The sequence below is a fragment of the Pezoporus flaviventris genome, unplaced genomic scaffold (genome assembly GCF_033815535.1).
Source record: "Pezoporus flaviventris isolate CSIRO_AGI_PZ_B2104156 unplaced genomic scaffold, CSIRO_AGI_Pfla_v1 ptg000025l, whole genome shotgun sequence".
Lineage (NCBI taxonomy): Eukaryota > Metazoa > Chordata > Aves > Psittaciformes > Psittacidae > Pezoporus > Pezoporus flaviventris.
The window spans coordinates 24805856-24876701 of NW_026892573.1; the positions used below are offsets into that span (position 1 = coordinate 24805856).

The 70846-nt window shown below is 45.5% G+C and overlaps 2 protein-coding genes across 3 annotated transcripts; one reads left to right on the forward strand and one right to left on the reverse strand.

The window, feature by feature from the left end:
- The first annotated feature begins 1383 nt into the window (after positions 1-1383).
- Positions 1384-44628, forward strand: SESN3 (sestrin 3). 2 transcript variants are annotated; one of them, XM_061457858.1, is made up of 10 exons: positions 1384-1612; positions 24156-24221; positions 27361-27558; positions 28282-28464; positions 28838-29074; positions 30349-30517; positions 32720-32835; positions 35199-35389; positions 35806-35950; positions 36760-44628. In XM_061457858.1, exons 1-10 carry the CDS (start codon positions 1514-1516, stop codon positions 36844-36846), a joined length of 1491 nt encoding a protein of 496 aa, XP_061313842.1. In that variant the 5' UTR covers positions 1384-1513; the 3' UTR covers positions 36847-44628. The 2 variants fall into 2 exon arrangements, with proteins under 2 accessions (XP_061313842.1, XP_061313843.1); XM_061457859.1 differs by having other exon boundaries at positions 1386-1612; positions 30370-30517.
- Positions 44629-53563: 8935 nt separating this feature from the next.
- On the reverse strand, positions 53564-60368 carry ENDOD1 (endonuclease domain containing 1). Its single transcript, XM_061457861.1, has 2 exons — positions 59562-60368; positions 53564-54942 (listed from the first exon to the last, which is right to left on the reverse strand). Exons 1-2 carry the CDS (start codon positions 59853-59855, stop codon positions 53809-53811), a joined length of 1428 nt encoding a protein of 475 aa, XP_061313845.1. The 5' UTR covers positions 59856-60368; the 3' UTR covers positions 53564-53808.
- Positions 60369-70846: the final 10478 nt, after the last annotated feature.

The window sequence follows — 70846 nt, forward strand, 5'->3', positions numbered from 1 at the left end:
ATGATTTGCTGTGGATGGAAGGGGAAGAATGGAGAGGGGTGTTTCTGTGGATGGGGTTCTACTTACAGTGGCAAAGCCTGATCAGAGGAGTTTTTCAGCAGTTCTCAATCAGATCTAGGTACAATCAGTCTCCTTTAAGAGATATAAATCACTAATTGCATTGTGCCCCTTTTAGGCAGCCAGTTGACTAAATTACACAACACTTCATTCTGCAGAAAGTATTCTCAGGCAAAGCAGATGACGGTTCTCAAGCAGCTGATTTACAAGTGCTTTGCCAGGAGAAACCTTGAAAACAATGTATGTAACATCCCAAATCTGCTCGGAAATTTCATAGGGCTATAGCATTGTTTCCATAACGAAATCAAATCCATCTATGCCATCATCTTTCAAGACAGGAATTATATAATGGTCGATATTTAATAAAGTTTTATGTCAGTGGGACTACACGTTAAAGCTCATTACAGACGTATTTAAAACCTAAAGCTGAAGAGCACACAAACAAGGAAAACTTTGGCGATGCCATGATGTAAAGAAGAGGTTTATACCCCAGCTATCTCAGGCTGCAGATTATAGATTTGCCTCTGTCCTAATTACACACTCCATCTCCGTGCATTAGCATGGAGCCTAGAAAACCTGACTCATCATTTCTAACAATCCCGGCTTCCCGAGGCAAACACACACATGCGTGCTCCCATCGTTCCCCTAAAGCAAATACCTAATGCTGCTCTGCCTGGCAGCACAGCAGTCTTGTCCTTGCATGTGCGGCCTGCCGCCTCGGAGCGGGCACTGCTGCACAGAGCAGCTCGGCCTCCACACAGGCAGACCCCCGCCCCGGACTCCTTCGGCCACGGTTAACGGACCAGCGGCTGTAGGAAGGGGCACCGAGGGCCTAGCGGGCCCGCACTCAGCACACCGGTAACCCCGGGCCCGTACCCTTACACTTGGGCCTCCGGGGATGGCTCCGCAACGGAGCAGCCCCGAGCGGAACCGCGGTCCCAGCCAAAGCTGGCCGCACAGCACCCACCCCGCTCCGGCCCGCCTGCCCGCCGCTCCCTCACAGCCCACCGCCCCCGGGGGCGGGGCCCGCTGCGCCTCATTTGCATACTACACACCCCATTGGTCAGCAGAAGGCACGCGGCCGGGGCGCGGCCCCGCCCCTCTCCCCAAGGCTGCCCAGAGACGCGGCAGGCCCCGCCCCTCCGCGACCATGGCCGCGCCCCTTCCCCCGCCCCAGCTCAGAGGCTGCCTGGAGATGGGAGCCGGGCAGAGCTCACTTCATTGGTCGGCGGCGGGAGGCCTCTGTGATTGGTCCGCTGAGGAGACTGGGGGCGTGGCGACGGGCGCGGATTGGCGGAGCGCGCAGGGGTGTGCGCGGGGGGCAGCGACCCGGAGCGGGGCGCTGGGGCCGCGGCTGGAGGATGGGGGCGGCCGGTGGCGCGGGCTGCTGAGCGGCGCGGAGCGGAGCTGCCGCCTCCCCGCGTCCCGCCCGGCCTGCGCCGCGCTCCCCGGCACCATGAACCGCCTCGGCTCCGGCCCCGTGGGCAGCGCCACTGCCGCCTCCGCCGCCGGCCAGTACCGGGTGTGCGGCATTTGCCGGAAGGTGCCGAGACAGGTACCGGAGGGGGGGGGGTGGGGTCGCTGTGAGGCGGTGGGAGCTGAGGGCCTGCGAGAGACGAGGAGGGGAAGACTTGGAGCAGGGCGATGGGGCAGAGACTTGGGGGGGGTGGGGTTTGCCAGGAGAAGTGGGCCATAGGGCAGCAGTGGGGCGGGGGGATGGAGGGGAGTGGGGTGGGGGCTGTGGGGCAGAGGCGGCAGTGTGTGGGGCAGCCGGAGCAGTGTGTGGGGATCTGGGGGGCATTCCCTGAGGTGGGTGCCGGGGGTGTGGGGCAGGAGGGATGCGGCCCCAGCGGTGCCGGGGGGTGCTAGGTCCCGCACCCCCATTGCCTTCCCCCCATCGGGGCAGGTGTCACCTGCCCCTGCACAGGGCTGCCTCCCCACCTTCCGGAGGGTTTAGGGGTGCTTGGCCTCCCCTATGGCATGGGGGGGTTGAGTTGGGGCTCAGCCGCTCTTGGAAAGTTTATCCACGTACTTAACCGGCAGAATTCACTGCAATCCCCGTCCGGTCTTTGGGGGGGGGGGGGGGGGGGGGCTTTAAAGACATAGAACATCAGAGCTTTAAGGACATAGAAAAAGCCCCCCAAAGCCCCTACCCGCCTCCCCAACCCGCTAACCCCTATCCCTGCAGTGTCCAGCCGCCCCTTTGCTGAACCCTGGGTGCTTCAGAAGAAGGGTAATCCCTTTACCACCTCCTCCCGACATCTGCTTAACGGGGAGCATGAGTTGAGGTGCTTTTTGTTTGTCCAGCGCAAATGAATTAAAATTGCTGAGCTGTGCAAACGCGCCGAGCCAGCCCGAGCGCCCGGGATGAACGCGGTGCCGTCCGGGGGTTTGGTTTAATTCAATCTCTTCCCCATACATTCAGCTCCAGGTTGGTTCTTGCAAGTGCTAAGAAAAGCCTGTAAGTCAATGAGCTCAAATATTTGCGCTCTTTGTCCAAAAACTGTTTTTCTTCCTCTGTGGGTCAGGCCAAGTGCCAATCAAAGTTGTTTTTCAAGCCTCTCTTCCCTGCAGTAGGACTGCTTTTTTTTTTTTTCCCTTCTTCTTAAGGGTTTGTTTTTTTGGAAAGGAGGTGTGTGCTGAGGAGAGGGGGGAGGAGAAACACTGAAAAATCATTCAGGGGGAGAAGCAGATCCTAAAAAATCGTGTTTTTCCAATATTTTAATGGCAACAAAATCTTATTAAATGTGCATGCTTGGTATGTGCAGTTATTTTTTCCATAAACTCTTGGATCATGTTACAGTTGATACTTGGTGCTCAGCTCTTAGCTCAGCTTGCGAGAAATGGAATGGATCAGAGAAGCCCACATCAGCAGAGTCTGATTTTTAACCATTTCGTTGCAGGATCAAATCCCTCCTTGGCTTTAACTTGCTGCTGTTACTGCTTTAAGAAAAACAAGTACTTAAAAGAGAGAAGTTCTGCGGGGTTAAAGCCTGAAACAGCTTCAGACTTGACATATTTCTAAAGACATACAAATTAACCGGTGCCAAATATGTCTGTGGAGAAAGCAGGGAGGGAGCTTGCTTTGTTCTGCCAAATAATCAAAAACGTTTTGTTGACAAATAAAGTGGTGCTTGGCAGCGCTTGCAGATCTAAAATTACATTTAAATCACTGGATTTTTTTTTTTTGAAGCCATAGCCTCATCCTGCTGGGTAGGACTTCTTTGTATACCTCGTTAATATCAGGGAGCGTGGGGGGGAGCAACAGCACAGCAGGGCTAGATGTTGCTTTTCTGGTAACAGGAAACTCACCAGATTAGGTTTATTTTTTACTTTATTCTTTCTTTTTTTAATCATTTTGTGGGAGGGTGATGGTAAAACGTAAGTACCCGGCTGGGTCTCTTGGGGCAGGCAGCTCAGCACTGTCCTGCTTTGTCTGTGGTTATTTCAAGTACTTTCATTGCAAAACTGGGGAGAGAAAAGAAGAAACTGAGTGACAGCCCATGAAACCCACTTGAAATATGGGTGTTCTGTGGTTGTGCTAGGACTTCATTGCATCTGTGTCTTAGGCTGGACAATAAACACAAGTACAAAGCTTCTGACTACATCTGTAATTATTTAAAAGCTGGTGTAATAAAAATTAACCTTTTGCACTTCATTGGCAAGGATGCAAGTAGAAAACGGGGTAAAAAAAGGCTTGGTGGAAGTGAGATGCAAATTTGACCTGAGTCTCAGAGTAATAATCTTCAGCTAAGTGCTGCCTCATCTGTTCTTTTGATGGTGTTGGGGTTTTTTTAATGCTCATGTGATAATATACTGGAAAAATGATTGGTCTTAAAACATGTTGAATCTCTTCTGCCCTTCTCAGTCTTGAGTCTTTACTTGATGCCACTTGAGCACTCACAGCTTAGGTAGTGCTGTTGTCAGAATTAGAAGGGAGAAAGGGAGCTTTCTACTCAGTGGGATGTAATGAAATCTGAAATAGCCTAGCAGGTTTTGGGTTCTCATAGGTGAAGGAAAGTTTCTCTTTCAACAGGGAAACAGGAAAGTCTAGGTGCAATGCTTTAGGTTTCAGCTAATCTCAAATTAATCCAAGCTGTGTTTTAATATATGAAGTTCTATTAGGATAGTGCTAGAAACTTGCTACAGTTCCATGGGCTAAATTTGCCTATGAGGAAGGTTTTTCGTATTAAAAAGATACGATTTCCAGTTAGGTTTATTGTTATGAGACACTTTAAATAACCAGATCTACTTGCAGAACAATTGCTGCTAATCAGAAGTGCTTAGGCATAGACAGGACAGCTACATCATTATTTGATTTGGGGGAAAAAAAAAGGAGACAAACAGTAATAGGTGATGCTGGTTTGGCTTTGGTGAGTGAGCTTGTTGAACAGAGAGCCGAGGCTAATACTTTGGCTCAGCTTAACATAAATGGAAGAATGAGCAAAATAAGATAAGTAGCTCTGGTTCATGGGATTGATGGGCAGGCTTTGTAACAAAAGTGTGGCATATCAGTGGGAAAAGTGCTTAAAATGGCATAGGAGTGCTGTAGCCAAGTCTTTCCTAGAGGTGACTGAGACTTGCTGCCATTGCAGTAACCAGGACAGCATCCAGCTCTCATGTTTGAAAACGCAACGTCTAGGGGAGTCTCTGGGCAGGGAGCTATGGGGTATAAATCTGGAGGGGGTCTGGAGCCTGATGGAAACCCTGGAATCTCCTGCCTAAACAGAATCAATAGCCCTAGTAAGCAAGAAGAGAATATATAGGAAGGGCTCAGTATTTCTTTGGACAAATAACTGCTTCAGGAAGGCTTTCAGGAATAAGCAAAAAGTCTTCAGGGGATGGAAAAATCCTGATATGTCAGGAAATGTAGGAACAGGGAGAGTTTGCCAACTGTTCAAGCTTAGCTGCAAATTGCAAAGCATGTGAAGTAAAAGGTTCTTTTACATGTACATACAAGTTGGTAGGATAGAAAAGAAAATGAGTATAAACATCCTGGTTCCAGGATTAAATATTTGGTTTGTGTTAGGTTTCAGTGAGGGAGATACATGGGCAATGAGAAAATGGGTGATGAGGGAGTGTCGTTTATGAGGCTCCATTGCTGTTAGCAAGGTGGAAATGAACCCGACTTAGCTGACCCTTCTAGCTTGAGCCAGTCTGTGTGCTGGAATCCTGGATAAAGTTCTGTGAAATTCAGGATATGTTCCCATTTCTCATAGACATACCCAATCAGGGTGATCCTGTGAGAAGGAAATAGCCATCAACATGATGGGTAGAATTAATCAGTGCTCCTCACCACCCTGAGTTACTGAAGCAAATTTCGGTGGAAAAGCATACAGATATAAGAATCATAAAATCCCAGACTGGTTTGGATTGAAGGGACCTTAAAGCTTATTCAGTTCCAACCCCCTGCCACGGGCAGGGACACCTTCCACTAGAGCAGGTTTCTCCAAGCCCTGTCCAGCCTGGCCTTGAACACTGCCAGGGATGGGGCAGCCACAGCTTCTCTGGGCACCCTGTGCCAGAGCCTCACCATCTCACAAAGAAGAATTTTAGTGTATATCTAAGCTAAATCTCTCCTCTTCCAGTTTAAAGCTGTTCTTCCTTGTCCTGTCACTACATGTCCTTGTGAAAAGCCCCTCTACAGGTTTCTTGTTGGCCCCTTTAGGCACTGGAAGCTGCTCTGAGGTCTCCCCAGAGGCTTCCCTTCACCAGGCTGAGCAAGCCCAACTCTCTCAGCCTGTCTCCAGAGCAGAGCTGCTCCAGCCTCCGATCATCGTTCTGGCCTCCTCTGGACTTGCTCCAAGAGCTCCACGTCCCTCTTGCGTTGTTGGCCCCAGAGCTGGATGCAGCACCGCAGGTGGGGTCTCACCAGGGAAGAGTAAAGGGGGAGAATCAGCTCCTTCGAAAGTGAAAAAATATGTATGACATGATACCTCCAGAAATAGGTCACACTGGTCTGATGTACTACTCTGCTGTTGGTAAGACGTCTGCTGGAGTGTCCTGCTCTGGAAGCTTTGTATGGACTAAAGCTAGACTTTGTTAATTAAACATCTAACTTAATGTCAAAGGTTGAAGTCCTTGCTGCACTAGCAAGTCAGGTCAAATTAAACTTTGGGATTTACTAACACAAAATGTTCCAAATACAAAAAAAGTTTAAGTGGGTTTGAAAAGTATTTGGGCAAATTCGTAACAGCAAAAATCAAACAAGATCTGTCAATAGGAAAGAGCAGCACTTTCCAGTATAGTGCCTGTATGCCTTCCTAGTTGTTACATGTCTGCTATTGTCCCCTGGCAGTGACAGGTTACTGAGCAATAGGGACCTTTGATCTAACACATTTTGTCTATTTTTCTGTTCCTGATAATTGTAGAGGAGTGACTGGAAAGTGATGGGACTGGTGATGGTAGTGGGCCATGCTGAGAGGGGAAGTCACAGTGCTGAGAGAAGACTACCAGTGGATTTTCAGAGGATCACATGAAGCTAACCTGGTTTAAAACTGCCTCAAATCACAATGAGAGCATGACTGTTTCTAGAAGACATACACATAGCAGAAGGGGTAAATGTTGTTGGCTCAAGGAGAGGAACATCTCACAGTTGAGAGACCTCGAGCGCTGGTGTAGTTAGAAGTGGGGTGAAATGCAGTGGTATGAAGTGTAAGAGTTATAGGCTTGGCTGTTTGTTACTCATAACTTTTAATAAGAGCAGCTCCCTGGAAGAGGTAGAAGGATGTCAGTGTGCAGGAGGACCAGCAGCTTACTTTCACCCTGCAGGGCAGTGCTGGTGGGGAGGAGGGAAACCAGGAAGGAGGGACCCTAATTAAACAGGCTTAGAGGTGAGCTGGGAGAAAGGGAGTACTGATTTTGCAGGAGGAGACTAAGAGAGTTTGTTTTTTTAATCCAGCAGAAACAAAGGCTGAGAGGGGATATGATCCCTGTCTATAAATACATCTGATGGTAAGAGTCAGTGGAGAGAAATTAGCTCAAGAGTAAATGGATATAAAATGGTCATAAATACATTTAGGCTGGAAAATTGAAGTGTCCAGAGGTGTGAGGTTCTGGAAGAGCTTGTTCTAGTTCTGGTGCTGTCAAAAAAAGCACCTACTTTTAAGACAGAAGAATGGGCAAGTGGCCTTAAATGATGCAGTGCTTACAATAGCACTAACCTGAGCTCAGGAGTTGAGGTCATACCCCCCCAAAAAAACCCAAAAAAACGACACACTTTCATTCATTTTATTGTTCTGTGTGGGTGAGTAAGAAAATAACCCAAAAGTGAACCAAAAATAGTCTAATGTCATGTCTCATAAGCCCATGTAAGCTAAAATATGTGTCACCATGAGTCATGAAGGTGCATGGAGATGCTGTTACCTGTTCTGTAGAAATCAAGAGGCCCTTCAAGGACGTCTCAGCTATTTTGAGGAAAGTCAGCATGGTTCAATCTACTCTGAACATAAGCAGATGAAAATTGCTATGCCTTTGCTTGGAAAACACCCTGGGTTTTCCACAGGGCAACATCTTCTTCTCATTTGTGAGTTGCATAGTGCAGTTGGGTTTGGAAATCCCAACCATCCTGACTGTCACAGAGAATCTTATTTTGTAAAATGAAATGATGTCTCCATAGTTTGACCACTCAATAATAGTCTCTTCACACTGTAGTTGTCTTAATTTATGGCTGCCTAGGTGGCTTTAAACCTCTGCCGTGCCTCTTCCTGAAGGAGTTCTCAAAGTGATTTGCAAAGTCTGTCATGAAAACCCAACTGTGTTTGTATTGGTTCTAATTTTAGCAACTTTCTGTTGTGTAAAACATGGTGTCTGCCTTCACTGTTTGTGTCTTCCAGTCCCCTGGAGCACTGCCATGGTGAAACCAGCTTGGGTCGTTCCTCCATTAACCCCACTTGTGCAGCTGGGGGAGAAAATGAGTCTTTGAGGGTCCAAAATCTAAAGCTATAAACCAAGAGCAACAAACCCAGCCTTTTAGGGCAGTTAAGACTGCCTATGGTTTCTGTCCTTCCCCATCCTCTAGAGTCTTGCAGAGTATTGTATCTTTTCAGAGATAAAAAGCCTTTTGAAATAATTGGTCTGTCTCCATTCCCCATGTAATTACTGGCTTCATTACCTGAAATCAGGAGTGTTATTGCTCTTTGCACGTGTGTGCTGGTCTTGAGGGTTCCTGTGCTCTTCCACTTTCACCTTAAAAGCTAGTGTAAAATTTTTCCCTTGAACCTTTCTAATCCTATGGGCTGCAAGTGAGAAGGCAGAACTATTACATTTTCATTAGACCTGTAATGAAAGTGGTGTGAGTGAAGTGAACCTCTGGTGAAGGACGCTGTTTTGCAATGGAAAGCTGCAAGATGAGGCCTCGTAAGAGCCACACTGGTTTAGAATGGTCACCTTTATTTTAAAAAAAGCAAAAACACAGTCTTCCCTGAATTACAGGCAGGGAGTGGAGGCAGGTAAGGAAAGAAAGTGGGGAGGAGGATTTTCTCCAAAAGAAACTTTGAGGTTTAGCATTGGGAGTGGGTTCACCGAGCATGGAGGTTGTCCTCTGCTAAGACTGACTGCTGCAGGTAGCAGTGGTGTGTTGCATTAGCTGAATCGTAGGCTGTGGTTTGTAGATGTGGACTCTGTGAGCATTTGATTTAAATGTATGCATGTTACTTAATTAGTGCTTCAAATCTCACATCTCTCTAAATGGCGATGTTTTGAAATCTGAAAAATAGAATATGGTTGTTGAACATCCTTGTTTTTTCTTCTCTCACACATTGGCAAGGGAGCTGTTAATACTTGTTTGGTTCTTTATTTGAACCTTTTTATCTGACTATGGAGATTTCAGTGAGAGAAGATAGTGGTAAAATTCTCCCCTGGCTTTGTGTAGCTAGGGGAGTTGGTCTGGAGATTTTATGATCATATTTCCATTTCCAGGGCTGGAGAATAAAGAGGGATTGCAGTAGTTCGCCTGGCCAGGCTGAATATTGGCGTTTGTCTAAGTGGGTCAGGACAGACTGGGGGGAAAAGGGGTGTTTTCAATAGAAAAGAAATTCAAATTGTCAGGAGGGAGACCTCAGTTAATGAGAAATTGCACCTCATCAGCTTTGGAAAAACCTGTATGGAAATAATTTATGCTGTTTAATTTCTCTGTTCTTTGCAGGTGTTCCTGTTTGTATGCAGAGGTCCTTCCCATTGTTGTCTCTGCTTCCCAGCCTGGTAGTCTGTGTGCTTTAAGTAGAAGCTATAGGGAGCATAATGCAGATGACTCAAATATCTTGTGAAATTCCATTACAGGGAGGTAGGGATATTCTGCACAAGCAATTTTTTTCTGGCTGTTTATCTATCGGTCAGTCCATTTAATGTGTTAGGGGTAGTTTAAGAAATTCCATGGGGTTCTTGGTATGCCACTCTGGTCAAACTGGGGTTATTAATAATAGGGAGGCTATGATCAAGGGGTATTAATTTGAAATGTCTCTCAACCACTGATTTCTAAATTTTATTATAGGATTATCTTAAAGGGCTTTTTTTCAACCTAAAAGTTTCTATGATGCTTCTTGCATGTTAGACATTGGATGACTATCAGTTGAAGCAAAATATCAGTGTAGATAGTAGTCAATATTACATGTATAGAATGCTATTTTGTTCTTGATATAGACTTCATCAACCATTGGTTTATTCAAGTATCTTCATTCTCACATTTTATTTAAATTGAAAGTAAGGTGTTTTGAAGCAAGGGCTTTCTTCTTCCAGGGTTTAGTGCTTGGCACGGCTGAACAGGGTGCAAGTGATGGTGTTCAGGGTAGAAGAGAGAAGTTAGTGCTCTTAATCTGGAAAGATGTCTTAAGTCTTTCCTGAATGTCCCTGGTTACCTGATTTAGAGTAGATAAACAGATACAACCTCCTGGTTGAACAACTACTTTGTTCTTGTTAATGACCCTCATATTTCTTTCAAGGTAAGCATCTTGTTTTGTTAGACCAACAAGGGATACCTCATGGATTCTGAGCTCAGCCTAGTGAACTTGGTAACAGTGTGAGGCTACCTGCAGTCCCCTTCCTCAGGGAATGAGGTGAATAATAATAATCATGGAGAGGAATGTGAACTATTCCTGGCTTCATATGTTGTGGGTAGGCTAGAAATGAAGCGATAAGCCTGCGTCACACAAGAAGTTCCTATGAACTTGCTCCGTATTGTGTGGTCAGTGTGTAGACCACCCCCTTGTGGTTTAAGTCTTCCCACATACACACATGTTAGTTTACCATGTATGAAAGCCAGGAGAAATTTCATTCTTGAGAATGTTGTGGAGCCATAGGTCTCTACTATCTCTTCAAGTGCAGAAGACGTTCAGAAGAAAAGCGAAAGGTGACTTTAAAATCAGGTTTTCATCTGTTCAGAATGAGCAATAAACTCATAAATACAACCAATATGTCACAATTGTGTATCTGTTTTAAAGCATGTTAGCTTTGAATTTAGTTTTGACTTGAGAGTACAGAGAATTGTTAATTGTTTCAGAGTCATTTGATACTTTAAAGAATCCATTAAATTATTCCTTAGGGAGAATGGTTGCAAGTAATGTAACATTTTCACACAAAACTTAACATTGAATATGACTTGGAGGTTATTTGGACATGAAGAATTCGTGCTTCTGAGCAATTTCACATAGCCTGAGTAAAATAGAGTTCTGTCGATGATAGTGAAGAAGTACTAGCTGTTTTGGTGTAGCCATTTGTAGAGCACTACAGAGCTGCTTACTCAAAATCATCCTTCAGCTGTCTCTGGGCTCTTCATTACTGCGTTGGATTTGATCTGGCTGATACCAACAAAACAACTGAATGTCAGCATATGTTCTCTCCTCTGTATGAATTGTGCAGTTAAAAACTACTTAATAAGACAGTATCTTAACAGCTTTGAACCTAATTTAATAGCATGTGCTTGTAAATATGTTTAATATCTCCTGCTTCAGCATGTGGTAAAGGGAATATAGTTGCGTTATTGGCTAAATGTATCTGGAGGGGTTTGGGCCATATGGTTCTAAATCTGTTTTAATGTAATTATCCCTATTAACTGGAAAAATAAAAACTATTCCCTCTGAGCTGATTGACATTCTCCTTAGTAAAGCACCCTCACTGCTGATTAGAGGTGTGGAAATAGTAATTTGTTCTAGCATTTGGAAACTTGATTAGACCTCTAGTGAAACGGAGCGCCTACACGCTGTCTAAATATTCTACCTGACACCAGTTGGATCTCATCCAGTGTGGAGGAACACTTGAAATGTTGCTTTACTACATTATGTTTTGTGTCTTGAAATCAGCTGTGCTGCCTGCATGCAAATACCCACTGGCTGCTCAGCGAGCAGAGTGAACCTTGGCCCTCCCTGGAAATCAGCTTCAGGATTTGGTTATTCTACTGAGCACTCATTGCCCGACTGCAATAATTAGCTTAGAGTTAGAAAATCAAGACAATCGTTTATGTGGAAGCGCCCATACTGCTCACTCCGTAATCTGGACTTCAGAGTGGCTGTGCACATACATTCTACATAGTGTGAGGTGTATATGAGGTAGAAGCATGCTGTTAAAGTCCACAAGTTGTCACTGTTCTTGTGTAGTAATAAGTTGATAACAACACACTACAAATGAAAATTTAAAGTTAAAGCAGCACATTTCTCTCCCTGTTACGAGCTTTTTCTTTCCCTCCAAAGGCTGATTGAAACACCCAATGGATGCCATGGCAGCTGGTTTAGCACCCATGCTCTAAGTCCTCTTTAACTCAGTTGGAGCAGTTTTTGCTCAAGAGCGCTACTGCTGGAAAACTCTGAACCAGGACTCTCTATTAGCATCCTGCAGTAGAAACATCCTGCGGTGGAAACTTCCAGGCCCTAGTGGTAGGAAGTGAACTAAAACAACACTTGAGGTGCATGACGCTCATTAGTCAACAGTTCGTTTTGACTGGTTAGCTTTTCCCTCTGAAATACAGAAGATAAGCTCTAAAGTTATACTAGACTCCAATGTGGCCCTTTGTCTTCTTCCTCATAGGGTTTTTTATTCTGTTTCTTCACAATATTTGATAGTTTTACATTTTGCAGTCACCACATTTAAACAAACACAGTGGAAATGCTGAATCAGAAGAACTCCAACTAGTTTATGCTGTATTAGCACTCGGGAGAAGTAAGAAATTTTCGCCTTCTGTTCCTTCCAGAAAGCTCAAACAAACTATTCAATAGGATTTGTGTTACTGGGAAAAGATTGGATGAGGCAGTAACATCAGGGCTCATGCAGGTAGAACCTGCTTTGAGATAGGTAACTTTTATGACAGTGGTTTAAAACTTGTCTCACTTCAATGCTGGTGCTTCACAAGTAGTTAGAAGAAAAGGTGTGTTGGTTGAAAAGGTCAACTGTAACGTAATTAAAGGCTGAAGGAGCCTGCAGCTGGCCTTGTAGTTCTTCAGGGGAGACGGAGCTGGGTGCTTGTTACACCTGAGCAGGATGAGTGGGAAGAGAAGGCTCTGCACCAGGGGAGGGTATGCTGGAGTTGTCTTTCACGCTTTGCTTAGAAAAGCAGAATGGGAGTGGAGGTGGAAGGAAGGTCTCCCTCCATGCCCCTGCTCTTTAGGTCATTTATGCAAAAGGTATTAGATAAAGCTGTAGTTACTTGACCTATTTATCCAACAGAAACTTGCAGTACAAGCAAAAGCAGTTTGACTATCCAGTGCTGTTGCTGTTTTGTATGGGACACTCCTTTGGGTTAAGCTGTGCCTCGTGAATACTTACAGGCAGCATCCAGCCATCCATCATGAGTAATTTGTCTTGTTTGAGGAGCTAGGTCTGCAGCATTGGTTCTGGTTTCCCAGGAAAGTTGGAATACCCATTGAATGGTCTAACTTCTGTCTGTGCAGAGCTAAGATGGGCACAGATAAAGGCTGTAGATGAGTCTTTTAGGAGCTGGGATTACTGTGATGCAAAGGTCTCAGTTTGGGTTTGTGACTTCATTCAGGAAAAGCACAAGCAGACTGGAGCAGTGGAAGGTCTCATTAGACAATGAACATTAATCACTCTTCCATAACCACAGAAGTCCTTATTCAGGCAGGGTATAAACTGTATTTATTATTTCTGTAATACTCACTGGTGAGTTTTTTGTGGAGTCATTAAGTCACTAAAATGTAACCAAAAGTCCTCTTAGTAAAAGTGTAAAAGTGTAGGCATTGATCTAGGGAGGCAGTAGTGCCTTCAGCCCCGAGGTTGGAGGTAAATCTGAAGTCCTGCCAGTCTGCTGGCCTGGATGGCTGAAGAGAGCAGGAATAGCTGATCTGTCTCTAGACATGTCTATTCACATGCAGTAAATCTTCCGTAACAGTTAGGAGTCTTCATTTTATAAAATCAGCATCTCTTTTAAGCTCTCTCAGGACAACACATTTGTAGTGTAGGTCTTTGCTGCCACCAGCTCAGCCTCATTAAGTCAGTGTGTTTTGGAGATTGTATCTCAGTCATGAGTCACTTTGGTAAGACATAGTTCAAGAGGCAAAATGTTCTTAAAAGAGAGGGAAAAGAGGAAGAATCTGCCCGACTGCAAGTATTGTTATGGCTGTTCCAGCAAGTTGGTGCTTCCAAGATGAAGCCTTTCCTTCAGCAGTCTCTTGCCCAAACCTCTCCCAGTCTAATCAAACCGGTTAGCATGTCAGCTACTTGCTCATTGTCAAGCAGTCTCCAGCCTTTGCAAACAAGACTCCTTGGAGGAATAATTTGCTCTAATTGGTGACTATTTTAGGATTTCCTATCAGGTGAAGAATCAAGCGAGCTCACCTGTGGTTTTCCATCTGTGGCCCTACCACCTATAAGATTTCTCTGGACTTCTTTCAAGGAGACTTTGTATGGAAACTTATTTCAGTAAGCTCAGAGGAATGGTATAGATACCACCTCCTTCTGAAAAATGCTTTTACGAGTCAACTAATCAAAAAAGGCTTAAACTCCTGGCTTAGACAGCAAGGCGCTTGCTCTTGGAAATTGTACCTTTAGGCTAGAGGTAAAAGCGTATTAGTCAGGGAGATTTTACTTTTTGTCTGGCACGTTATTTCTGTTTGAGTCATCGACCAAAGAAAGACGGTAAAAAAAGGCGCTTCTCTTAAAGCAGGAGGACATTTCTGCTTCTGGATGTCTAGAGGGACTGTCCCTGTCCAGGCAGAGCTTTGAGAACAGCATCATCAGTGTTCCTTATGTTCTTTGAACTGCAATAAAGATGCTCAGTGGTCATCAATGGTACATGAGCTTTTGTCTTAGAAACTTGTGCCAAGGGGGCTTCTTGGTTTTTAAAATGCTTTTCCAATGGATTAACTTTTAGAATTTTAAGTTCTGTTTGCTGCAAACTAGAAACCTTTTATCAGCCTCTTGTTTTAGTATGTTTATGGCAGCTTGAATGTTCATGTGAACAGCTTAGCTGAAGTTCTCTATGGTGAGGTGGCATAGCCAATGTCTGCTTATATTCTTCCAGGTAGACACCATCAATCTAAGCAAACATCATCTGCCCATCAGGTGAGTAGGGAGGGTACATATTTATATTGTCTTCGTATTTTAACTCTTAAAGGGTTTTTTTTGTCACCTTTTTCAGATCTAACTTCTGATGAGGTGAATTCAGAAAGGGAGAAAAATAACATTTCCTTCCTAAAAACAGTAAATAATTGAAGTGTAATGAACTCCAGATTAGGAAGTAAATTATATGTTACCTAAATGATACGATACCACCTGATTTGAACAGTGTGGAAATGTGCTCACCCAGGCACTAATGAGCTCCATGCATCTTTTAGCCTGGATTAGCACAATGCTTGTTTCTACAGTTTAGATAAAACAGCTCCCCGACTAGGTGATGCCACTTCCTACCTCTATTAGAAAACAGGGTTCATTTTTTTAGCATTTATAGACTAAGTAAGATTCTTGAACCAATCTGCTGCAGATATATAGCAGCGATAGAGCAGGTATAGTGGGTCAGATTGCAGTTCAAGTGTCCTGGTCTCTGACAGTGGCCAAGGGAAGGTATCTAAGGAAGAGGACTTAAAATGGAGCAAGTTCATCTTGACACTCCCTCAGCACTGTCTCCCAGTCTTCAAGTATTTGCAACTTGACTTTCTAAGATGGAGGTGTTATATTTAATATATGTACATTTAATAACTGTTATTGCATTCCCCTTCCATAACAATTAACTTTTAAACACACGCTGGCTTCAGGTGTCCACGGCATCTTACTGCAGGGATTTGCACAGCATAGTTGCACATTGTGGAAAAGGTCAAGTACCTCTGCTTGAGCTTGTCACCTGCTGATTGGTTCCTAATCCTTTTATTGGAGGTGGTAAAAGCACACTATGCATGGACTGTGACAGCCAGGAGGCAATCAATTAAAATAGCTTGACATGCTTGTGACAGCAAGCTCAGTAGTTCAGAGCTGCTTTCCAAGACTCAAGCTACTGTGTTTCACAATCCTATGTGAAAAAGATGGCAGAAAGCTGGCTGGGGAAGCTCCAGTACTAAGTTGAGCACATTTTCCTCTTTTATCTGGGTGAGAGGATTTGATTTTCTGAATTTTGGCAAGTTACTTCCACAACTCTGAAGCTAGTTCCCGCACACGGATTTAAAATAACTGCTATGATCATTGTACATAAATGTGTGGCAAAAGCAGTTTGGAAACCTATGCTTCTGCCATCTGCTTGACTTTCTTATGTCTCAGAATAGAATTTGTTTTTATATAGTACCTACCCGGTTAGTGAAAGGTGCTTGGCAGCATATTTCTGTAGCAGAGTGTTCTGGGACACTATTTATTTGCGCAGTAGTAGTTTCTGTTGAGCTGAATACACTCCAAGGACACAGACTTATCAAGGGGGAGTGTCAGCAGGGATACGTGGCGAGTTTATTTCTAGAGTCTGGGGCTTCTGTGATTTTGCCTTTTCCTGGAGATGCAGCAAAGAAGCACCTGTAATATGCTCCAGGTAACAAATGCTCCTGTGCAGCAGATGTGCTGCTCCTCTGCTATAATTCAGACTTTCCTCTTGAACATCCTGGTTCAGTGGTTTTCACCAGTTGGCTGATCAGGGGGGCAGGCAGGCTACAAGAAACAAGTGCTGTAACCAGACAGTGACATTGCAGGCTGAAATATTTGGTGACAAGTGGTGGAAGTGCCTGGGAAGCAGGACTGTATGGTCTGAAATCTCATAGCCACCGGTCAAACAGCTTTTCACATTGGAAAGTTCCTCAGCCTTTGCCTCCTGATATTAAGCCCTTTGATGGGTTTCCATACTTCGCTAGTAAAGCTTTTTCAGTGTTCAGTAGTTAGTAAATATGTAGTGTTTGACGATAGTTATGAACATGGCTTGACTAACACAGCCAGCAAAATACCTTCAGTATTAATATATATGCAATATCTGTATATTAATATAGTGTATTATATATACAATATACAACATACCAGCACACCAGTCCAGCCTTATTGCCTGTCATGCAAGTAGTTGAAGCTGGGGAGGAAACAATTTTAGCGAGCTGGTGCAGAGGTCACAGCCCAGCTTCCTCCCCTGCAACTGGAGTGGAATTGAGATGCTAATCAGAGGAGGATATTGTTATTATTTTTTCCATCAAAGTGCAAAGGTAGGACTCTATGCTTGCTGTGACCAGATCTCTTCATGCTACCGTTCAGTTTGACCTTTCTAGCTTCATCATTTCAACTGGAAACTCAGCAGTGGCTGGATTAACGTTGTCTCAAGCAGGTTGTGTAGCTGAGCTCCATGCGCCCGCGTGACATAGGAACTGTTAACCAAGGACTTCTGTAAAACTCCTGTTAGCCAAGGACTTCTTTAAAGCTAGCTTTCAGTATGTCTAGAAGAGAAGCAGTTGTCCTAGCAGCTATGGTGCGAACGTGACTATAAGAGTCTTACCCATGGTAAAAGTATAAATCTAAATGTTTTAAGGCACACTGCACCGGAATTGTGTCTCTCTCTGTTCTTTGTTATAATGAATATGACAGCAGTGCCAAGGAGGAGAGGTAAGAGAATGTGGCCTCAGTGCCAGTCCCTGGTTAAACAATTCTCCCAGTCTGCTTTTATAGTAACCTGCAGTTAAACGCATCTTCTTCCTATAAGCTCTTGGTGATGATAATGTCTGCTGGAATACCGTAGCACTTGAGAATGTTCCAGCATGAATTGCAGTGGAGTCCGTTAGATATATTTATATTGAAATATTCCAAGAATATATTTTAAGGAAAATATATTCTTGGAGTATTTTGCTGTGTATTGCTCTAACATTAATCTAATATTTTGAACATATACCATTTTGAAATACTTTACAAAAAAAAACAGAACTAAGCCACTTTCTTCACAGTCGAAGGATGCCATTATGCATTTACAGCATGGATGAATACCATTCAATTTTCCTTGTTTACAAGGCATGTATTTTCAGACAATACTTCTATTAAAAATTCTGTAGAGCATTCTTGGGAGGCAGTTCTGCCAGAGATACATGATGGATTTACATAACCCTAGGGGGGTTTCTCTCTTTTTTTGTGTGTGTTTTAATATCCACCAGATATGCCTCTCTGATTGGCAGTATGCCCAATAAATCAAATGTGTGTGCCTTTATGAATTGAAGTATTTAACCATTCAGTTGCTGTCTTGTAAAGAGGCTATGCTATCAGTAGTTAATATAGGTATTAATTCAGGCCTGTCAAAGAAGCTGCTGGTTTATCTCTACTTTCTGTCAGATGTTTGTTCTACCCGTTGGCGATGGTTTGCGGCATGGACCAAGTAGGGAAGTTGATACAGTCTCTCTGTAGGAGGATGGAGACCATATGCGTGACCACGGTTGCTGCCCTTCCCATGCTAAGCATGCCTCTGGGCACATGAGACCCTGCTGGCAGAGTGAAACCAGGCTTGGCAAGATGGGCTGTGCTCAGGCAGGATGAAGCAGCCCTCTGCATGGGAAGCTGCAGATTAAAGGATATGCTGTGCTGCTTCAGAGGCTCTTCATTAGCAAGCATTGCTGTCCTAGCTGATGATGAGGCAGATTAACTCAATGCAGTTTTGACAATTTAGTGGCTAAAGGCTTATGTTCCCCAAACCAGATAATATAGGTCTGTCTCAATATGTCAGACTTTGACTAAAGCTGAAGGTGGAAGTGGGCCAAGGTACGGATAAAGCAAGTCCTAGCTTAAACCACTGTAATTTTCCACTGTAGCTTTTGCTCTTGCTACCTGATGCTATTGAAACATAGAAAACACTCTTCTTCCATGCTTTTGAAGGATTTGAGTCATCTTGATGATCACAAGATCTCCTGTCCTGAGGGCACTTCTTGGGGACCACACTAACTTCAGTGTTACTGTTGTGTGTGTGGGGAGGAAAGGAGGTGAGGTTCTCCATGGACTGAGGAGGGAAGCCTTGTTTCTTTTTTTCCTGAAGGCTGAAGTAGACCAGAAGACCTTTTGTTGTCTCTTTGGTGTCTTGCCTATCTTCAGACCACTGTGGTTGACCTTGTTAACCATGGATTCCTCTTAGTCTGTGGAGGAAAATGAGGCCTTTCCATGGCACAATTCACAGTTGATCTCATCCTGAGTTAGACATCACCCTTCTAAGTTGTAACCAGGATCCAGCTGGCTAACTCTGATTTGCACGTCTGTGTTTGGTCAGTTGAGTTTCACCCTCGATATCTGATAAGAACTGGGACATAGAATCATAGAATCTTCAAATAGTTGGGGTTGGAAAGGGCCTTAAGATCATCTAGCTCCAAACCCTCTGCCGGGGGCAGGGACATGGAGAACTCAGATGTTGAGATTTGGCGTAAATTACATAGAAGTGATTCTCTAGTAATGAGGAATTAGAAAAGTCGCTGTTTGTCTCTTATCCTTTTCATGTGTTAATAATCAATGTCTAGGTTTGACTTAGCATCTGTAGTTGAGGAAATGCCATCAAGATCTTCCCATTTTTCCAGTCAGAAGTCTCAGCTTTACTTTCTCAGTTAGATGTACTCTGCTTCAGTTACCTTAAGGTTAAGTGTCTTTTACTTGATATATTCAGGACTATTCTGACAAAAACACAAAACACATTTCAGCCTTCTTAAATAAAGAAGGTATCTGTCAAAGATCAAGGAACTGCCGCTGGACTTCTGTTGCCTGGTCATCCATCTTGGCTGGGGTAGAAATTGCTGCCCTTTGGTTTCTAATTAGTGTGGATTGTGTTCTTAATAGCTGGTGGAGGGATTGGGAACTTGGGATAGGCTTCCTTTTATTGTGTGAAATCCAAAAGGGCTGTAACCTGTTACCAGAGTAAAAGCTCCCCATCAATTGTACTGTGCTGGCTCTCTTCCCAGCTCCTTACAACACTTCATCAGCTGTTAAGCACAAAGATGCCAAATTCTTCATGTTAAAAGTGACTGGTTTAAGTATTCTGAAATGCTGTTCCATAAAAAAGATTTCCTACTGTTTGACTTCCTCTGCTAATTTTCATCTTTATTGCTTAGTTTGCATCTTTGGAGTTGTACAGTCTGTTAAGAGGAAGAAACTGTTGCAAAATCACTTGAAATACCCTCAACAAATGACTGTAGGCTAGGACTTTGCTTTGTGAACTCTTAACATTTTGACATTGTTTATTCTGAACATCTCTATTGCGTCTGGAGATAGGTCCTGGGTTTAATTATAAGAATGGGTCAGTCATGAAGTAACTGCACTGTCAGCAAATAAAGTGTTGCGCATCACTCCAGTTATTCCTTTTCACATTTTCTCTTTTGGCTTTTCTTTATGGAAATTGTTTCAAAAAACAGGACACCCAGTTCACCACCCAGTGACAGACTTGACTCAGGTTATTGCCAAAGATGATAATGTGCATTATAAAGAGCTAGACCATGAATTTAAATAACAAAGATCCTTTCAAGATGCTAGATGGTAGCAAAATTGCTTGTAGATTATAGTGTAAAAAACAGTGTAATGAATAAGAAATACATACTCATCCCATTACCCCCTCAGAAAATCCCTGTTTGTTTAGGAAAAAGAGGTTGTTCTTCAGAAGCAGCTAATTTTGGGATGCCCTTAGGCTTTATAAGTGATCCAGTGCTGTTTGTTATCCTGATGTCTTTGTGGTGGTGGCAGGTTTAGTCAGAGTGGTGGCTCTGTGCCCCTTTCTGGGTGTTGCCCATTCTCTTGCCGCGCTCTGACAGTTCACAGGGAAGCATTGCCATGGCTCACAAAATGTTTCTTCCCAGTGACTTACACCCACACCCCCGAAGTCACAGCATGACCACCTTGATACTGACTTCAGGGTGAATTAGATTTTATGTGCCAAGTGTGTTGGAAGCTCCCGTACACCCTCATCAATGCAACCACTTGCATCTCTCCTGTGTTTTGTTTTCATGGGTATTGAGAAGCACTTCCTAAACCAGCTGTTCCATCTGCGCCACCAGTGAGCGGCTCTGTTCTCACATCAGACTGCCTCCTTTTACAGCTCACTAAAAATAGCCATTTCTTTAAAGCCTGAGGACGTGGTGATTCGTGTGATAGCGAAGAGGAAGAAGGGTTATTTCTTTTGCTGCAGGCTCTGGGAGGAAAGCCACCTTGCTGTCCTGGCACTGGCTCATGATTGCTCCCACTTGGGCTTCATAGCCAAGTGGCTCTGGCATCCCTTCCTTTGGTGCAGCAGCCCGGCAGCTATTTGGAATGCAGGTGCCATGTCCTAGTGCCTGCAGCCTCTTGGCTCTGCAGGGAGGGTGTGTGGTCAGTGCCACAGCTAAATATAAACCCCTGAGATGGCAAGTGGCAGCTTTTGGCTCTCTGGGGTTTGGGCAGAGCTCGCCCAAGGATGAAGGTGTTCCTTGCAAATTATAGGCATGGGAATGGGAAATGGTTCTACTTTGTCACCTTTAACATTCCTGCAAAAGCTCCCGACGCCATTGCAATTGCAGCTTAAGGACAGAAAGCAAGTCACTGATGAAGTGTGCTCGGAGCTGATTCTTCATGGATTCCTGCAGCAGCTCTTCTGTGGTCTGCAAAGGTGTCATTCTGCTGTCCGTCACTGCAGTGTGCTACTGCAAAACCTGCTTCTAGGCTCTTGCTTGCCCTTCTCCCAGTAACCTGCTCAGTTTTCTCTGCTTATCTTTGAAGCTCTTCATCATCTTTTCCTTCGAAAGAAGCACCCCCCAAAAAAGCACTAGTCTTAATGTAAATGGAATTGGCTGCAAACCTTTTAAGGTAACTTGCTTATACTCCAGCAATGTGTTTCTGGAGGAAAGTGAAGCAGAAGATGGCTGATAATCAGCATTTTAGTTGCTGAGCAACTTGTTTCTTGCTTCAGCCACTTAGCATAAGATCCAATTTCAAATAAGATATTTGGGACCCTGGCTGACTTGGTGGTAGTTAGTGTGACCTGCAAAGACTCGTTGGACAGGAAAACAAGCTGCTTTCTTGGGAACGAAGCAGCTTCGCAAGAATTTTCTCCACAAAGGACCGTATATCTGCAACGTTGCTTTCTAATTCCCATACGTAGTTTTTCATATTTGGGTTCTTAGGTAGGCCTTAAATCACTGCTTTAGATAAAGCATGCCCAGAAACAGTGGTTCTTATCTACAGCTCAACAAAGCCAATGTTATCATTCTTAATGCTTGCAAACTTCCAAAACTTTTTATTAATAGCATCCTGAGAACTTGTGCAACCAGATGACATTTGATCTTTTTCTTCTGACAAGCTTGTTTTAACCAGTTTTAATAAAATAAAGTCTTTGGCGTGAAGGCAAAATAATCTTACGTGTTGATGGAAGGGAAGAGTATACATTTCTAATGTAGAATAAAACAGCTCCCTGGAAGCGTGCTGTGATTAGACTCACCAACTTGAATTACCATGTTTAGGACTTTGGGTGTTTTATTCTTGTTTTGGTGCTTTGCCTGTTTTTTCCAGGCTTGTGTTTTTTAGAACTGCCACCACCCAAAAGGAGCTGGGTTTTGTCATTTTTGTAGTTTATTTAACACACCCCATTTTTCATGTCTGACTGGGCTTTCTGTCATCGTTCACAGGAATTGGAGGTACTTGCCTATGTTCATCCACGCAAGTACCATTTCCTCCTTTCCTTCTCAGCAGTAGCTTATCTGCAGGGTCAATGGCAGTCACATTGAATGGAGAAACAGCAGACTGGAGCCCAGCTCCTGCTAGAAATGTATGCACTTTTTTGCCCTGATCTGGGTTTGAGGTTTTCTTTGCAGAACCTGAAGCAGCAGGGTATAGGTCAGAGAGCAAGATGGGGAAGGCAGTGGGTCAGCTCTGATTTGGACCTGTGCTCCAGTGAGAGCTGGCAGTCTGCAACTATCCAAATTGTCTCACTCATGCAAGCTGCTTCCTCTGGGTTATTCAGTATGGAATGAAGATTTTAAACTTCATAAAACACATAAAATACAACCTTAATAGTAATCTTGGAAAGCATTTCTTGTTTTTAATGTTGGCAGGAATGACTGGCTGCTGTCAGGATTGTGTATTTCAAGCTAGAAGATGTCTTCCTCTGCCTTGTGTAGCTGTCTGATGAAGGGCTTACATGTACAGACACCTGCTCTCTCTACACCCTGTCTTCTTGCCTCAGACTGAGTACCTTTGAAACATAAGAAGTATTTCATGGGATTTTGGGGGCTGTGACAGCAGGCAGCAATTGCAGTAAGTTATCTTCTGGCTGCTGGGCTTCATACAGTAGATCCAGCTTATTTCTGCATCTTTTAGCAGTTAATTATTACAAAGTCACAAATGTAATTGTCCTGCAAGAGTTTGCTTTGGAACATCTTTCCTGAATAATCACTGCTGATTTTTTTGCATGTTTTTTCATAATCTAATTTAGAAAGGACAGGATGTTTTTAAAGATGAGGACAATAGTTACGCAGCTCCAATGGCTTCATTTTCCTGTGTGGAAATTGGTGGCATGCTCCTTCTGGGACCAGCGCTGCTGTTCGTGCACATAACAGTTAAGCTTAAGCCCCCCTCATAGAGGTATTTAAAGGCCATTTGTTATGGAAAACCTTGAACTTTTGCATTAGGGGCGTGAAATATTTAGTATGCAAGTCCAATACTGCTGTTGATGGATAACTTATTAAGAGTCACCGGTGTTGCAGTGCAATTAGGGACTTGAGAAAGTGTGCAGCCATAGTTCCCAGGTGGGTGGAATATAACCGTAAAGAGGAAAAGAAGACAAGAAGCAACTGCTTTAAATTAGTGCAAGGCAAATTCAGGTAGGACATTAGGAAAACTTTCTAACAATCCAAGGAGTTAGTCACTGAAATAAATGACCAAGGGAGACAGAAGAAACTCTTTAAGAGGAGGTTGGACCAACATTGGTTGGGAATGATGTGGAGACTGCTGGTTCTGCCCCTGGTCAACCAGCGGAGCAGGCAGCCTCCCCAGGCCCCCTTCACCTCTCCATCACACTATGAAAGCCTCCACAGTTTATCTTAGTTCAGTTTTTTACCACTATTAGATCAAAGAAGCCCTCTGGCCCTTGCTACGCTGTCAGCCTGTTCTGTACTAAATATGTCATTCTCACAGGGCCTTTCATGACTTCTAGCTGGGGTTTGCACACCAAGGCTTGTGCTGTGGGGGGGGGGGGGGGGTGTCTGGTCTCAGCAGCTAAACAAGGCAGCTGTTTGAGCAGGCTCCTAGGAGGAGTCTTCAGTTGGGTCTTGGGGTTCGCACGGACTGTGATTTTCATGCCAATATCTTTCATGCAAGGTGCTTACACTCCTCAACACTGAGGATCTGATTAGATGCTGGTATAACTTCCTGAGTGTAGGTTTTTTCCCCTTCCACTTTCCAAACTTCCATTCAATCCAGTAAATGACTACTTTTAATATTGTGCCGAATGTTTTGTTGCTGCTGTTCATGTATCTTCAAGCTGTCTGTAAACCAGTCAGAATCAGATTTCTGTTTTTTTCTGCCTTACCCTTACCAAAACTGGTGCACAGAGTACAGAGGTTGCAAAACGGATCTAACCAACATTGTGTGGTGGCTTCACCTCCTTGGCAGGCTGTAAAACACCCTGGTGGCCTGGGGAAGAGAACCAAATCGAGGCCTATCACATGAGATAAAGCAAGTTGGTATGTTCTTCCTGACACTGACCCAATTATGTGGCTGTTTTGCAGGAAAAAAGAGTACAAGTCTCCCCACCGCTGACAAGAGGACCAAGTGCCTTTATACCAGAGAACGAAGTAAGTTTGCGGTTTAGCTGGGCTGAGAAGGTGGCAACTTTTCAAATGGGAATACTGAAGGGCAGTTTTATGATCCTGCTTGTCCATGGTACTTGGATGAGCTCCTCTGCAAGCAAAAGTGATGGTTTCTCTGGAGCAAGCTCCAGTGGGTAAGAACTACCCTGTCCTTCCACACAAGTAGTGCCGTTTGACATCGTTTCAGTTGCCAGCACTCCTGGAATAGAGAGTGGCTCTGCTATTCTCCTGGGGGATGGTCACTTCTCTTAATGCCAGGTGTAAGGGGAGGCCTATCCAGTATGCAGCAATATGATTATATAGCTCTCAGAGCTGTGTCTGACCTTCGGTTTAAGAGAACCTGAAAATATGGCTTAACTCAGACCAAAACTGTGGTTCTTGAGAGGATTTATGGTTGGAAGGTATGGTTTGACTTCAAACGCAAGATTTCTGCCCACGATTTAATGTTCAGCTTAAGCCTTGGTTTGTAGCTTGATGCACTAAGTAGAAACTTTGCTGTGGTGCTGTTCTCTGTGATCTTGATCTTCACAGAATCTTAATTACTGATCAATTAATTATTTGGGATGGCCAGCCATAAACCTAGGACCTTTTGTTTTGTTTTGAGCAGTTTCTAAAAGCGGATAATTCACATGCTAGAAGGGCCAAAAAGACATTTTGAACGATGAGATAGCTGCTGTTCTCTGAGTCTTTCTCCATTTATACACTGTCAAGTTTTGAGTTTAAAGAAAAACAGAGTTGAAAGGCTGGCAAAAGGAAAACATATAGAAGCAAAAAAGAAAAGAGGTCAGAAAGAGTCTTGGGAAGAGGGGAGCAGAATGAGTTCCAGCCAGCGAAATTGTGAAGGGGGCTTCTCTCTTGTATGAAATATGAGATGAAATGGAGAAGTCAAATTTTATAATAATTTGTTTCAAGAAGTCAATAATTATACAGAAAGTAGAAAAATAATTGTAGTTAAAATGATAATGTATTTTGAGAGAATTGTTAATGGATTTATTTCATGGCTGATGCACCTGGTGAAGGCACTAGTCAAGGGTGCAGGAGGAATCACTGAGTAGCTCTCAGAAAGGAGTAACCACAGTGGTTACCCTGTACAAGGAGGGAACCTCCACTTGTATGGATAAAAATAGGTATTCATTATCACAAACAAATGTGAAATACTGTTTGTTAAGCAAAGAGATACCTTTTTCCCCCATTCATTGGCATGAAATAATACAGTGGAAAGGAAGGATGTAGTTAAGAGATTAGTAACACACTGAATATCTCACAAATCTTTATAATAACGCTGCTCATGTCAAAGCCTGCTTTATTGTCATAATGGAAAGAATATGGACAGAGCAATAACAATCTAATTGTAAAGGTTCCTGTTAAAGTACCATAAAGCTTTACAAGCAGAATAAAAAAATGTGCTTGTAGATCCATGGATGGTAATAAATCCGGAGGAAGTATATACACATTATGAAGAGGACAGTAATATAGGTGGAGATAAATCCCAGAAGCAATAATGCGGCATATTGCTGTACCTAACATAGCAACAGTGCAGTCCTAGAGGATTATATTCCGATTTTGTCAGCAAAATTTCTTCTTCGTAACTGGTACTGTTACAAGGAAGACTCCTGGCAAGCTGAAGAAGATTAGAACAGGGACACTAAAACTATGTTTTCCCCAAGAAACTACTAAATGAGACAATGATCTCTTAAATACGTGGGAGATACACTTGCTAAAGAAGAAGGAGGATTCCTTGGAGTGGAGCAAGGGATGTACAATAGTGAGATAAAATGATCTCTCATGTGTGAATAGATTTCCGGTGGTAAAAAAATTCTTAAGGAAAACTGAGGAGGAATCATTTTGGATACAGAACAAAGAAAAGCTGCCATAGTGAAGAGCTAAATGATGGAGCTGCCTAAGTGCATAGCTGCTTCTTCCCTTTCTTTATAGAATCATAGAATAGTTAGGGTTGGAAAGGACCTTAAGATCATCTAGTTCCAACCCCCCTGCCATGGGCAGGGACCCCTCACACTAAACCATAGCTTTCTGGGCCCACAGATTAAACCAGGCAGCTAAAGTGGTGAGAAATGAAGAAGGTGGCATGTTTCTCATGTTTCTTTGTATGTAACTTCTATGTAAGATTTAATGGGAAAATATTTGAGACATGGTCCATTCATCAGCCCATCATAAAGAAGGAAAATATATTACAAATAGAATATTTCAGCAAAAGCATTTTGTCTTCTCGGCTTTAGGCACTTTGTTTCTTCATGTGCAGGAAACCAGCTAAAGTGTCTCATCTCATGATGTGTGCAATAGTAAGCTGGTTAGTTTAATACTGTGCTGTTTCAGGATAAATACTGGGTATTCTCTTCTTGTGCTTGTAACTTCAGTGGTGAACATGTTGAGAATGGCTGCTCTTGGTGATAAACACTGAGTAATAGCACTAATACTGTGTCAGGGCTTGCAGTGAAAGAGCTACTTACTCTTTTTGCTGTTTCATTTCATCTCGTGCCCAAGGTTTGGATTGGTTGGAATAATTAAAGAACAGCTTTTGTTTAAAGAAAGCATTAAATTCCTATTCTAAATAATACTTGAATGTTATGGACAAATTAGCATTTGATCTCCTCTTCAATTATACAGGCGCAGAAGGGGTAGATTGCCAGGGCTGTTTCTGTAATTTGGTTACATAGCCCAGTTCCTCTCCATTAATTTTGAAGTTGGTTTTAGGGCTGAATGCTGGGGTGGTGTGTGTCTGTACAGCCTGACTTCCATAAAGGCTTGACTTTCCATTAGCTCTTGCTTACTTCCAGATCTCTGTACAGGTTTGACATTAAGCATCTGCAAGTTTAGCTGTTTCAGAAAGATCTAAAGAAAATGGCTTTTGGGTTTTGTAGAAACATATTAAAATAACAGAGGTACAGTGTAGAGTGTTGTTTAGTTCTTAGTATACAAGTAGCATCTCTAGGTGCATATTTGCATGCGTGCAAGCATGTATATTTACAAGCATATGTCCGGATCATCCAGCGTTGCCTTTAAGTTGGTACACAAGTACACATTTCATAGTGCAATATGCTACTCCGCAGGTCTAAAACTAGAGAAAATCTCTTTCTCTGTTAAGTTCTTCCATCTTGTTTTCAAGGTTATGCAAGCAAATGGTTTGGATGAACGTACTAATCTTCTTGTGGAAGAATATTCTACATCTGGTCGCCTGGACAACATCACACAGGTCATGAGCATCCATACTCAGTACCTGGAGTCTTTCCTGCGCAGCCAGTTCTACATGCTGCGCATGGATGGGCCCCTTCCTTTGCCCTATAGGCACTACATTGCTATAATGGTATGTACCAAATGGCTATATATCTTCTGTGACCTTGAATTGTGTATTTAAAAGAGAAGAAGAAAGGAAGACTTTAGAAAGGAGAGACTAGGGTGATATTTTGACAAGGGGCAAATTTGTGTAGTTGATTTTCATCAGAATAAAGCGTGCCCAGCCAGAAGGTTTTCAATGAGAAGGGAGAATTGGCACTGTATGTTTCCCTGTTTCCCACAGTGATAGACTTCTCACATGCCCACTAGAGTGAGGTTTTACAGAGTGCAGTAAAAACTGTGTAACCTTATTTCTGGATATTTAACCCTCAGTGCGCAGCAGTAGGTTGAGATGCAGTGGATTTAAGTCACAACAAATGTGAGATGGACACTAGGAAAACAACATTTACCATGAAGACGTAAATGGGGGCCAAGAGAGGTTGTGTGACTTCCAAGGAGGGAGATGTTGTCTGGATAAGGCTCCAAGCAACTTGATCTAAATCAGCCCTCCTGTGAGCAGGGGCTTGGACCAGATCTCCTCTAGAGTGCTCTTCCAACCTAAATTAGGTTCTGCAATTCAGAGTAATGTAATGAATCATATCTTTATTGGAGAATCCTCCATATGTACAGAAATGAATATAAAATATGGCATTTTGGAATGAAATTGTTTGGGGGTTTGTGTGTCTTCCACCTGCAGCGAAATCAGATTACACACCAATGTGCTGCACTTTTCCCTCTGTTTTAACTGTTCCAGGCTGCTGCCAGACATCAGTGTTCCTACCTAATAAATATGCACGTGGATGAGTTTCTGAAGACTGGTGGGATTGCAGAGTGGTTGAACGGTTTGGAATACATTCCCCAAAGACTGAAAAACCTGAATGAAATAAACAAGCTCCTTGCACACCGGCCCTGGCTGATCACAAAAGAGCACATTCAGGTACCTGCTCAATCCTGCCCTGTAACAGGGGTAAATGTCCGGTAATAAGAGCTGCTCAGAACTATGCAAGTGTCTGGTTAGGCTTCATTACCCTGAGTTAAAGCATTCAGGGAAGTACTAGAGCATCGAATAAGCCAATACATTCTCTGTGACAAAGCCAACAGGGTTTACTTTTTAGGAATAGCACTGGCTAAAATAACCCCAAAAGAGGTGATATATGAGGTGTCTCCTTTTTCAACCAGTGCGAGTTTATGTGCAAGAGGACTATGGTATTTTCGGAAGAAAGGAATTGATCCCTTTTTAGAAGTGTTTTCTAGAAAAGCTGGGGTCCGGAAGAAATCTTACATTTACACTTTTTTTATTCTCATTTCAGAAACTTGTCAAGACTGGGGAAAATAATTGGTCTCTTCCTGAACTGGTGCATGCTGTTGTCCTGTTGGCACATTATCATGCCTTGGCAAGTTTTGTATTTGGTAGTGGCATTAATCCAGAGAGAGATCCGGATACATCTAATGGAGTCAGACTTATAGCAGTCAACAACTTCTGTGTCTGTGATCTTGCCAACGACAACAACATAGAAAATGCATCCCTCACAAGTAGCAACTTTGGGGTTAGTGTTGCAAGAAGATTCTTTTGCTTGACTCTGTTTTGCGTTAGAAAACTTTCTTCCATTCTTTCCTGTTTGAATTTCTGGGTAGTTTGAAAGTTTTTGTCTACTTTACTGGAATGCTTGAGTCTGGTAACTCTTTACATTCACTCCAGCAGTTTTCAGTGTCACCTATTGAAAACCACATTGTAATGGTGGATGGTAGTCAGAGCAAGGGGATTTCGATAGTTAATCTCACAACCCATTGGGCAAGACTAAAACTTGTTTTCAGATAGCGTGTCACTGACTGAAGCATTGTATCATCCATGTTCCAAAAGTAGAATGAAAAAAGAAATACGGAAAAAAAAAAGAAAAAAGCCCCAACAGAAATAATAATAATAATCATCTTAATAATTATTGCAAGAATAATAATGACAATGATAATTTTTTACTTCGAGGCCTGCAATCACAAAACGGGGCAAGTCTGAAACGCTTCTATGTAGGAAATGTCTGAAATAAAATGACTTAATTCTTCCTGCTGGTGTTCCAGTCTTGAATCAACCAATAGAGAACTTTCATTGCTACCTAATTAACTTAAATGTGGGACTTTTTTCCTGAAAGTAGCTCTATAATGCTTTGAAGACATGTCCTTGAGTTAATGCCAGCTGAGAAACTCACCTCATTGCCTTTGATGGAAGATCGAATTATGAGCAGAGTCGCAGTACAGTGACACAGACAGTACAATGTGCACATGTGGTTACTTGGTTCACTTGCTGTATCTTACATTTCTGGGCTGTAAGACATGCTAGTTCAAATCACAAGGATATCTTATTCCCCATTTGTAGTGGACAAGGGGCTGCTGCTGACTATGCTGCTTGCTGAGCCGTGAGTAGCATACTAGGAAACAGTTACAGCTATGGGCAGAAAAACAGAATCAAAAGGAAAAGATGGAAAAGAAAACCCAAACAAGTTATCCTGTGAAAAATCTGAACGATAAGTGCAGATCACAGAACCCAAAACCATCTACGTGATGGAATATGTATTATAAGCAACTGTTCAAGCACCACCTCTTCAGCTGTTAATCCCACCACAGGAGATTACTGTGACAGGTTATATCAGCACTTCCCAGCTCCCTTCCTCTCACTGTCCAAAAGCTGTGTGAAGCTGTTTGCTGTATGTGACAAAATGCATTCTGGCTTGAATTTCTGTGTTTGCTGCTGCTATCTGTTTTTGAGAACGTTTGTTGTCAAGCATGAAATCTGAAGATGACACATGTTGTCTATCTTCTAATTTTGCAGAATGTCATGGTGTTTTTGCAGATTGCAGATTCTTTAAGTGAGCTGGAAGCCTTAATGGAAAGGATGAAGAGGCTACAAGAAGATAAAGAGGATGAAGAAGCCTCTCAGGAAGAAATGGCAACTCGCTTTGAAAAGGAGAAGAAGGAGAGTCTGCTAGTAATTAGTGGAGGTATTTGTGCTTTTCCATCTCTGTTCTGTTTCTGCTTTGTAAGAACTAAACACTTGAAGCCAGTTCAGTGACTACAGTTTTCTCTGTCCATGTCTCCATTCTGTCCTTGTCTGGTAGGAGTCTAGTAAAGGTGATCCTGTCACTTGCTTCATCTGCTTAAGATTTCTTGATTGCCAAATAACACCACTCTTTTTGCTACTTGAAATCTAGCATTTGTATATTAACAAAAAAAAAAAGGCTTGCGTGCTTCTCTAAAAAGCTGGGTGTAATTTTCGCTTTCTTTATATGCCCTGTATCTTCAAATTCATTCATTCATGTAGATATTCAGCAAATATTTCACAGATTTAGGTTATACAGTGTTTAGAACTTTGCTGACACTCATAAGTAGCCTTCAGATACGACGTTCAGTTCAGGAAATGGATTGGGAGGAGACTCAGCATCTTTACTATTTGTTGCCCACCTGGAAAGGACATTTCTGACTTGCCATTCTGAATGATGATACCACTGGGCTGTTCCACTGCCTGTTTTGTGGTAGAGATTCTTAACAGGTTTTTTATTCTTAAATGATGTTCAAAATTCTGAGCTCAAAGCTTCTTTTCTGGTATTCTTCATATGGTCTGAAGGCTTTCACCTCTAACACACCCTACAATTAAATCTGCTTCCTGTAGACAGGAAGGTGGGTTTGTTTTTCCAGAGAAAGTGTTCTAAGAAAGAATATGGAAGACAATCAGAATCTCCAGCCATTTCCTCATAGTAGAGGCTACTTGAAGATGGCAGCTTGTGTTTTTCTAAGAAGTGATCCATAAAATGCTTCACATTTTAATGACACTGTGAATTTAGATCTTGATAGCTTCAGACCAGATGTGTTTGAAGGTACCTAGTTTTGTGCACTGAGCCCAAAAAAAGAGAGACTGTGTTGTGGATTGGCACAGAGATTGTGTTGTGGCTCTCAAAATCTCTGAAAGAAGATAAAGCCAACAATGTCATGGCTGGATTTTAAGAAATGGACATTGTCTATTCTTGCTCTTTTTCTCTGGACAGACAATATCAACAGTGCAGATAAACAGACACCCATTCCAGTTTCATTATCAAATCAGGACTTTCCAAGAGTCTTTGCAACTTCAAGTGTATACAGAAGAGGAGTCTGGGACAGAAGGGGCTTTTTGATAGGGTTGCTGATAATTCTGTTGACTTTCCTCTTTGCTGGTTTGAGTTAAGGAGTCTGTATGTGTTGGGCCTTCTTTTATGGAGGTCAGTCCTTGTCAGGGGAGAGGAGAGTTTATGTGCAAGGCTTTTATTCTTCACTGAGGATTTGCTGCAGCAGATGTTGTGCGAGCTTCCTCCTACGCAGTTATGTTTTGATTGTTTAATGAGGCAAAGAGGAGATAAAGCACTTCTGCAATTCTTAGATTAACTGACTTTTCAAGGTGCTAACAGTGGACATATGGCAACTGTTCTGTCAATGCATGTGGAAGCAAGCCAGGATTTTAACATCAGGGTCAAATGCAGTCAGCTATGCAGTAGTCAACTTCTGCAGAGGTAGTTACACAATCGAGCCACCTGTTTATTTGGGAGGGAAAGATTGATTCACGATAGAGAACCTGCGCTTGCTTAGTGACATGGTTTGGAGCTCTTTGAAGATGCTTAGTTACTAAAGCTTCTGGCAGAATTTCAGCCTGATGTACTGTAGAGCTCTTTGCTTTCACATAATCTTCAACTGGTATTTACAAGTGGAGTGTTGCATTGCTTGCTGGTTGCTCATACTCCAGGTTATAGAACAGAGCTGGTGTAATTCCTGACACCATACCTGCTCAGCATAGCAATCCTGTTTTAAAGGGTACTTTTTTCTGTTTCTTATGCCAGCATAGTGGCTTTACCAAAGGGATTCATCTTCCTGATTTAAGATACCTAGCCTCCCTCTGAAGTTAACACAGAGAAAAGCACACCTCTAGACAGAACTTAGCCCTCTCTTCCCCTTTTTTAAAAGCACATTAGATGATGGGTATAGGCTGACATTTAGTTGGCTCAATGAAAGGGATCCCATACAAGCAGGTTGGGATTGAACTGTTTCTTTCCTTTGTACTGCTGTCTTCCTTTGCACAACTAAAATTGTTCTCTAGCCCTGTAGTAGGGTGGTGGTTGGAAGTCAGCACTAACTCTTGTGCTAGCCTAAAGCAAAGCATTTTGCTGTTTTATTCACAGCATTTGATGATGAAATAGTTTCTACAGATGTCTCCCGCTATATTGAAGATCCTGGATTTGGGTACAAAGACTTTGCAAGGCGAGGAGAAGATCATCTGCCAACATTCAGAGCTCAGGTGCTACATCTTTACAGTACATTCACTGAAACAATGTTTGTATATCTCATGACAGGGCAAGCAGCATAAAGTGGTTGTAATGGGGCATGTTTGTTGCATGCTCCTTTTCTTGTTCTGGTCCATTAAACAACTTCCATAAGTCCACCTGGGATGAGCATTTTACTATTCAGTCAAGGGAATATTGAGCTTTCGGTCTTACTGCAATTATTACCGCAATTAATGTTTGAAAACCGTAAAGCATGTCACTATATCTGGCAAAAAAGAAAAGAAACAATTTCTTTCCTGTCCCTTCAGATGGTGTATTAAAAAATCCACTGGAAGAACTCTTTATTCCTGCCATTTTATCAAGTATTCTCTGTCAGTGGTTATCAATACCTAGATGTATATATAGGAGCAGTTTGGTGAATATCATTCTCATATATGATCCAAATCACTGGACTTTAAAGGTCAGGAAAGAAAAGGAATTCCTAAATACAATTACTGAAGTTTATGGCTATATTAGAATATATTTTTTTAGTGCTGTTAAAAGAAAAAAAAAAATACTCATTTTAACTGCACTTTTTCTTACATATTGGCATATTTTTCCATTATCAGACTCGTAAACTTCATAATATGTATAACAGGATCAACTTTCTAGGTGCTTCTGTTCCAGCTTATAAAGTAGATAAATCAGCAGTCTGGTAATAAATTGAAAGCAGTGGAAGAAATCTTAAAACAAATCAGAGCATTTCAATTAAAAATACAGTGGGTGTAGGAAAACTCCATGGTCAGAAGATGTATCTAAGAATGTAAAATGAAGAATCCATGATCACTCTCAGGAAATGTATTTAGCTATATAGCAGTCTCTGTTGATCTGGGTAATTTATTCTCTGGTCTTCATATGAGCCTGAAGTAGGTAGGTACTGCCAAAAAGAGTAAGGCAGAGTGAGCGCCTGTAAATCAGACATTCTGCTTAACTACTTTAGGAGCATCAGGCTTCCATGGAAAAAAGCTCTGCAGAAGTTGAAATTGGATCTAAAATGTCTCTGCTCTTAAATAAATGGGACAGCTTCTGCCTTCTTTCAGAGGAGTCACCTTGATAATTTAACTTTTATTAGTAAGTCCTACACTTAAGCAGTCAGATATATATACCCACAGCCTCCCAAAAGCTCTGCTTTTAATGTTGTTCAGATTGCAGTAGCATCCCAAAACCTTGCCATAGATCTAATCCCTATTCTGATAAAACAAGACTGCCTTTATCTGTGTGGGTTTAAATTTAGTAATAGAAAAAGGCATTCTATACACCGCAGAATGTCTTTAAACTGGGTTTTTTTCCCTTTTTCATTGTTAGTATGGATCAACTGCTGTTAGTAAACAGCACTTTCCCCCTCATGGGGCTTCTGGCTTTCAGAGGCTTTTATGACGCCCCAGGTCTCCTGGACACCTTTACAGGGCTGGTGGGTACAACATACGTCCGATAAGCCTTACAGTCTTTTGGATTGGCAGCTGGAGACCAAATATGATGTGACACATTTCAGACATCACTGAATGCCTCTGTTAGGCAGTTGAGTACCGTCCTACCTACTCTTCCCCACTATCCTCATCAGAGGACCAGTCTCTAAAGCACCTGGGTGAGGACCCTTGCCTAACAGTAATATTTGAAACCAGCCAGACGCAGGAAGGATATGGAGATGATGCCCTCAATTGTAAAGATAGCATCAGTTATTGAATGATTGAGCACTTGTCAAGGATGTGGGCAAACTAACATGTTCTGTGTAACCGCAACATGGAAAGCGGTTGCACTCTGCTCTGAAACAGGGTCATTCTCCCTGCTGATGCTGGGCCATCACTCTGCAAAGATTTCCCATTCCTGATAAGAGCAGGCAAGCTTTCATCCTTGCAATCTGTGTGCTTGTCTAAGACCAAAGAGGCCTGGATTTTATTAGTTTGTTCAAGGATGGTTTAGCACTTTACTCAATGATTGTACATCCTGGCTGGAAGCAAATACTCTGTCTCTGCTCAGAGCTATCCATCAAAGCCTCCAAGAAGATCAAGTTTTTAAACTTACAGGCCCTCCAACACAGAATGGCACTGGTTGGAGTGGCACAGCAGACAGTGGAAAATTGCCTCAGCATTTCAGGAGAAGCTTGGGTTTTTTAGTTCTGTAGGGTCATGGTACCCAGCTGAGGTGAGGTGTTGTGATTTGATACTCACTGCCAGGAAGCCTGGGGGAATGGAGCAGGTGATATGGATGAAGGATTCAAAATGCAAATCTTCTGAAGAGAATAAAGTTATAACTAGCAGACAACAAAGCTATTGAGCTATAGAGAGGATCAGATAGGGATTTCGTTTGTACATTTATATATTTCCTTCTCTTTCTGCAGGATTATACTTGGGAAAATCATGGCTTTTCCCTTGTAAACAGGCTTTATTCTGATATTGGGCATCTCCTTGATGAGAAGTTTCGGATGGTATATAACCTCACGTATAACACTATGGCAACACATGAAGATGTTGATACAACTACGCTACGAAGAGCTTTATTTAACTATGTCCACTGTATGTATGGAATCAGGTATGGACAAAGATCCTGTGGCTGTAGGAGTCCGTTTTAAACTGTGTGAACAGAATGAAAACTGCATCATGTGAAAAGCATGATTTTAGACTCCAGGTGTTAAAAGTGGAGATAATACCTGAGTCTGGAAGTTAGAATGGTTTTGCTGGCATATCAGTGTAACTTCTACTTCCAGTGGAGGAAATTATTATGAATATGGATGGAAATTTGACAGAGCTACCTTTCTGAAGCCAGCATGTATCCTTTGTTTAGGAAAGACAGCATCCTAGTACTAAGCCTTTGAGATCCTCTGTTAATGGGGGGGTTTGTAGTGTGTATGATAAACGTTCCAATTCCCAAACATAAAAACATAATGCTGCAAAAGACCATGCTTTTAAAAACTTACGTCCAACAGACTGCTTGCCTGTGTTATTTAGGTATGATGACTATGATTATGGAGAAGTTAATCAGTTACTTGAACGCAGCCTGAAGGTTTACATAAAGACAGTGACCTGCTACCCAGAGAGAACTACCAAGCGCATGTACGATAGTTACTGGCGTCAGTTCAAGCACTCGGAGAAGGTACGGATTTCAAAGCCAAACTGGCTTTGTGGAAACCCCCATGCTCTTTAAGAATTAAAGTATGGTGACACCTTAGCATACAGTATCTGTCAAATAAGCTGGTTTTACCCGGAAAAAACAAATGAGATGAATTCATTGAGTGTTAGATGTCAGTTTTACAGCAATACTTCTTAGTGTACTGCAAATGCCAATTCTATTATTTTGAGTGATCTCTACATAAAATTGAACTGACAGCTGTGAAAGAGAAGTGGATAAACTTGGGAATGCAGAAGCAGTCAACTATGCCAATACTTGGGATTTGGGGATCAAAAAGGACCTTAATTCATATATATGAGTTAATCCTCATGGTGTTTTTCATCAATAAATATGTCAACGTGCCTTCACGTATCCAAGTTAAATGCTTCCTGACAAGAGTCAGTGCCTGTGTGCCTGATAACCTATCTGTAATGTAAACCATTCCTTAGTCTGCGCTCCTATATAGCGATCACAGGTGGTAGTAAAGAAAGCAAAATATAATTCATAGAGAACTAATGCCATTAGGAGACAAAAATGGTTTCATTGGGACTTCTGAGATGGAAGATTGCTTGAAGCAGCAGCTGGGGCTAGTTTCTTGCAGTCTTGTGATGTGATCTGGTATTGGCATACAGCACAGCTGTTTGAAGAGGAACTGGAGTCCTGCAGCAGGGTACAGACAGAAAGGACGTAGTTTCTTGCAGTGATACTTTACTAAAGTCTATACATTTTAGCCTGAACGAATAAATAATGATGCATTGAGAGGCGAACTAAATGGCTGGTTTAATTTCTAACAGGTTCATGTCAATCTGCTTCTAATGGAAGCTCGTATGCAAGCGGAACTTCTGTATGCCCTTCGTGCCATAACTCGTCACTTAACCTGAAGCATCCGCTGAGCAGGAGTAAAGGAGTTTTACTGAGTATGTAAAGACCTTTTGAAATAGATACACACCAGAAGCTGTTTGTGATGTAGCATCAGGTTATTCAATTCTCTAGTGTCAAAGTTTAGCCGTGCTTCTTGGCGGCTGTAATGTGCAATGACGTGTTTTATTTTTCTTGATGCTTAACATTACTAATGATAACAAAAGTAACACTGAGGAGCACTACTCTGCATTGTTGCCGGCTGGATTTCTGCGCAGTGGTCAGGATCCTGAAACTGGTTTTGTTATATCCAATCCTAGCGCTTTGTTCTTTAAGCACCGGAGTGAAGTGCTTAGAGACTTCTTTTTCCAAGCAATCATTTTTCAGATTAGTGGAGTCCAGCAGGAGATGGGTTCTGCCTGTCCTGAGAACACACCACCACATCGTGACTTGTAATGGAGACACACGGGCTGAGTTGCATTGAATTGCCCACTGGATTCTCCTGTGTCTCCTGGAGATGGCTTGCCAGTCACTGTCTTACTACAGCAATTGAAGGTGATGCGAGATGTGGATGCGAACATTGAGCACACTATAATGTGAAATGAATCATGATAAATCCTACAGCATGCTACTGAAGTGCAAAATTCATCTGCTTTGTCGTGCCCCTTCCCAAGAGAAGAGGCCTCACGATTTCCCATTTCAGCCACACTTACTGTGTTTCAATCATGCATAACCTTCTTTTACTGACAGTCACCCTCAGTTGTCCTTACAATATCCATGTTCATCACATGCTGCAATTTGTTTAGTTGGCACCTATAAAGTTAATACACAGGCTGACCAAAAACAGGGTGGTGGGTTTTTTTGCACTCTCTTCTTTCTCAATGTTCTACCTAAGGAAAAGTAAAGGAAGGCTAGCATATCTGTTCTTTCATATTGGATGTGTAGAAATTTATTTCCCATAACTTTTTCATAGCATGAAATTTTAATACTTAAAGAAGTTTCTATGCATTAGTGTGAGTGAACAAAAGAAAAGTGCAATATTTAAAAGGAAAGCAAGCTTTTTTCCCTATCATGCCACTGCTAAAGTGTCCTTCTTACATAGCCATAAAGAAATTTTAAAACCAAATTTCTTTATTGTCTAAGGCCTAGCAGTTTTGTTTTAGCTTTTATGGCTTCAGACAACCTGATACTGAGATGCCAAAGCATCCCCAAAACAAAGCATTCTTGGACAACCAGTAATATTGGGGAAGGGAAGAAATAAGCTGCCAAAAATGTCACACACTTTTGTGCTGTTTTCTGTTGCTTTCAACTAATTTCTAAGAGCACAAAATGTTGATATTTATAGCTTTATTTTGTATTGCATTTAATGAACCAGTGAAGTGCCTAAAGAGATGCTTAAACTTACCCCGTAGGATGCAAGTTGTCACCGCTTCAGCTTCCGTCTGTTGGTTTGGGCTTTTCATATTTCTTTGAGGAGGGTGACCTTTATTTCTGCTGCATACATTCAAAACTAACTGGATAGGTTTATTTTTAATGTGCCATTGGACTGTACAAGTTAATACCGGATTTTTTTCATCGGTGATTGCAGAATAGTTTAAAAACCTACTGTTCATATTCTAACACTTCTCATTGACAAAATCATGGACCAGAATGCTCCTAAAGTCAGTTCTCTCTTTTCTTCCCTTTTCCTGAACCTTGCTGTGACTCCACATGTTGGTTTTTTCGCTTTATCTGTCTGTTCCAGATTGGAAAGCTAAATGATTGTACACTTTCCTGCACTTTCAGACTGCAGACTCTGCATGTGAAAACCTTTTGAGGAAGAAATCAGTAATTATGGGGGTTTTTTTATGCGACGTTGGCTGTTTATCAAACTACCCAATAGAGAGCATCAGAGAGAGCGTTGGGTAAAACATCACATTTATTTATCTTGCATAGCTAACTGCAAAGATTTCTCACAAGTACTGAGATGCTCATATATATGAACTTAGGTTAACTTCCTAAGTTGTTATGATCCTTTTTGCTCCCTCCTCTGAGTGTAGTGGCCGTACCTAATGGCTTTTGTGCATAAAACAGTTCTGCTGAGAGAAGTTTTCATGCAATACTTTTAGTTTTCCTCAAGTGATGGGAACTGTACAGTACTACTTTAAATCCCTTTGCTTTGAGAAGTCAAGTAGTTCTCAAGAAGCACAGTTGAGCTCTGGAAAGGATGTGAAACTTGGTTTGGTTAACTAATATGATGGCTTAGTTTCCCTTCAGAAAAGCAAAGACTCTTAGAGTAGATTGAATTTTACATTTGGAAACATGAGTGCCTTTACTTCTTTCCTTATGATACATACTTGCCAGCTCAAATGCCTTCTGAGCAAAGTACATGAGCAGATTTGAAATACAGAAGCCATCAATGGATTGCTTCATGAAATTTATAGTAAACCAGTGATTTCTTCTTTCTTTAAGGTGCCATATCACGTCGTATATGGCCTGCAAGGCATTCCGCTATAGGAAATGTCATTGTGCAACTAGTTTGCTATTTCTCTCTCTTTTTAACATTAAATGCAAACTTGAAACGTCTGGAAATGTTTTCCACGTGGCTTTTTTTTTCCCCCAAGTATTGCATTTACAGTGTAACAATTTATAGCCTAGTTTTTATACTCAGATTTATGATTTTGAGTAGGTGTTTGTTCAGAATAGGTGTTTAAAGTCAGACAACTCTGCCATACACTTTATGCACGCTTTAGGCTCACACTGTGCCAAATTTCAATGTGCAAGTGTTCTTGGATGTTTCTGCATTTTGAAAGCACTCGTGAATGTGAATCTTTACACTTTGTTTATCAATATTATCCTTATGGGTACCGTAATCATTGCAAATGTAGATACTTGTCCTCTGTGTTCCTTTATTGGAATTGGTATTTACCAGCATTAATGTTAGTCCACAAAATGCCAGCCAGGACCAACATAAAAACAAGTGTACAGTCTCCTGTCTACAGAAGAGAAAGCTTGGTAGGCACAAATGAACCAGCTACACAGGGAATGCTTTTAAGTAGGGAACAGAGGTTTTGAGCATGGACAGCTTCTTATTATTGCAGAATCACTTCAAACTCTGTGCTGGGACAGATACATTCTTGCTGAAATTGCTCCGTTTTTTTGCTAATGAAGAGAAATGGAAAAGATGCTGATTGGAGAAAGCATTTGCATTTCCCAGAACACTCCACCTGCAGCTGAACATCACAAGAGTGGCATCAGACAGGAATAGAAACCATTTTAAACTAGGGAACAGTTTGTGCAGATAGCCACTAAAGCCAGCATTGTGGTACCCTGAGACAATTTTGGTGAGCTGTAGATGGATTTATTTTCATCAAGACTAAACTGAAACATAAATTCTTTGTCTTCAAGCCTTCATTGCAATGAAAAGGATGTACTTTCAGCTGTAAGAATTAAAGAATTGCCCCTCTCAGCTCTTCCTAGGTATAAAAAAACCTTAAGGACAGGAAAATCGGTGGTTGTAAACAATTATAAGTCTCTATAAACATAGAACAGATCAGAACAGAACAAAAAGGAAAACATTTTGCTTCTCTGTTACTTGAGTGCACAAAGTCAAAGCTCCAGATTCCTCAAAGTATTTTTGTTCATAGTGATACTCATAGATATTTTCATGGGATGTGGAAAAAGCAGGAGTTGCCTAAATTTCAATGGGAATTTAAGCACTTAGCAAAATTCTACAAGGTGCCCACTTGCATTTTTGAGTCAGGTTTTTAAAGATACTTAGTCACCTAAATCCAACAGCATAAAATCAGTTTCCATAGAGATTAAAGGAATAATGTGTAGCAGACCCACGTGATTCACAGTGATTGATGGTTAATGAAATGGGTTATTTTGGGGACTTAATATAGGCTTAGAGAAATCTTTCCCAAAGCAGTTAGACTGTAAGCTGCTGCTCTTGTAGAACAGGTTCTCAATGTTTCTCATGCATGTGTGTTTTCCATGAACATAGGCATGCATTTCAGGCTCATGTTCCACAGTTCGGACTCCCTTTTAGAAGAGCTGGATTGGATTTAGAAGAGTTACTGGTGGTAGCAAGTGGATACTTGGTAGCTTGTACCCAGACTAAAAAGTTTGGGGTAAAAAGAAATACTCCAAATCTTGATTTCAAGTGTTCAGTTAATTTCCTTAGAGGTTTGGATCCTTCTCCCGTAAGTAAGGGGTGATGTTGCACAAAATAAAGGGAGAAAGGAGTGGATTCATTGTAAGTGAACCTTCCCAGAGCCAATCTGAATATAAAGCTGTAAGAGTTGGTTTGCTGTAAGCGATCATTCCAAGAGCTGGACAGAAGTGTCAATTTTCACTATATGAACTCCAGATTTATTCTCCCTCATGTCCCCCAGCACTGAGTTTGTCAGAAGAGGTGCACCCACCAGCTTTTCCACATTTGGGAACTGAGAATGTTTATCTCCAAATGAAACTGAATTTAGCTTTTCATCCTTACTGCATAGATCACAGGTATGGGAGATGGAGAGAGCACAGTAGCATGAGGAAACTTTAGGAGCATCTTGATCAGTGTTAATGCATCCCTTAGAGCATGTTTCCTGGCATGTGGTCATGCTGCTGCTCCCACAACTTGCGTCAGCTCTCTTTTGCAGACATTTAATCCTTCTGCTGCTCAAAAGGGGAAAAAGTTGTCATTTTCCAACCTGGCATCCTGCATCAAGTGCTTCCTTTCTTCCCAGCTCACAACCCCTCGCAATCATGCAGGGGCAGCCTCCGAGCCTTAGCCTTGTAAAACAATGCTAGGTTCCTCTATTGCCATTTGAGTTCAGAGGGACTTTCGCATGTTCAGAAACACTCAATTGTTGTATTAGGTTATTTCTGGACAGGAAAATTCCAAATCTGGTTCAAAAGGATGACAGTCAGTACTTGCTTACAGCATCTAGGTAGCATTTGCCAGTAGCATGTTAGGTCCCATCTCTGGAGTTACAGTGATAATCCAGTGAATCCAGTAAGGAATGCTTTCTTTGGCAAGACTCCCCATGCTTGAGCTGTTCAGCCATGCAGGTTTCTTTGGGGGACATATAATGGGGGATATGAGGTCCTCTTGTGACAGGCAGCTTCTTGGGTGCCCTGCAGCCAGCCTCCAGAACAAGTGGATTTGGGTTTTTCACTTACCTATGGGATAAATCCAGATGCACTCCATGGAGTGGCTGCTGGAGACATAGGCAGGGTTGGGTGTTCCTACAGGTACTGAGTATCACCAGGGCTCGTGGAAAATAGAAACCTGAGTTCTGCTTTTGTTCTCGACAGTAGTTAGAGGTGGTATTGAAGACGCCAGTTAATACACTGATGGTGGGGAGCGAGCCATGCTGTCAGCATCAGAAAGTAGAGACCACAGGCACCCATGAGGGGACGCAACCAGTGCAGGAGGAGCTGACACGTTGGCCAGTTGGAGAAATTTGACCAGTGTGTCTGAGAGATTCCTGAGCTTCTCTCTGCTTAGAGACGGTGGGAGATGCCTCAATCCGAGGTGTCCAAAGGGCTTATGTAGGACAAGAGCTGGGACCCTTTCCTTGCTCCACAGATGGAGCAGGGGAAGGGAACCGTTCGCTTCTGCCCAAGAAAAACATGCTGCTGTTGAACTGCATCTTCTTGCCCCCACCAGATGGGTGAACCCCCAAGCGTTGTGTCTCCAGCTCAGGGCCCTGGGGGGCAGCAGCAGCAGCAGGTCCAAGCACCCACAGTCCAGAACTCTTCCTCATTGCCCATTTCACACTCATGTCGTGCCACCAGACCCAAGCCTCCTCCCTCCAGCCCAGCCACCGCATGCCCAAGTGGCTGCAGGAGATACTGGCTTTTAGGGGGAAAACAATCCCAATTAGGCTACAGCCCTTGGACTCGACAAGGCAACGCAGTCAGGAATCCTTTCACGACTGTGACCTGGAACTGGATATAAACCGTAGCTTATAAAAGAAACAGGAACTTTGTAAACTTGAAATCTCTCGGTTTTACCCTTTTCTCCTTTTGCTGGAAAGCCACACGATGAATGTATATGCTTTTCTCTTTCTATATCCAACCTAACTGAGAATCAGACTGCCAACACCTTGTTTTGTATTAGCCTTTTTTCCTTTTTTTTTTTTAGAGAAAAACAACAAAAAAAAAGAGTTTGTGAGCAATATATGTAGCATGCTGTGAACGTCTGTTTTGATCCTTATAGTTACTCTTTAATCCATCAGTATTAACACCAGTTCTTTTTCGTGTTCCCCTTGGTACTTTGTATGCGGTGTAAGCAGAAGCTGTGATCGGCTTTGCAGTCCTGTGCCGTGTTACTGTAACTCCTTGATTCTTTAGGAAGCACCTGACTGTGGGCCACCCTGGCGCAGGCAGCGTGCCCAGACACGACTGCCACCCTTCAAGTCTCTTGTACTATGTATAGTTTTAAGTAGAATAAGCTTTTTAACAGAATATTGATGCGGTTTATGAGTCACGCAGGCTGCAAGTGTCTGGTGTGTGAGAGTCTTTGTATTTATAGTTGTTGGGGTTTGGTTTATTTCTCGTTTTGTTGATGTTTTTTGAATTCATAAAGTAGCAAACTTGATAAACATAGCCACTTTAAACTGCTCTTGCTAAACAGACCCTGCTGTAGATAAAATACCACTGTAGATACAGGGAGGTGCTCCAGCAGACCCTGGGTGAGCAGAGCCGCTCTTTGCAAAATCATGGTCCGAGCTGCGTGGCCGCCCTGTGTTTAAACACATTTGGACCCAAACGTGGGGCAGGCTGAGATCTGGGAGTGTTTCATCCCCTGTGCCCATAATCCCACCACTGGCATGGTCTGCTCACTGTGCATGAGGGGCACATGAGCCTTGCTGGTGTCTGGAGGGATGGACGGACCAGCCGCCGCTCCGAAAACATGGGCATGGCCTTTCTGCAGCCCGAAAGCTTCCGAGCCTCTCTGAGTGCAAGCGTTAGCCCTCATTTGCTGTATGCAGAGCCCGGCATGGTGTGATAAGGAGCGGCATCGGCTCCCCATGGGCAGCTGTGGGTCAGAGGGGCTGTGGCAAGGCAGTGCCCAGGGGTTGGCATTTCATTGCATCTCCCCCCTCTGACATGGGGTCGGTTGTACCCAGCTTCTTGCCTCCTCTGCCACGGCCCCAGAGGTGTTCCAGGATGGAGGATTAAGGACAAAGCTCTGGTCCTGCTGCTCCATCCCACCCCCTGGAAGCGAGGTGGCTCCATGGGTACCACGGTCCCTCCAGCATCCCGCAGGCCTCCCGTCCTGCCTGCCCTGAGCTCCGGAGACACGCTGCAGACCCCATACTGTCCTAGAGGGTTTGCTGCAAGGTGAGGCAGCTGCTAGGAGCTCCCTGCGGGTTCTCCACAGCAGCTTTTACCAGTTACTTGTTCTGTTATTGCTGGTTGGGGTTTTCTTTGTTGGATTCCTTTCTGTTCCCAGAGAACGGGCTGACCTGGCGGGATGGATTTTCTCTTTGTGTGTGACTTGTGTTAGTTTTTAAGTTACCCGACTTGAATTTATCTGAAAGATGCAGAAGGAACTCTTTTTTTTTTTTTTTTTTTAATTTTTTTCTTTTTTTTTTTTTGGTGAGTTAAGAGACAAAAAAAATGCATTTTTAAACAAAGGAATCGTGTATTAACATTTTAACAGCAATTCATAAATCTGCACTTTTTATGAGGTTTTGAAAAATCTATTTATAGGTACGGAACAATGGGGTTTGTTTAAAACTGTATCGCATTTATACTTGCTGAAATTACTTTCATTGTTATCAGTAGGAATTTCATTGGTTAAATAAAATGGATAAAACCTGTCTGCTCTTGGAGCTGTCATTTGGCATGCGCTGGGGAGCACATCTCCGGAGCACAACATCCTGTGGTTTGGGGGGAGATCCAGTCCTGGAAGCGTCCTTCCCCTCCATGCCCATGTCCTGTATAGATTGTTTGACCTATTTATAGATAGGTAATAGATAGTAATTCTATTTAATCTATGTGAACATAGGTCCTGGAAAATGGATAGCGCTTGCCTAAGGGCATCACCAGTTAGTGATGAGGAATGGGGTGATGGGCATCACAATGTTCACTCTTGATACGGGGCTAGTCACCTTCCCCTTGGAAATCTGATCTGGGCAGGCCATTCATGATGGGATGGACCAGGAGCTGCTCCCACTTCCAGGGGTGAGAGCCCTAAAACCATGCGAAGGAGAGCAGAAGTGTGTGCTGAGGGTGCTGGCTTGGGGCAGTGCCAAGCTGATCTTGAAGCCAAAGTACCCCTAAGCACCTGCAGTTCTGCCCTCTGCCCATCCTGCCCCAGGGAAGGTGGCAAAGGGCTGGGGATGACCAAGGAGGTTGTCCTGGGAGAGTTGCTCATCTCCCTTCCAAAGAGACAAAAGTAGCTTACACAAGCCACAGACCTGGGGTGTTTGGGTGTGTTATAGAACCCCAGACTGGTTTGGGTTGGAAGGGACCTTAAAGCTCACCCAGTTCCAACCCCCTGCCACGGGCAGGGACACCTTCCACTAGAGCAGGGTGCTCCAAGCCCTGTCCAACCTGGCCTTGAACACTGCCAGGGATGGGGCAGCCACAGCTGCTCTGGGCACCCTGTGCCAGCACCTCAGCACCCTCACAGGGAAAAATTTCTGCTTAAGATCTAAGCTCAGTCTCCCCTCTGTCAGTTTAAAGCCATTCCCCTTGTCCTGTCACTGCAGGCCCTTGTAAAAAGTCCCTCCCTGGCACCAAATGTGACCTCAGGTGAGCCCAGCCCTGAATTGGGTCCCTGCACCTTCCCCTATTGCATGGTCTGAGTGCTCAATGGGGGACCAGCACGAGTGGGGGGCAGCTGCACTCCCCAGGGACCTTGGGTTTACCATACACCATCCTCCCCTCCCTGCCTGGTTCCCAGAATGCCAAACGCACTGTATGTGGTGATGATAACTCCAGCCATTGTCCTCAGGGCTCTCCAGCTCTGCTGCCTCTGGCTCTGTTCGAAACCCAGCCCAGTGCCAAAGGAGTACAGAACCCAAAGGGCAGTGGCAGACCAGGGACCGTGTCACAGGGATGCTCCTGTGCCCACCTGGCTGCAGGACCCCCCTCCATCCCATAGGTGATCCCCATGGGATCTGGGAAAAGCCCATGCCCAGGTTGAGGGTGTGCAGGCCGGCACTGCAGCATGTCCCTGGGGAAACCTGGCTGGGCTGACCCTGGTGTGCTCCGTGGCCGGCATCACCCGAGAGCGTGGCCATCCCCAGCCTCCTGGATGCAGGAGCTCCAGCAGGGTGGCTGCAGCAGTGATTGCTACCACAAGGGCAGCCCGGGTGCCCAGCCATGGCTCGAGCAAGCCTCACCTGTAAGGTTGGATTTCAGCTTGTGCTGGGGTCTCCTTGGCCTCTCCCCCACATCCCCTCAGGCCATGGCACTGGGAAGAAGCAGAGACAAGCCCTAGACCCCATAGAGGGCCCCGAGCAAATCCTCCTTACCAAGCGTTTGCATTAATGGCTGCTGAAGTGTACCCACCAGCAAGAGGCTTGGTTTGAACTCCCTGTGCTGCATCAGCCCAATGACAGACCATGTGGGAGCATCCAAACTGTCCCCAGTAGCTTTTAATTGGACCATGACAGAGCAATCCGATGGGCCCCCGTGGACAGCACAGCAGAGGCTCTGAAGATCCAGTCTATAGATGTTATAAATAGCATCATGCTAATGGGTTCGTGTAAATACCATCCATTTTTTGCAGGCATTTCGGTGTGTAGGAAGATAATCACTGGATTTGTGTTTCCTGCTGAAGTAACCCCTCCTCCGCATCGCACAGGGCTGGGAGGTGATGCTGCCTGAGCACACGCCTTTACTCAAGGTTGCTGAATCCCCTTGCTAATCCCTCCTGGGCAACCATGGGGGGAGATGGGGAGACTCCAGCAGAGGGTGACAGCCACCCAGAGCCGTGCTCTGGGGAAGCCTGACCCACCTCCACCATGCACATCAGGGCAAACATGGCTGGAGTGCAGCGTGCTGCTCGCAGGGCATTAAACTGCAGCTGCCATCTGCAGTACAGCACAGTGATACGGGAAAGATCAGCTGAAAACGTTTCTATGAGATTAAAGCCAACCCCGAGGGGATTTTTCCTTTCAGCTTTTCCTGCTGGAAGAGGAAAACAAAGTAAGAAAATGCCATTTTTACAGAAAAAAACAAACCCAGGAGCAGAAGTGGCTCAGCTGAGGCATCGTTACCAGCTCTATTTGTAGACCTGAGTGCAAATCACCCCCATCACAGTGGCCCAGAACCTCAGCGCTGTGTCCCAGCAGTGCCAGCAGGAATGTGCTTGATGCTGAGCACCTGCATCTGCTCATGGCTGGGGATGTGATGGAGAAAGAGTGGGACTGGAATAGCCTCATGATAGGCATGAAGGACAGGTACCGGGTTCCCAAACCTCCCTCTGACTGGGCCTGCGGATATGATTCGTGGCATGTGGGGATGGACAAAACCATCCTCCATCCGTGGAGCCTGAGCGCCTGGTCCCTAGTCCTCAATGCCACCGAGCACTGGAATTGTCACCCTTTCTCCTGGTGGGATGGTGAGCCTCAGGGATCACCCGCACCTCTCTGCATCAGCCCCTGGTATCATTGCCACCTGCATGGGTGGACTTGGTGATCCAAGAGCTTTCCAAGTGGCTGTGGGAAAGACCCCACCTGTACATTCACCTGGGTGGGACAAGCACCCTCATCCACCAGCCCCAATTAAGCTCCATTGGCCCCAGCTTTAGGCATCCAGCTGAGGTGCCCGAGTGAAAGGCATGTGAGATATTTATACTGGATGGAGGGAGTCCAGCGCTGCAGAGAAGGGATTTCACATGCCCATGCTTGGGGAGCATAAATCCAGAGAGCGAAGTCCCCCTGGGTCTATTGTATCATCCCTCTGGAGCTGCTCCACTTGTCTCAGCAGCTTGTTGGTGTCAGGGCCATGCAGAGACCACTTCTCAGCCTCCCTGTTCACCATTTACCTACAGGCCACTTGATTTCATAGAATCACAGAATGGATTGGCTTGAAGGGACCTTTGAAGATCATCCAGTTCCAACCCCCTGCAATGAGCAGGGACACCTTCAACTAGATCTGATTGCTCAGAGCCCGTCCAGCCTGGCCTTGGATGTTTCATGGGATGGGGCATCCACCACCTCCCTGGGCAGCCTGTGCCAGTCCTCACCACCCTCATTGTAAGAAACCTCTTCCTTACATCAAGTCTGAAACACCCTGTCCATCTGCTGCTCTTCTCCCCCCAGTGATGAGCTCCCATTGTTCCTCTCCTGCCCATCGCCATCATCCTGCATCCCTGCTGCAGCTCCTGGCTTTGGTCCATGACCATCTCCTACCAGCAGACACTGGGAGGCTTGGCAGGACCCTCAGTATCACAGCAGTAACCACACAGTGACATCTGCTCCAAATGTCCATTCTCCTCCATGTTAAATTGGTTTAAAACATCGAGTTATTAATAAAGATGAGAAACTTGAAGCCACTGCTTCAGCTTAGTGGCTTCAACAGCTTTGCTGCTGGCTCAGTGGAAAACGGCTTTCTGCCTCCCAGGAAATGGTCACAGATCCAGTAGTTCTGGGAAGGAAACAGTTTATTTTCACCCTTACGAATGGGGCAAAATGAGACATACGGTAAGATGGGCCGTGGCTGTGAGAGCGCTCCTCTGGGATGGATACAGCCACTTTCACATGCCAGGCCGGCTTCAGGCAGGAGAGGGTGCTGGATATCCATGTCCAAACCTCTAGCCCAGCCCCTGGGCTGCTCTTGGATGATTCTCTCCTTGTTCCAGCCTGGACCTGGAAAACCTTTTCCACTGGAAACAGCAGATTGCCACAGAAGGAGCCCTGTTTGATAAATCACCCTGTTCTGATGGGATAGATTTCCTTGGAGGAATTCCAGCCAGCTGTAACACTAGCATCGCTGGGAAGCCTGCAGCCTTTCTGCTTGGCTGGAAACAACAGCTCTGTGGAAATCAATGGCAGATGTTACCCAGTGTGAGATACATCTCCAAATCAACATAAATCCAACAGCATGGGAGGCTGTGCAGTGAAGAGGAATGGTCCTATGCTGAACCCCACCTAGACACAGCTCACCAGGCCTCCTGGCCAGGCTGGATTATGATTTGTTAGATAAATCACACTGCTGTTTACCCTCCAGTACCTTTTCCATTTACTGGCACTGACTAAGCTGGAGAGATAACCTATGGCCAAGCATGGCTCCGGTCCCTGCCCTGCTGGAGCAGCTCCCTGGCTGGTAGGAGGCACGGAGCTGGTGATGGAGGTGAGCAGCTCCAAAGCCTGCAATGGGAGAAGAGCGGTGACCCAGAGGACCTGAGCCCAGGGCTGTGACCAAGGGGCCATGCTGCTGGGGTTGCTGTTATTGGTGCTCAGCCCAAGGGTGAATACAGCAGAGATAAGGGACACCTCGAGGTGCACACAGACTCCGGTGTCTAAGTGTCTGGTGACCAGGTTGCTCAGAGCCCCATCCAACGTGATCTTAATCACTGCCGTGATGGGACATCCACAGCTTCTCTGGGCAACCTGTGCCAGTGCCCCGCCAGCTCCTGCAGACCTCAGAGGGACACTGGAACCAAAGAGAGGTACGTGCAAAATGCAGATGCCAACATCTGGTTTACTCATCCCAGGACCCCTATGCTGTCACTGGAGGAATGTGGCCACGTTTAGGGAGCGCCTGCTCTCCCTCTAAAGAAGTTGTGCTAAGACCAGCCAAGGGAAGAGCATCACAAGAGGGAGTTTGTCCCTGTCAGCTGCGAGCAATCATCCTGTTGGGATGTGATTTCTCTGTATCCACACCAGCCATCGTGCTGCACCCCGGGTGCATCTCACCAGAGTAAAGCAACCCCTCTCCCCTCTCTTCTGGCACACACAGAGCTGCATTCCCTACCTGCTACCCCTCAGCTTTTACCTGCACACTCTGTAGCTTAATGAAATGACTTTCACAGCACCCTGAGAGGAAAGGTGTTTTAAAGCACAAAGGGACCATTAATATCAGATGTCAAGCTGTAACAAAGAACAACTGTGCCACTGGTTCTTTCCTGATTAGTCAGGGCACCCCAGGTTGCATTATCTTGTTTGCAGCGGTGACAGGAACGTGATAACAGCCCCTCTTTGGAAAAGTAACCTTTATTTTGTAGAAGCCATTTGTTTCCAAGGACAGAGCAAAGCTCAGAAGCCATAAACCATGCCCGGATACGAATAACCTCAAACAATGGTTAAGTTTGTAGCAGGATGTTGCTTGTTCTGCGATGATTGCTCAGTGCTTGAGGCACAGTTCCCATTGCCTGCTCAGACATGCAGCACAGGATCACAATGCCCCGTGCAGGTTTGGAATCAGAGCATGTTTAGACAATGTTAGTGATACTGTTCCACATCGGCCCAAATCCCACAGTGCCACGGCCCCTTAGATCGCAAGGGCTGTCCACTGCTGGCCTGAAGACGTGGTTGCAGCACCAAGCTAGGCTGGGTAGTGATGGGGATGGGGATGCAGACCTGAGGTGCATCAGCTTTGCTGCATCTCAGCACACGAACTTCCATGTCACTGCGAGCAGGGGTGCCCTGGAGATGCTGGGATGTGGAAGCTGCTGGGTTCAGGTGTGGGGAAGCTGCTCTGGGTGCAGGACCCCCCAGAAGTGCATCTCCAGCCACTGCACAGCCGAGATGGGGCACAGATAACGCAGAAGGCACAAGACAGGAAGCTGTGGGGGCAGCCACCTCCCGCACAGTGCTTGGGAGCTGCTGACACCACAAGTGCCCTCAGAGGCTGCTGCGGATGCTGGGTCACCCCACCTTGGTGTCTCCTGAGCTGGCTGCTTCCCTGCCTTGGTGGCTGCCACGTAGCCTGAGAGCAGTGCCGGGGCTGGGACAGTCTTGAAGTGGTGGAAGCCAGCTCCACATCTGGTTCTGCAGCAGGGAAGGCACGTGAGTAGCAGAGATGCATCGTTTGGTTTGGAGAGCATCCACAGGCTGCTGTCTGTGTGCTGGGAGGAGCAACATACACCTTGCCTCTTGCACCCGAAATGCCCAAACCAACAGCTCCAACATGAAGGAGGGACTTGTAAAACACCACTAAACTCACCCAACTATACCCACATTGACACACATAAGCTGCCTTTCCTTTCCAATACAGCCAAGCTTGCAGGAGGCTTTTCTGCACAACCTAGCCGTGGTCCATGACAAGGAGTCATCCTCTGCCCCCTTCTCATACCACCACCTCCCCACTTCAACCCCATTGTTGGCATCTCCATTGATGCCATTAGCATCACTGCTGAACAGAGTACCTCCTGGTCAGGGTGTGCTGTTCTGGGACATGCACACACACCTGGTTGTGTTGAACCCAGCCCCTAAGCTAAGGAAACAACTCTGTCACCACCATGAACCAACCAAATCCCCTTTACCCTCTAAATCTGCCTATCCCCAGCTCAGCCCTGCTGCAGGCAGCATGAGGCAGAGAGGCAAAGCTGCCCTGTTGAGTTAATTGGGCTTTCTTCAACCCATGACTGGCCAACCCAGCACTGCAGGGTTCCCTGTGGGGACAGGAGCACCAGCTTGCACACCCCTAGGACTCCTTATGGATGCTATGGCAGATCAGGGGTCCAAAACCAACCTGGCAGTGGAGGGAGGGATGGAGGAGCAGGTGAAGGGAAGGACCCATGTATGTAGGACTCCCGAATGCCTCCGGGAGCCCAGCCAGAGCAAACACTGCTGGGACCAAGAGTCTCCCTCCTGCACCAAGAGGTCCAGAGCCCTGGGGCAGGCAGCTCCCCTGTGCCCTCCTCCGGCAGCAGTGATGTCCCTGTGCCCCTCATCCAGCTGCAAACCCCTGATGGTCCCCTGCAGACGCCTGTGCTCCCTGGCTCCAGTGTTCCAGATGTGTGGGTCCTGGCTCACACCAGTGAGGGGAAGGAGCGAAGAGCAAGCAGAGAGGATAAGGAGTGAAGAGCAAGCAGAGAGGATGAGTAGCGCAGGAGAGGGGTTGGATCTCCTTGTAACATAAAGGTGTGTGGGCTTACAGGTGGGTATTTACCAGTGCTGCAGCCCTGATCAGTCCACAGTCCCCATGGGGAGACAGAGGATGTGAAACTGCCCTTTTCCTCCTCCAGGTATCCAAAACCAGCGGGAAATGCCCAGCAAAAGGCTGATGCTGGGGCTCAGGCTGAGCTTGGCCATGCTGTTTCCTGCAGCTGCAACAGCCACACTGACCTCTCTTTCTCTCACAGGTGGCAAAGGCCTCTTCTATGAGAGCTGCCAAACCTTCAAGTGCAAGCGACTCACCACGAGTGTCCTATTCCCTCTGCCTTTCCTCTCTGGATGGCAGGAATACCTTCCTTGACATCCTTCTGACCAGCTTCACTCCCTGCACAGCACCAAAGGATTTGGTGATTGTTTACACTCGAGAAAAGGAGACTCAGGGGGGACCTCATTGCTCTCTACAACTGCCTGACAGGAGGTTGTACTGAGGTGGGTGTTGGTCTCTTCTCCCAAGTAACAAACGATAGGACAAAAGGAAATGGCCTCAAGCTGCACCAGGGGAGATTTAGATTGGATATGGGGAAAAATTTCTTCACAGGGAGGGTGCTCAGGCATTGGAACAGGCTGCCCAGGGTAGCGGTGGAGTCACCATCCCTGGAAGTGTTCAAAATCCATGTAGATGAGGCCCCAGTGCCATGGGTTAGTGGTGGTCTTGGCAGTGCTGGGATAAAGGTTGGACTTAATGATCTTAAAGTTCTTTTCCAACCCAGCTGATTCTATGATTCTAGTCTAAGGGGACTGCCTGCTCGGGGCTGGCTCCTGCCCTGCTCCAGCTCTGCCTCTGGGTGGGGGCTATGAAAACACCAAATCACCTCATGTGAAAGCAGCAAAATCCCCCCACAAGCTCCCCATGCATCTTCCCTGCCATGTCCCCTTCCTACAAGGACATCCCTGCTGCCAGCCCAGGCTGCTGGGAAGAGCAGAGCTGCTCTCTCCTGCCCTAGAGGGACACCCAGGAGGATCATCTTCCCCAGCCTCAGAAGGACACCTTGGTGATACCCATCACCATCACAATCATCTCATGCTGACCTCGCACACCTACACACCACTGCATGCCTGGGGAGTCGGCAGCAACCAAGGGAGGCAGAGCAGGTGGCAACTGATCCAAGCCAAAAGCGTAATGCCAGGATGCTGCTGTTGGAGCTTATTCAGGGTCTCAGACCTTCAGGGAATGCTGTGCCTTGAAGCTGCAGGGCTTAGACCCTCAGTGGTCTCCGGAGAGTTGGGGGAAGATGATCGTGGTTATGCTAAGGGAAGATGTTTTCCCACCATGCAAAATAACAGGCAGCAGGTCTTTCCTCACAGTAAGATTCATGTGATTCCAGCTGTCTGGAAAGGCCTGAGGACTATGAGATACACCCAGTCACATCCCCTCCACCAGTGGAATCCCAGTGCAGTGAGCAGTGCAACCAACAGCATGACCTTGCCCCCATCCTTCCCTGTTCCTCACTGTTTCCCATCCCCAAATCCTTGTACCTTTCCCTCTTTTCCTTTCTCCAGGCCCTGGAAACCCCTCCATAACTAAAACCCTCACCACCACCTCCTCCCTAGCAGGGATGGGCTCTGCAGAGCTCGCTTCCAGTGCCTAGAGTTCAGTGTTATCATAGCTGGAAAGAAATGACCTTGTACCACATTTAGCGCACATCTACCTGAGGAAGCATCTTGAGATCTGCAAATCACATGAAGTTTGTGGCCTGCACCAATGAAACCAGAACACTTTACAAGAGACAGAACATGAGTTACAGTGGTGGAGGCCACCAGCAGTGTCACTTCAGCCTTCCCTGTTACTCCCCAGTTGGTTTGTTATTATTAATGTCACTACAATAAATACCAGAACAAAATGGACAGCGCTTGGCCACGTATCTTAAAGCATTGCCCCACTCCCTCCTTTACTCCATGTCTTTGCAGCCTTGGTTTTCATCCATATCAGTCATCAGAGGAGACTTTAGGGACAAAGCGTTTGACTATGTGACAAGCCAGGTAATAGAAGCCGTGCAGAATGGTGGCTGTGGCATCGATGACCAGGGAGAAGGTGCCCCCAATCCCGTTGGCCATGTCTTTGAGGACAGAGGGAATGGCACAGATGGAGTGGTAAGGGAAAGCAGCGAGGTGAAGGACAAACCCCACGGGGATGCGCAGGATCCTGTAGGTGAGGGACACCACATCTTCAACAATTTGCAGGAAGCCCATGCAGATGTTGACGATGACCCTCCCAACATCATAAGGGATGCTGATGAGCACCATGGTGATGCTTTTAAGGTAGGACACCAGCCCGTTCCACAGGTTGCAGACTCCATCCAGAACTGTACCACCAACCCGCTTGATAACAAGCCACAGGAAATAGAACACGTATTTCACCAGCTCCACAAGCACATAGATGAGGAGTTCCACAAGTTTGATGAAAGGGGTAGCAATGATGCCAGCCACTTTCCTCACCAACCCGCTCTCCTTGCCATCCTGGCTGTCACTTGCTCTCACTTGCTCTCCAGAGCGGACCTGACCGACAGCTTGCAGTATTGCTCTTGTTTTCTCCTGGCTCTGGTTGTCTTCCCCACAGCTGCCCTTGAACAAGTGAACTCCTGTTAGAAGCTTCTTCTCCAGCTCTCTTACTGTGAGGTCTGCCAAGCTGTTGTCATCATTCGTGCTTTTCACTATTCCCAGGGACCACCCGTCTGCAGCATCACAGCAGGCTGCCAGCCACAGAGTCTCTGGCACCGACAGCTTGCCTTTAACCCGGGCTCTGGAAGGAATTGCCCCTGCAAGGAGATACAGGTGATCCTTCTCGGAGCAGTGAGGGACCAGAGCTTGCTCCACTACCTTCCCAATGTCTCTGTGCCAGCTTTTGCTCACAGAGGGGCTCAGAGGGACGGCATTTGTGAGGGTGTAAGTGGCCATCTGGAAATCCTCCTCATTGAGTAGGCTGGGATTGAGCAGTCCTCTCTCGTAGCCAGAGTCCACATAGTCTGAGGTCAGGGCTTGGTTTGCACCAAGGTTGGCCACAGTGCCAGCAATATCGGCTTCATGCACCATCTCCTGCAGGTCATTTTCTGGGTCATCTATCTGAAATAGGAGAGAGAAGAGTTACCAGATGCAATTTGCCTTCTTAGATAGCAACGTGTAAAATGGACCTTTAAGTATATTTTCCATTATGACTGCTACTACTACACATTATGCCTTGGATCACATCCTGCTCTCCCTCCTTGCTTTCCTTGTGGCACTCCAGAGGAACACATGCTCTACTTTGCTGCCCTGCCGAACACATTAGTTTACGCTGCAAGGGATCCTTGCAGCTCTGCAGCCTGGTCTGCAACGCAGCCTCAGAAACCCATCAGCCACGGTGCACCAAGCCTCTAACTTGTGCAAAGAGGTTTCTAAGACCAACAGATGCTTGGTTTAGGGCCTTGTTCTCACCTCCTGTGGTGGTGGTACCTTCAGTTCATGCAAGCACCTATGGCACCTTAATTCAGTCCCTCTGAACTATCAAATTCAAACCATGAAGGAAAAACCCCATGGTATATCAGACACCTACCAAAGGCATTTGCCTCTCACCACTGTGTAGGAAGCCAGAATGAAGGCAGGCACCATGGCAGGTGACCTCAACTTGCCTGCCTTGAACACAGACACAGCAGAGAGCTCCCAGGGCTCTCTCAGAGCTCATCATTAGTAGTCTGAACCTCATCCTTAATGAATGCACAGCTCCTGGCATAACATGGGTGAGGATGCCATCAGTGCAGGTCCTTGATGGAATCTGTGCTAGCTGCTTGTGTCTGCCATTCCCATGCTGCGGAGCCATAGGTGGCAATTGCAGCAGCAGGAATTCTTCCTGGAGCCATGCACAGAGCCATGCTCAGGGAGGTAACACACAGTGGGAGCAGGAGCACTAAATGGCAGGGCACACTCAGCTCTTTCCTGGGTGGCCAGGACTGTCTCCTCACTCACCCCTGTTGACACTGCCTGCAGCAGCACTGGAGGTGTGCCAGATGGTTGTCATTTTCCTCCCCAAATGAGAGGGTGAATGTATTGGTACAAGCTCGGGAGTGACAGACGGTCTCTGGCCTTGGTGCCTCCTGTAGTCTCTGTTTCAGAGGCTGTGGCCCTCAGCTCCCAGCACTGTGCTGGCCCAATTAAACCTGCACTCTTTGCTCCTGGCCTATAAACTGTTTACTGTGTTATATAATATGTACTTTGGAGACGTGTGGCAGAGAGTTCATAGTCTACCTTGAACCACTCCCCGGTCATTCTTCCTCGTCCCTTGGCCATCCCGCAGTGCACTTGGGCAGATGTCCAGCTGTCTCCTTACAACCTCACCCAGTGTTTGTATCCCCTTAGTGCTGCATCGCCTGCTCACAGCTCTGTGCCAGCCTGTGCTGAGAGTCAATGTGACAGGCCCAGTGCCAGCAAGTGTCAGCAGCTACCCATCACTGAGCTCTGGCTGGCCTCCTTCATCAGCCAAACCCCTGCGGTCCTGGCCCTGGGCTCTCTCTGCACCAAGGCTGGTCACAGTGCCATTGCAGAGGGCTGCATTACCCCCATCTCCTGCTAAGGAGGTTTCTTGAAGTATCTTATGCTTACTGCTTCAGGACTGGAAGGGTCACTGTGAGCCCTATGTGCTGATGCACAAGTCATAGGTTTTTCTAAATACACCACTTAAAATGACTTATCCTGCTCTGCCTCTGCTTTATTCTGCTCTTCTTGCTCAGACACCCCAAACTCACATGCTGCAACTGGCTGAGGAGGCCAGACAATGTGTTCCACAAAATCACTGTCCCTTCCTGCCCCCCCAGCTGCTTCTCCCTGTTCTGATGAGATGATAGTGTTGTGCCATAGGACAAGCGATGCACCCGCTGTGTTTAACCCTGCAGTACCATGAGGGGAGAGCAGGCACAATGCAAGGCTGTGCCTGGGAACTGCCCCCCATCCTATGGCCCTTCCAAGCCTGACACCCTCACTCATGCCCTCTCTCTCCCATAGCATTGCTGCCATACCACAAGGACATGTAGACCCAAGACAGGTCAGCTCTGCCCCATGGCAGAGATTCCCAGCCTGCAGGAAGCATATAGTATAAACTTAATTTTCTCTCTTTATGAGCTGATGCATGCAAACCTTGAGGTGCCTATCAGGAAAATATGTCTCTGTTTACCTGTTTAGCTGCAGGCTTTTGCACATACCATTGGGGATGTTTAGGTGCAATTAAAAAAGAACATCATAAAAATGCTGCTCATGTGTAAGGCTCTGACATCACCCAGTTGTGTTTATAATAACTCACGTAATGGTTTGTAATGACTCCTGTGTAACTGAGGTTTTCATGCCTCCCCCAGCTCAGCCCCAGAGCCAAGCTGCCGCCAGCACTCCATCTAATCTGCATTGAAGCCACCTTTCCTCACTGCTTCAAAAAGCTTTTGGGTTGTGTCACTCTCAAAGCACATCTTCATTCAGGGAGTCAGCCGTGAGGCCATCTGTCCAAACAACCTGCAACAGCCAAGGGCAAGATCCAAGCAGACAGGTAAACACCTCGTTCGCTGCATGGGATGTAGAAATGAATTATGCATCTGAGCACCTGTATGGATGTGAGCACCTAACTCATATATCAATGTGTTTCACAAAGTAGGGGTTGCAGTTCCCAGGCAGAGTATAAGAGGGATTTAAAGTACGGCAACACACAGTTATTAGGGAAGGCAGCTTCCATCAGGTTTGGTCATAGGACCAAGGCAGGACGCTGTTACCTCCCACCTTCCCTACACTAGTACTTAGGATCCCAGGTGAACTTCAACATCCCACTGCCCTCGCTACTGCCTCAGGCACACTTATACCTTTGATTGCAGTGGAAATATTTCACCCAGCCTCAGTGTGGGACTCGTTTCTCAGGGAGGTGTCACAGTGCCTCTTACACCAAGGTTTCTGTGGTAGGACAGTCACATGGGTGGCTCTAGAAGTACCTGTTTGTCCTTACTGTTTACCAAGAAAGATGACAAGAGCAGCTCAGAGGTAGCTATACTGTACATAGCTGGGCAATGCAAGTCCCACCTTGGTCATCTGGCTTGTGGTAGTCATCAACCAAACTAAAGCACAAAGTGATTCATGCAGCCCCTTATGTTGCCCCCAGAAAAGGCAACTCCAGAGTTTTCCACCTCTCTCTAAGGCTGCAGAGCCAAACCCATAACTTTTCAGACAGCCAAAACGAGACGAGGTGAAAGCCACCTGAGGGACTTGCTCTCAATCCCTAGGAAACCTCTGGCAAAGCAGGTTTCCACCCCTGAGCCTGGGAGAGTCCTGTCAGTTCCCTGCTCATCAGCCTGCCCTTCCTGTCACTAATTGCTGAATTAATTGGCTGTTTCCAGCTGCCGATGGGCAGTGGGTGGCACTGGCATTCCTCACCCTCCTCACCCAATTACTGCCTCAGTGCTACATTTGGCATTTGCTCCTCAGGCAGACATTCCTGAGGAGGCAGCACCCCGGGGGGGGGGGACGGGACGGGACGGTGCCCTCACCACTGACATCACTACCCCAAAAACAGCATGTGACAGCCCTGAGGAGAGTGGTTTACAGTGATTTCTCTCTGCTTGCTCTGTTTCTGCATCTCCATGTGCATGCACATAGGTGTAAGCACAAAGGGAATAGGTTGGACTTGATCTTAAAGGTCTTTTCCAAGCTAGTTGATTCTATGATCTCCTATCTTTATTGTCTGCAACCTCGTGGCCTTAGCACCTCATCACCCCACACAAGGAGGCAAATGATCACGGCAGTCATTCCCCTGGGACAGGGGTAAGCTTTGACTCCCACAGCATCCAGCACCCGAGGTCCCAACGCAGTGCTCTGATATTGCAGCCACTCTGCCCTGACAAAGTGCCTTCCCTGAGCTCAGCAGATAGGGGTAGCTTGAAGTTTGCTACAGAATTCCCCATGACCACTGCTGAAAAACAAGGGGAAAAGGAAGGAAAAAGAGAGGTGAAGTGTACCTGTTCCCTTAGGGCACTAGCAACTTTTTAAGCATTTCCCTGAAATTTAACAGCTTGAAGGACTTGCTTAAACTTGCCAGGTTTTGCCAAGGGGAGACAAAAACTACTGAAACTCTGGCAAAGTTAACTTTATACCGCACACTTCTGACTCCAGGATAGGGCAACTCATTTCCCTACGGGAGTCTGCACCACAGGGACACAACAAAAACTGCAGCATCAACTTGGTGAACCGCAAATTGATGCTTTATCCCTGTGCAGCGAAGCTAAAGAACTCCTATCAACACAGAAAGAACTCTTATCAACACTGCAGTCACACTGGCGACAGAACAAACTTCCCCTTGACACTGTGACGGTTAACCCTGCTGCCCACCAGCAGCAGTGCTCCTGCCCGTGATGAGCTGGTGTCAGAGACTTTCCTCTTCCCTGGCATTGCATATCACATGCAGCAGCCGCTCAGCTTTTATTGGAACTAAACGACCTTAAGGTCCTTTCCAACCCCAAGTATTCTATGGTTCTATGATTACAAGCCCTGTGGGACGAGGAACTATTTGTTTCCTCAGTTCCAAGCACAAAAATAAGTTCTGTTTGCATTAAATTCCTATCAAAATAAGTTAAACAAGCAGAGCTCCCACCTCCTTTGCAAAATCCTCTCTCCAGCTTCACCCCAGAGGAAAATGTTCCCTAGGAAACATTTGCTTTACAGGCACGGAAAAGCTGACTTACCTGCGGTTCGACCAGCCAGCTCTCCTTCTCGCTTTGGGCTGGTTTTGTGTACTTAAAAGCCGAATAAAGAGGGATTTTGTCCTTAGTGCTGTAGAGGGTTGCAAAGCGTGGCTCTTTGTTGTACTGCTGACAGATTTTCACGTGGAACGGCTGTGTAAACCCTTCGGGTGGGACTTGTCCAGGGAAGAACACGTTACACTCAGCAAAGCCAGCTTCATCCCTTCCGACCACTCTGCCTTGGGAAAAGCCTGGGAAAACCGAGATGCAAAGCAAAAACACAACTGGAGTCTTCATGGTCCACTTCCTGGAGCCCAGGGGAGCCCCGTCTGCCTCCGCTGGGTACGGCAAGGGACCTGTGCTCTGAGTCCATGCAGCAGCCAAGCCGGAGAGCGTCTGGAATCCGGGCGTAGCGTGCGAGGGAAACGAAACGCGCAACCACAGCCGATCCCTGCGGGGAGCCGGCGCGTTGTGAAACCGAACGTGCGCAGCGCTGCGCTGACACACGCCAAGTGCCCGCAGGAGGGAATGCCGAGCAACCTGGAGTCATCGGGGCTCGCTGGGAAGAGGAGGAGGGCAGCGCATGGCGGCCGGGGCTGAGCTGGGCTCGGCGGGCGGGGTGTGCCGTGCTGCATTGCAGCACGGTCCCCGGCAGGGATTTTGGCTGACGCAGGCAGAAGCGTTCCCGGGGCTGCCAAGGGGGATGCTGCAAAGTCAGGCTTACCTCCTGCAGCAAGGTGTTAGCTGTCCCTCTTCACTGCCAGCCTGGACCAAGGTGAGCGGAGGAGGAAGAGAGGTGGCAGGATACGGGAACTGCTCCTTTTTGGGATGTCTGTCATCGGTATTGCTGCTAAGGTGCCTGGGGAAGGTGTTCTCCTCCCGTCTCTACTGGAGCTGTATGGGGCATCCAAACCCCTTCAGGATCACCTCACCTGGGCAGATTGTCTCTTAAAAGAGATTAACGAAAGGTAGAAGGATGCGGATCCTTAGATCACAACCCCCTAATGAGCACCCACCTCTGAATAGTTTGACCAACCCCATAGAAGTAAAGACAAAGAAAAAAGACAAAGCAAAAGAAAAAAAAAAAAAAGAAAAGGAAAAAGAAAGAAAAATCTACCTAAAGTGAATGAAACTGCTCCTCTGGGTTTATGATCATCTGCCCAGTGGCCAGCTGCCCATGATACCTCGGCTACTGCTGTGTAAAAGGCTGCGCTCTTTCAGTGACAGGGAAAACGAGTGTTTTCAGAGTACTGGGGATGGAAACCACAGAGCAGTCTCCTCAGCATCAGGAAAATAAGCATTTTTCCACCCAAGAAGTTAGATGTGATCAGCTGTGTTGCAACAACTTCAAAATCCTGGTGTTGATAAGGAACAGGTCCCTTGTGATTTCCAACCAAAAAAATGCAAGTGCTACCAACCCACCAGTGCTTTGCAAAGTAGGAGCAGTCCATACAGCAGATGATGAGATGGGACAGCGCGTGGTTAAAGTGCCTGCCCAAGGTCAGAGAAGGAGCATGTAAAAGCACTAAAAATAGACCGGACTCTAAGACTACCATTCCTCTACTCAATACTTAATGCTTCTAGAAGTATTAAGGCATGGAAATACGTCAGCATCTTTTGGTGTAGTGTAATCATCTGGGGGAGACAGGCAGGCTGGGGAGCAACAGGAAATGTATAAAGTGGGCTTGGTTTTGGTCCAGGCAAAACCTGGTCACCCAGCCCTGACGCAGAGTCATGTTCAGGAAAGGTGATATAAAAGAAAGCACAGGCACAGCCTGACCTTAACACAGCAGCTCCAAAAATTAGGCTTAAAATTTCATACTCCTGGATGGCAGAAGGTGCCTGGGAAATCAAGAGCAGAAGCCAAACCTCAGCCAAGAGATGTTCTTTCTGATCCCAGGCTTGCAATTACCTGGGTAGCAGAAAAAAATATTTGCACAAGCATGGTGAGCCCTGCTCCCCAACAAACCCAGGCCTTTAAACACCCCACTCCAAGGCAGGCATGCATCACCCCGGGATAGGCATGGTCCAAGCCCAACAAAAAGGCAGCATGAGGTTTCTCAGGATGGGTATAACAGTGACCAGCACGCTGACTTCCACCAAGAAACATCCTGCTTCTGTCCTGGACCGGTGCATCAACCCCCTGCCTCAAAGCAGCACATCTGTCCCTTTGGGTGCACACCCCCTAAGCTGTCTTCTAAACCTCAAGGGGTTTTTACCTGCTTTTTTGGAAACTCTGAGTATCTCTTTCCTTTAGGGCTGTGAAGGTGGGGTCTGGCTCTTTAGCCCTGTATTTACCAGCAAACAGATAAGCCTTGACTCAGTCTGAAGAGCAAGAGCCTGGGGCTCTCATCTCCCAGAAAGAGCATCAGTGTGAAAGCCAGTATGGAGTTCCACTCTTCAAATCCCAATCCCATTTTCCCTCCATGTGAGGCTCCTGTCCAGTTTCTGTCTAATTTAAGATAGCTGTTGTGACCCTTGAATGTGGAGCTGTATATTTTATGTTCTTTCTAACATCATTATTACTAAAGAGACTAGTGCCATCATCATGGTATGGCACTCACTGGGATGAGAAGACAAAGCCAAAGGACTGTCCCTGCCTCAGGAAAATCACACTCTCAGCCAAGGGATCAATGAGAGCCAAAAGAGTCAAACAGGTCAGAGGTTTTGACAATTCAGTGCTCCAGTAGCTTCTCTGCTACCACATGCTTTTATAGGCATCACAGGGAGCAATTGCCTATAGGCAGTGATAAGGGGTGATGCCTGTAGGGACTGCTGCTCAAGGGAGCATTAAGATCAGATCCAAAACAAGGACCCTAAGGCTGTTGATGCGAGCAGCAGGGCCCTGGCAAAATGGGGTTGGAATTGGGCAGTGTGAGCTGGTGGCAGCAGCATGGCCTCACAGGAGCTGGGGCTGCCTCCTCCAGACTCACTCAGGGGTAACACTGCACAAGCCCAGCAGAGCAGGCAAGCCCCCGAGGTTTAACATGAGGGAGGCCAGGGAGGATGAAGGGACAGGTGATGTGGTCAAAGGGATGTGAGAAGAGTGATCTCCCAGCAGCAGACAGTGTATGGGAAGACAGGAGAGGCTGTAGGCAACAGGCTGTATGGATACAGAGTTTGCAAGGAATACCGGCGATAAAGTGTGTCAGGGAAAAAGAAATTAAAGGCAGATTCAAGAAAGGGAAGGGCAAGAAAAGAGGTTAGGATCCAGAAAATGCTGTTGAACAGGAAGAAAAGGAGAATACTGGGTAAAAATTAGAGTTGAGGAGGATCTGAATTCCTTAAAAACTGGGGAAATAAGGGAAGATTAAGGAGGAAAAGAGTGGAAATAGGCATGAGTAAACCCAGGAGATGGATTGTGATAGGTCAAGTGAGGAGATGAGAGCAAGCTGAGGAAACCTTTCTCCTTTAGTGGTAAGAAAATGAAGAGAAGACATTAGGAGGGGAAAGGGAGAAAGGAGAATGAAAGGAGGTTTTCATCCGTATTCATTGACCTGACATAATGACCAGTCCTCCTCTTCCCTAAGGGTCTCAAGCACCAATGTCTCAAAGAAAATAGTACCTCCCTGCAAAACAAAATACAAGAAGCATGCCAGCATCCAAACCCTTTAGTTACAGAGAAGCTGCCGGGCTTGTTTGCCTGCTTTCCTACACTGTGCCTCCAGCCCTGTCTGTTCACAGAGCTGACACTGGGCTTGCTACAAATAGCATATTTTTCTCCCCACATTCCTGACCCCTCTGGTCTGGTCTTTCAAAACATTCTTGATTCCAAATATTTTCTAGGCTGGATCTCCTACCATGAACTCTGTCCATGGCCCTGTTGCTTTCTGTATGTCACTGTCCCATTTGCCTGAGAAGGAAAAGAAGAGGAAAGTGTCTCCAAAAGCACACAGTGCCCCTGGAGAGACACCATCTGATTTAGTGGAGACACCAAAGATTGGGGTTGGAGCATGGCAGTGCCAGCGGGCATGCCATGGCATGTCAGAGAGCATATCAGCCTCCTCAGTGTCTCATGGGGAAACAGCCTCTTATTAAAATTAGCTTAAAAACTCCATCTGGGAAAGGAGCCCAGTGTTGAGCTGGGGAGAAAAGCAGGAATGAAACGATTTTCCTGTTGAGACTAAGACATTCAAGGGATGGGGCGCAAAAAGGCAATAAACCCTTTGAGGAAGAACTTAGTTAGCTATGCGCTGTTGGGATTTTGATTCCCACCTTAAACCAGGTCTTGATGTCAGTCTCTGCTGCCTACTTGTTAGGTGTTCAAACATCTTCATGCCTTCCCCCTTGTGCTGGTGAGGAATGGCCCACCACCGATGGTGCTGCTTGGTGCTTGCTTCTGCTGAGATGCTCACAAACAGCGGTGGGCAAGAGAGGGACCACTACCCACCCAAAATTGTCAGGGATGCACTGACCTGGATCCTCTGCTGCGTCACTTGCCTTTTCTTCTGGCCACACTCACAGCCACCAACCACAGCAGCCAGTGAATGCCTTGAAGTGGTGAAATCAGAAGAGAAAAAGATGTGGAAGTTTAAAGCATAAAATTACAGAGGAGGTTGTGTGTGGTACCCATTCAGAGGAGAGGGTAACAACTGGGAATGGTGAAGCAGCTCTCTGGGTGATAACACCATTAGGAGAGGGACCAGTTCTGGGTTCCTATAAAAACTCACACAGTGGGAGTCCAACAGGGACCTTGTAAACTGTGGAGTACAAATGCACTGCATAAATACTGGATAAAATGAATAAATTCCAGAGCCCACATCCTTCAGCACTTTAGCACAGCCTTCATGTTCAATGGATCTCTGTTAATCTTCAGGCTGTTAGAAACTAGCACAACCACAATCCCATGCTTGACAGGAGTACGCTAAATTTGGATTAGCAGTACAAGGAAATGTTCTTAATAGTGCAAAGGATTAATAATCAAAACAAGTTATTTAGAGATACACTAAAAGCTCCAACACTTTCATTCTTTAAATCAAGAAATGCTTTTTAACATAAAAACAACTACAATAAAAGAATTGACGTTTCAACTGTAACAGAGTCGTTTTACAGATTGGTTTACAGCCTTTGTTTTACGGATTGTCAGTTGGTCAGAACCACAGCAGTTCTTTCCCACCTTAAATCTGTTTTGGACAGGAAAGTTACCCACTTGTATGCTTGTTTTCTAGGTATTATTACTGACTTTCTATCATTTGTTAGCTTTTGTGCTATGCGTCGTGTGATTGAGTCAATGCTGAGAGCTCCTTGCGCTAGGTGCTGCCTGAAAACAAGGTGCAAGGCAGCTCCTGACAATCTGCATTGACAGGAGGCTGATGAGTGGGAACGAAATTAGAGGTACAGACTTGCTAGGCTTGCATCATCTTTGAAGAGGGAATGTGCAAGCCATAATCCTTGAGAAAGCTAAACCTGCTGGCAGGATCCAGAAGCTTTCATCAAGAGGCAAGATAGCAGCCGCACCCAGGACTGCCTGTCTCCAGTAACACCACTGTGTTTTGGAACCAAGGAGTGGGAGCACTGAGATGTTCTCCATTAAGGGTTGGTGGAGGTGAAGTTCCAGCTGCTCCAGGCTCTGATGCTGTCTGTGCCACTCGGATCAGCAGTGGAGTTGCCCGCACAGAGTCCAGTTATTCCAACAGACAAAGCAGAGAAGTAGGCATCACAAGGGTGACTTGCACTCCAGATGTGCTCTGTCTCTGCACCAGATGTAAAGTATGCCCAGGATGTCCACAGCTGGTTAGACAAACCTTGGGCAGGACCTAATGTACTCCTGTCACCACAGGGATTTAGCTCATGAAAATCAAGTGCGTTGGCTGTATGAAGGATGAGTGAACAGGTCTTTCTCCATGTTCCTTTCAGGCCTTGCTACTGAAATACCTATTGTAACTGCTGCTAGGCGTTAACACAGGATCATATTTTCCACATATGTTGTGTCTTGGCCAGTGCTGCCTGGGGGAAGATTCAGATGTGAAAAACGCAAACACCACTCCCAGGATCCTGTCATTCCATGAGTACAGGGCACAGCTCCTGCCCCTAGAGTTCACAGAACAGCATCAGTGTATGACATCCAGGACAAAGTGTTTCCTCTAAAAAACAAAAGCAGCAGTGCTTTTAGTTGCACAAACTGTCAGCAGGGTGGAAGGAAGTATGAGCCTTAAATCAGTACCTTAAATAAGTGGGTGGCTGGTTGGGACTGCAGGTTACATTGCAAAAACCCAAAGCCTTTAGAGATCAGACCTGGAAGCCTCCTGGTTTCAAGAACAGCTCAGAAGAAGAGAAGAACTGGACTTTGCAGTGTCTCTGCTGCATAACTGCATGACTTGACTTGCTTGGGAGGTGGTATGAGCTTGTCTGTGTCTGTGCAACACTTGTCATATACCAGGCTGGGGAGCAGCCAGTGCCCACACACATGGTTCACCAGATGATATTCAGGGTGCACTCAGCATCAGTGCTGTAGTGTCTCACGTCTAGATCTCCTTCCATGAAGTAAAACTCAAGATCTCGGGATAGGCATTACAGCTCCCCAGAAATCATAGAAGCCAACACATTACACAGGGACCCTCATAAGCTAGACAGTCACTAAGGACAAAATATAAGGCTTTGGCACTGCTTTGCAAAGAGAATGAAAAGCCTCAATATCCTCAAGATTTGTAACCATGAATCCTCTCCTGGCTGCAGACACTCAAGGAGAGATAACTTCGTACTTTTTCTCTTAAGCTTAGTATCAGCATCTGGGAGATCAGCATCTAAACTAAACCTTGAAGACCAGGTTCTAGTCTTATCTCCATCAGGACATAGAAGATGCTTGGGGTCAACTATCTTGCTTCCATATGGGTGCTTCAGTCCCTGTCCTGCTTGCTATTGGACTTCGCATAATCACCTGTTCATGAAATCAGAAGGTGCAATACCTTCTGCCCTTCAGTTCTGTAGTGAAAGCACAAGAGCAAGAGACTTACAGTCCAGCCCATGCCATGACACAGTGCTCTCAATCACCTCTGTGCATCACCCAAGTGAACCAGAACTGGAGGGCACCCCAGCTCTTTACCCTTCCTCCAGCACAAGGCAGTGCATAACCAGTCCATGTTTCTAACTGAACATCCTTTACCCCGATGAGAAGGGTTTTGAAGCCCTTGATTATAGAGCTCATAGCTGGTGAAGACAGCAGGAGTTGGAGTTGTTGTAGGCAGGCTTCAACACAATGAAAACTTGAAGGGGAGGGAGATGTGAATAGTTCAGAAAGCACATTCATCACACGCCAAGCATTCCTGTGCAAGCCCTACCCCCTCAGGCACCATCCACCAGCGCTTCCCTCCACAGCTGCCCATTGAACTGTGGTGCTGTGGTGGGACTCCCCACCATTGGGACACAGCGTCTTGCACAGGACCAGGACTCCTCCCTCTGAATTTTACCTGCAAGGACAACACAACAAAGTTACTAAGGGCACAATAAAGTAGTACTGAACAAGAACGATCAGGTCAAGCTGCTTCTGTTGCGTGTTTTTGGAAGGACAGAATAGAGATGTGGCCCTTGCACCATGCTCATGAGAGAAAACAAGTGGAGGAGAACAGGCAAGGAGAGGAATGCCAAGTTCTGTTTCAGTTACTAATCCTTGGCATCAATGATACAGAAACAGGCAGAGTCCTGCCGAGACAAGGCATGTCTGCAGATGTGTTCGCAGTACACACCTTCTCATTGTGCCCCTAAGTTTTCAGAGAAGCATGAAACACCCTGTCCAAAAGGCCTCCTGCTTACACCTTTCCTTACACCTACCATAGAACTTCAAGTTCAGCTGAAGGAACTGGCCACCACGAATCCTAAGCCAATCAGCTCTCCTAATCAGGCTTTGATACTCCTAATCAGAACTAACTGCTTAAACCTCATCTGAACACCTCCTACCCCTCTGCCAAGACCCCAAAACAGAGATCAAAACCCAGGAAGGGAACCTTTGGCTGGCTCATCTTATTAAGGAAGGGCTTCAGTCCTGATCTTGCACGAGCCTGCCGCATTCCTAGTCTGTGTCCCACAGCTCAGATGTACACAAGACTTGGTGTACAACTCCAGCTGAAATAGAGGTGATGATCATTCTGATTGCAAAATAATGCAGCAAAACCCTCTGGGCTTTGTAATACAGGAAATCAAATTTCATAGCCTACTCTCACATGGGATATTGTAGCTACAGATTGTAAAGCAAAAGCCTTTGGTCTATTATCTGTATGTTTAAGAGGAAGGAAAAGCACAGGACTTGGGGAAAGGGGTTACTTTTTCAATATCCCAAGGCCAGTGGCAGTGCTGAGAAGAAAATATCAGTTTCCTGACTGCCAGCCCTCTGCACTGACACAGCCCCACATAAGCAAAAGCCTCCCTTGAGGCCTTAGCAACTAAATTACTGTGAATTTACAATCGAAAGCTAAGGGAAAATAAACGTTGTTGATCCCATCTGTGGGTCAAGAGTTCATTGTTTTCCAAGCTGATCTTTGTTTTCATCTGAATCAGAGTAAACTCGCTTCTGCCCACATCTGAAAGAAACAGTGCAAGTGGTTAAAACCCTTCTGTAGCCAGAATTGCCACACTACTAGGCAAACCCTTTGTGCAATGTGTTACTGCAGTAACTGAAGCATAGCTAAGGATAACTAAGGGTTATCACAGTGGTTAAGAGAAGTCACCGCTGAGTGATACCAGCTAGAATCCTCTTAGGTAGGAAAATGTGACATGTTCATATGGCATCTTTGGAGGAGGTAAGGGTTGATTCTATGGCTGACCTTTACAATGAGTTTGAGGACTGCATTACTGAGATATTGTTGCAAAGGAACCTGAATTGCATTTTACCCTGGTTGGGATGACACATCATAAAATCAGAGAATGGTTTGAGTTAAAAATCATCCAGTTCCAACCCCCTGATATGGCCAGGATCACCTTTCACCAGATCAGGTTGCTCCAAGCCCTGTCCAACCTCACCTTGAACACTACCAGGGATAGTGCATTCACAACTTCCGTTGGCAACCTGTGCCAGTGCCTCAGCACCCTCACAGGGAAGAATTTCTTCCTCAGGTCTAATCTTAATCTATCCCCTTTCAGTTTAAAACCATCTAGCTTAACCTCATCTATGGAACAAAACTACTTAATTTTTTTTACCGTCTTCTGCCTGCTTCGATAACACACTCATGGAATACAGGGCAGGATTTTCTGAGATTTCCTAAGACAGGAAATCACCTTCCAGAGGAACCTGTCACTGTCCACTGAACAGAGAAGGAGCCTTAAAGATTTGCCAAGACTAGGTACCTCACTTACCTGGAGCCTTGTGAAAGCAAGCCTCAGGTTAAGGGAGAGTAGCCCATTAACTGAGAGCTGACCCAGGCAGAAAACATTGATAAAGAACTAAAACTGAGAAAAAATTTATAGAGCAATATGGGTAGCAGCCTGATGCTCTTGCGTTACAGCTACAGCTGGCTCTTAGAGAAACAAGGGCATTTCCACTCTTTCTGCCTGACAAGCTCACTTGTGGAATACTTCACTGGTTTCTTTGTTTCATACACACACATAGAAGACAGTGGAAAAGCAAGAAGGTCCAGAGCCAGCGGGTGGACAGCCAGCCCTTCCTTCTGCCTAACACCAGTTTTCAGAGCCTGGATACTGTGCAATGAACTCCTCCCACTGAGACCGAGTCATCATCAGCCAGCAGTAAGAAAAGGATAAAATTAGCTCAGCTATTAGTAGAAATGTTTGGCTAATAAATAAAACAGTGGGACATTTTTGTTTAACAGTGGATGCAATCATAGGCAGAGGTACGTCCTGGCTGCTCGCCTGCATGTAAATACTGCATGGCTAAAATTATTTGCTTTGTCCAATCTCAATTAAAGTAACTCAGTGGAAACAAGAGAGCTTCCATGGAGCTGAGCATGTGCCTAAGACTGTGAGGCCAGGAAGCATGAGCTGTGTGTGGCTCAGGGCGTCACTCTTTCCTCCAGCGCCCTCCTCCCCATGTCCCCGAGTGCCTTTTGGTTGACATCATGTCTCACGTTGAAAGAGCACTGGGATCTCAGTGGAGAGCCCCGCATAGGGAAGCAGACACTGTAAACACAACATGCATTCAAGTACAGCATGCTGGACCTGCAGCACTGGTCCAGCTCGTTTCATGACACCACAGTCTGCAGTGTGTGATGGAGGTCATCACTGCCCTGGGCAGGACCTGGATCAGGTCCTCACCCTGTGCCTTTCCTTGCAGTGAATTCTTGCTGACTCCCAGGATTTTCCCTCCATTGTGAACAGATCACAAGGTCTCTCCCTTGCTGCAGAGCAGGAGCTCACACCAACTAAATCCACCCAGCACTGAAGGCACAACAGGAGACAGCAGCCATGGGGATGGAGATAGGAAGCAGGAAGTTGGTGAGAGTGCAGTGGGAGGTGGTAGGGAAGAGATTAAGGACCAGGATAACTTTGTGAACACAGAGAAGCAGCAGCACAAGGTTTTTACTGATCCATGGCAGCAGGGAGGGTGTGACAGTGCTAAACAGCACAGGATGGCCTCACTGGAAAGCAGACCCTGCTGACTCACTGGCTGAGTCACAGCCTTACCCGGCCTCTCTTCTTTTCCCAATCAAGGAAACAGCACTTCCCACAAGCTTCTTTTAAGGCTACCGTTTGGATGCTGAGCATTCCTGCACCAAGCCTTCGGTCTCAACAATCCCCTGTTGAGCCCTTCCATGTTCACAACCCGGCAGGAGGCACGATCCTTCAAAGCACATGATGTCCTGAGGGAAGAAATGTGCTGCAGCCTTTCCAAAGCAGAAATGGGATTTAGTGCTGGTGGGACCCGCACGGCAAAAGACAGGCTCCTACAGGAAGGGAGGCAAGGGGAAAATTCAAGCTGGGAGATTTCCATTCTGGCACTGAACCTCTGCCCTGTTGGGGGACAATACTCATGGTCACAGAACCACGCTGCTTGGAAAGAGGAGACCACATGCCCTGATGCTGGATTTTAAGGGTGGGCAGAAGATAGCTCCAGAGTCTACAGTGAGGGACCCAAAAAATCAGGAAATGAAAATTGCCTCGACTAGATGCCCATCTGGATTCAGAAACAATCAGTGGAAAGCAACAATTAAGAGCAATGTTAAAGATGGAAGAAAGAAGAATCAGATAACAAAGAGTATGCATGAGAAGCGTTAAATAACAGAAAACCACAGGAAATGGGAAAAAAATCCCTGCATTGGCAAGGCTAAGAGGGAGTTTTTAAAGTCCATGAGGAACATAAACAATCTTCATAATGCTACAGGCCAAGAAGTAGAAGAGAAAAC

Bases quoted from the DNA above. Each gene is read 5' to 3' on its own strand.
- ENDOD1 (XM_061457861.1), bottom strand. From the start codon at position 59,855: ATGAAGACTCCAGTTGTGTTTTTGCTTTGCATCTCGGTTTTCCCAGGC. The intron at 54,943-59,561 runs GTAAGTCAGCTT...CTCCTATTTCAG, and splicing joins GCTGGCTGGTCGAACCGCAG to ATAGATGACCCAGAAAATGA.
- SESN3 (XM_061457858.1), top strand. From the start codon at position 1,514: ATGAACCGCCTCGGCTCCGGCCCCGTGGGCAGCGCCACTGCCGCCTCC. The intron at 24,222-27,360 runs GTAAGTTTGCGG...CTTGTTTTCAAG, and splicing joins CCTTTATACCAGAGAACGAA to GTTATGCAAGCAAATGGTTT. The intron at 29,075-30,348 runs GTTAGTGTTGCA...CTAATTTTGCAG, and splicing joins TCACAAGTAGCAACTTTGGG to AATGTCATGGTGTTTTTGCA.